The sequence below is a fragment of the Polypterus senegalus genome, chromosome 3, assembly GCF_016835505.1.
Source record: "Polypterus senegalus isolate Bchr_013 chromosome 3, ASM1683550v1, whole genome shotgun sequence".
In the NCBI taxonomy this organism is placed as follows: domain Eukaryota; kingdom Metazoa; phylum Chordata; class Cladistia; order Polypteriformes; family Polypteridae; genus Polypterus; species Polypterus senegalus.
This window is the reverse complement of record NC_053156.1, coordinates 249125741-249197829: the sequence shown is the minus strand read 5'-3', so window position 1 is coordinate 249197829 and position 72089 is coordinate 249125741. Positions and strand designations below refer to the sequence as shown.

At 37.5% G+C, this 72089-nt stretch overlaps 1 long non-coding RNA gene across 1 annotated transcript; it reads right to left on the bottom strand.

The window, feature by feature from the left end:
* Positions 1-27244: 27244 nt before the first annotated feature.
* LOC120526888 lies at positions 27245-51670 on the bottom strand. Its single transcript, XR_005633217.1, has 3 exons — positions 51640-51670; positions 35808-35901; positions 27245-27686 (listed from the first exon to the last, which is right to left on the bottom strand). It is a non-coding gene; the product is annotated as an uncharacterized LOC120526888 (long non-coding RNA).
* Between the last annotated feature and the right edge of the window lie 20419 nt (positions 51671-72089).

The window sequence follows — 72089 nt, the reverse complement described above, 5'->3', positions numbered from 1 at the left end:
GAATGGAAGGAATTTTACCTCAGGTGCTCTCCTTATTCATTGTTTAAGTCACGTAAACAAGTGAGTGTGTACACCAAATTAATCAGCCTAAAGGTATTTAGCCAAAAAAAGGTTATGCAGGTGTCTGCTTCTATCATATTTTGTTACTTGTCTATAATGTTGGGCCAAATGGATCCTGTATGCAGGAAAAGGTGGCAAGGGGCAAGTGTAAGGTCTAACAATGCAGTCACGAGCGAAACACACAACATAATTACTGCAGGTAACCATACAAACAGCAGCTGATGGGCAACACCAGGGAGCTGGATGCCTTATGTATATACTGGGTGCCAGAAGTCATGAGAAAGAAATGTGAGTGAAACTTTTCACATTTACCTTGGATACCAAAAGGCAGACTACCCAGCAGTTCGCATGTTTGCCTGACCCGTTACTAAGAAAATGAATAATGCCAGGGAGTGAATGTTATAAAGGGCATCTCCTCTTACCCACTAGATGGCACACAGTCCTAGTAGGGGAGTTGTGTGATTGTGCTGTCCCAGTGGGGTCCTAGTTTGGTGTCTCTGAGGTGACCCCAGAATGATCTTTAAATCTGCTTTACTGGAAGAGAAGTAAAACAAGGCCTAACTAGCTGACGATGAGAAGGTGAATCATGTGTACAAAAGACGCAGACTCTAAAAGCACTCTGATTTGTTTGTGCTTATTACGTAGTCCTTCCCTGATTGAATCCTGCTCAGTATAACATTTCATACAGAAGAAAACCATATTCCAATATAGAAGAGTTGCTTTCTATAGTGCTTGTTGTTTTGCTTACCCATATATATATAAATGATGTTTTGTACAGTTTGAATGCTGCCTGCATTCAAAATGGAAATAATTTACCAGTTGCCACATTTCTATGATAAATTCTGTATCTGCTAATGCACAAATGCCCAATGTAGATGAATGTCTATATCATATACATTTTTTGTTGTTTTAGTGTGGATGGTGGTACTTTCATGGATGATATGAAAACACTAGTGTCAATGGACGTCGTTTTCATTTAATAACACTATTGTAAATCAAAATGCAGTACCGTGAATGTAGCTTACTCCATATGATTTGCAAGTTCATCACAGGAACCATTTACAACCCACACTCAATTAACACACATGTTTTTAGGGATGTGGGAGAAAAACCTAAGTGTCAAGAGAAAATCCCACACAGGCACACACTAGGTTTTGGATAATGTGATTTTTTAGGCTCTATTTTGGGCCTGGGCATGAAGACAGGAGTGCACCTTTACTATGTACTGTAGTTACCCAAATAAACATCCTTATGATGAAATTTCAAGACCTTAGTAACTGAGAAAATAAGGTCTTCTCCCAGTTGATAGGTGTGTGCCTTTAAAGGCATCTTTCCAGGTGATTTGTCAATGTAATTGCTGGCTTCAGTTCAGTAGTCCCCAACTACTCCCTCCACTTTGGTAAAGTCCCAAGAAGCTATCAAAAGAAAATGGCTTTCACTTTCCCAAAATGACCTTGTAAAATGACACAGTATATCATGCAAACAATGAGCATTTCAATGATATTTCCTCCAAGACCCATAGATCTAATTTAACTAAAACTCTGCTGGCATAATCAGTAGTATATATAACATTTTACATAAGATTTTCAGTAATAAAATGGAGTAAGTATGTTTCAACTTTACATATACAGACTTACACATGAGTCACATTTCAATGAGTGAAGAAAACAACACTAAACCAGTCATACTTGTACAACTCCTGGAAAAGAGGCTAAAAAGATTAACTGCACCAGGGTGCATCAAATATACATTTTTTATATGTTTTCAAATATTATTTTTCTTCATAATATATATGAAATTGTTGTCCTAAAGTGTACTTCTCTGACACCATAACATCTATTATCACAGATATGTGAGCTACCAGCAGCATTGGGTACAAGACAGGAGACTCATGACCATCATAAGGTACACTCACACAACAATCACTCATACTCTGTCAATTCAGAGTCACTAATAAATCTGCTCACTATCTCTAAGCTATAAGCTGTAAGACAAAAGCACCTAGAAAACAGAAAAATGGCCTTGAGTCTTAATAAGAGCTGATGTCCCAGAGCAAAAGCCTTCTTGCAATGGTGAAGCATCGGCTTTATAGAGTACGAAATTCATTTTTTTGAGTTTGAGATCTTTTTTTTGCCAACCACACTTACTTACAATAATCATAAAAACCCCGGAAAATTGCTTCATTACAGTTATAGTTCATAATTATAAGTCAAACTTATGTACTACTTAACTGAATATACACAAGAGTCTAGTTCTTTTCACATATATTAACTGAGAAATTCACTGGGACTCACTCCGTCCCACATACAGTAGCAGGGCAAACTGGAAGTTTCCTGTTTCACCAGTTTTCTGGAGAATGAGATAACATCTAGGTCAAACAGCTTTGCCTCTTCAGTATAGCCAGGAACAGACTTGGAGGGGAATGGGGAACATGGGCTTAAATAACTGTTCGGGTGTCACCTAGTATTTCTGGGAGTACCACAGAAAATCTAGAATGTAAAGTACTTTAGAACATTACATTACAGTACATTAGAACATTATAACAATCTAGACAAAAGCCACTCAGCTCAACAAAGCATGCCACTCCTATCCACTTAATTCTTCCAAAATAACATCAGGTTGAGTTTTAAAGGTAAACTACAACTAGCTACTACATAAGAACAGCATTTACTGTGAGAGCATGCAGTAAGTGAATGGCTAGCCACAAAAACACAGAAACAGCTTCTGAGATTATGACTTATGAGACAGAGAGAGAGGAGTGGAGTATGTAACTTCAAATCTTAAAATTATATGTGACTAGGGGGCTCCGCCCCCTGCTCGCTTCGCTCTCCCACCCACGTGTTTGGTTTACCAGATATACAATGCAATACAATTTATTTTTTGTATAGCTCAAAATCACACATGAAGTGCCACAATGGGCTTTAACAGGCCCTGCCTCCTGATAGCCCCTCAGCCTCGACTCACTAATAAGACGAGAAAAAACTCCCACAAAAAAACCCTTGTAGCGAAAAAATGGAAGAAACCTTGGGAAAAGCAGTTCAAAGAGAGACCCCTTTCCAGGTAGGTTGGGTATGCAGTGGGTGTCAAAAAGAAGGGGCTCAATACAATACAATACACAGAACAAATCCTCAATACAGTATAAAAATAATAATTCTAGAAGTACGGAGTAGAATTTCACATTAGATGATATCACATAATATGGTTTGGATTTGTTTTAAGTCCTGGAGACCTCATTCATCAAGCTGCCTCCCCTATTTTGAAATTCCACATCTGAAATAGCGCTAATCTGATGAAAGGACCCCTCTTTCCCAGGATTCCTGTGATCCTCCATCAGGGATGACTTTTCCTTAGGCAGGCAATATACAATTTAAAAAGATTGTTATTTTCTTGGGAATTGTTACATATGCATTATTTTCACTTTTACTTTAAAAACTTTTGTAAAAACAATACTTGTCCTTTATTTTCGGCCCCGTGCGTGGTTACATCTCTTTCTTGCCAGACATATAATGCTGCTCGTGTTGTGGGCGTGGCTGAACACACGCTAAGGATATGCCTTTAGATCATTTGCTGTCTTTTTGCTGCTTGCGAGCTGCCTCTTCTGCTTGTCGCATGTCGTTGTTTTAAGAGCTGGGAGCACATGATGTTTGTCTGCCAAATGCAATCCAACAACTGCTAGGTTAGATGTCTGTGGACTTGTTTTAAATGATGGCTCACTGCCTGGTCTCGCGTGACATTTTAAAAACAATACTTGTCCTTTATTTCCGGCCCCAGGCGTGGTTAAATTCTTTCTTGCAGGACGTATAATGCTGCTGGCATTATGGGGTGGAGGGGGGTGGGGGGAGGGCTGTCATGCTGCCCTTCAATCTTTTTAAAGCCTGCACAGCCACTCTCCTTTTGCTACTTTGTGTCTCTGCTGCTCGTGTTGTGTTCGCTTCTCCATGATCATAAATATACACCTGACCGAATTGTGTTTTCTTTGAAATTAAACTTGTCGTTGCTTTAACTTTTGCGAATCCACAGATTCCCATAGCATATGTTCCATTATTGTATAAATCTACGTTTTGTGCATTGAATGTTGCAATTGCGAAAAGACGCTTTCTGCTCTTTTACTTTTATTTCTGACTTCGCTTTGTCCTGGTATTTTTTCAATTACACCTGGTCCTGATAATTTCCTTTTTTTGCGCTAATGCGATCTTTTATTTCGTCGACGTTTCATTTATAATGTATTGTGCGTTATACGCTTTATATGCATTGAGACACCTGTATCTGTGTGTGCTGCTTTCCTTTACACTACTGATTTTCTCTTTCGTCTCACGGTTTTTTATTTGTCTTTCGTGATCTTAACATGAAGATCACATATCGTCTACTAGTCATTCATTCCAAAGGATTTTTTTTTATAATAGAGAGATAGCCAACAGAGCATAGCACAAGAACAGCAAGTGATCCCTCAGAGGAAATAAAATTCTGCTATGATACCTGCCACCAAAAACCACAAAAAAGTGAGCAGGCATCCAGAAATTCACACAAGAAGTCCAGACCAACCCTGAATGATGCTTCAGCCCCAGGAATAGGTCTACCCCAGGCAGGCCTTCCAAGTTTTAAAGTTCAAAAAGCAGAGGTAAAACAAACAGGCAATATAAAAATCAAAAAGTGATGTAAATCAATGTCAAAGCTGCTAAGTATGCTTCAACTTTGAGTTATATACTGCAGAGGTCAGTAGCCCAGCTGTCTGATTAGGTGGTCCCACCTTTTTATGCTCCACATACAGGCAGTAGGGAAGAGAGCTAAAGCACAAAGTACAAATGTGATATAACATAACAAAATTGCTAAAAACCATTACCAATAACAATACTAATATTACATAAAAACTAAGATAAAACAGAATTAGTAATATGAAAAAATATTAAACAAACAGATTAAACACACAACAGGCTAACTTGAGCCAGGGCAATACCATAGTTGTCCCACACTATATGCCATGTATGATCCTTCAACTATTTGTTGTGAGAGACAGTGAAAGAGAGAGTAGGAGAGAGTGAAGGAGTATATATACAAACATCCTGGCACCAAGCTGTCTTCACAGTATCACATATCTTCACCTATGAAGGTGAAACAGAAAATTTAAAGCAAAAATATAAATAAATAAAAAAAAAAAACAGAAAGAAAATAAAAACACACCAGCAAGTTTAGTTTTTCACCACTGTGCAGGCTTTAGGCACTTCAGTTACAATAAACTTCACAGTTTACTGAGATGCTGCCAGCTCCGTAATTATATAAGGTTGTTATCGCTTCATTGTGAAATGACCTTAGCAAAGCAGAAGTGATTTTTGTCAGCAACAACATTTTGTTCTTTTACAAATCTATCATTGCGTCAAAACATGGTATTAAGTAAATTTCTCAATTTTATTTCTCACTACTACTGCAAAGTCATCTGTGATTTCTCCATAAAGCGTTTCAAATGCTTGTTTTGTTAACCAGCACACCTCAGCTTCATTGTTTTTGAATTTTACCTTCATATATGGAGGGGAGACCCAAAAATACCAAGACTAAGTCAACAGGGCAGGAGTATGGTGTCATTCACAAATATTCTGCTAGGTACCATGTGCTTACATGTCTGGGTTAATCAGTCCATCAAGTGGCATCATGTTGAGTTGACCTAGTGCATACTTCCAGATAGTTATTCTACGATTGTGCAGATTACCTCTGCGGCTTTTTTCCAAGCCATTGGGGTATATTTTTAAGAGACAATGGTGATCTCACTTTTTGATATTAATGGGCTTCTTCATAAAGAGTTTGTAGCCAGTGAATAGGATATTTAGCTTCAGGAAGAGAAAAATAAAATCTTTGCAGTCATTGTACACACCACATTATTAGTCAGAGACTTTAACCTAAAATAATGTAGTTGTTGCCTTGAAACCCTTGTATTCTCTTGATCTTGCCCCCTGTGACTTGTTTTTGTTTCTAAAATTAATATTGAGACTTAAGGGAATAAGACTTGCTACCATGGAAGAAATACAAGGAAAGAACTGCTGGAGGCACTGGACAAAAAGTTAACAAGAATGGGAGAATGCTGGGACAAGTGTATTGCATCTCAAGGAGAGTATTTTAAAGGTAACTAAAATTGAGTTTCTGAAAGTTGTATAATAAAGTTTTTTAATAATTCTGTGAATTTTTAGGTCCAGCCCCATGCAATAATGGAAAAGAAAACCATGAGCTCTTCGAAACTGACATCAGACCACATGTGTACCCTAAAATTCGGTTTAATTGTGCACTATGAGATCAGTTGCTCAGAACGTCTGTTGGGCACAGTCACCATGAACAGATTGAAATTCTATAAGAGATCATCTGTACCTAATATATCTGTTGTCTGTCATGGAGATCCAGGGAATGGAAGCTTTGAAGGTTGTCCAATGCAACGTTTAACACATCACACACCTATTCAGAAGTGACAGCCTAGTTTACTGTTTGATCATCACTGCTGCATGCTTTACCATCACTAGAACAAGAAGCTATCACACTCTCCTGGCCTTTTCTGAAGAACTGTTGCTTTATCAGATGATAGATCACTTTCTTTTTTACATGCTTTACGCTCAGATAGTCTGTATTCTGCTTATCATGCTGCCATAAATGACACCATCCTCTGTCTGTAGGATCTGTTCACGGGAAACAGATTAACTCTGTGTGACAGTGCATGCACTAATAATAACGGATGGGTCAGTATACCAACAGGAATATTTCTTTGAAAAAACTAAAATATATTTTTTCATATATTTTGATCAATTTTGGGTCACCTATAGTCAAAACTACCCGGGCTACAGCACAGGTTAATCCATGCAAAGGTCTAGCCATGAGTGGGGGCCTAAAACACTTCAGCATATAACATAAAAGGCTTTAGCTTGGTGTAGTGGGCATCATCTTGGCAGAAAAGTGTTTACATGTTGTTTATGTTTGTAACTTTCCTTTAAAGAAATGCATCCGAATATCATACTGTTTTCACAGCTTGAACAGACCATTCTGACCTGAAGGGAATTGATAACAGATTTGAGAACAGAGTGTCAATCTAAATTTTTAATCTCTCCCTTCATGTTCTCTAATCTCAGCTTTTTCACGCATATTCTAAACTTTGATATTGTTTCCTCCTTCACCTCCTATGTTACCTGCTTCTTCCTTTTAGATTGCACCCCAGATGAAGGCAATACAGCCGAAATGTGGTGTCTTTACTCTCTTCTCTTCTCGGTACTCAAATGTGGCACTTGGTGCCACGGCCCACCTGCCTGCCTAAGTTAAAGTCATCCCTGATGGAGGATCGCAGAAATCGTCGGGTAGATGGGTCCTTTCATCGGATTGGGTGGCCTAGTGTTATCCCAGCTGTGGAATGGCCAACTGGGGCAGATAGCTTGATGGCTGAGGTCTCCAGGACTCTAAACAAATCCAAATCATATTATGTGATATTATCTACTGTTAAATTCTGCTCTGTACTTGTAATATTTTTATTTTTATACTGTATTGAGGATTACTTGTATTGTGTTCTGTTCTGTGTATTGTACTGTATTGTATTGACCCCCTTCTTTATGACACCTACTGCATGCCCAACCTACCTGGAAAGGGGTCTCTCTTTGAACTACCTTCCCCAAGGTTTCTTCCATTTTTTCCCTACTAGGATTTTATTTGGGAGTTTTTCTTTATCTTCTTAGAGTGTCAAGGCTGGGGGTCTGTCAAGAGGCAGGGCCTGTTAAAGCCCATTGCGGCTCGTCTTGTGTGATTTTGGTTCTATACAAAAAAAATTGTATTGTATTTACCCTTCTTTCCTTTTCACTATGGAATTAACCTTTACACTTTTTGCCCTTAACAGTTGATAATGTCCATATTAATGCCTTTAAATTAACCTGGTATGAGTAAGTGTGTGTGTTCTTGTGATTGGACCAGTTTTAAATAAATAATCACAACCCAAGAGCATGCAGGCTTGAACTGGGTGAGCATACTTCGTTCCAGGGTTGATTGCATTGCTTGGCTGATTATGCACTCATGTGCAAGGCAAGCAGATCAGTCAGATGCGACACTTGTGCTTCAGAGGTAGCGGTGCATTGCACCTGCGCCCAACCAGGCCATTTCAAGAGGAGCCTGCACAGCAGAAGGAGAGAACGGAAACAGAGATCAGAAAGAAAGAGAGGAATGGAGGTTGAAATGAAAGAAAAGAGGAGAGAGCAAGAGTAAGAGGCACGATCAGGAGAACCCATGTAAAAGCAGAAGAAAGGCAGGTGGTCGGGGTCGAGCCTCATGGCGAGGAGCCTGGGGCTGAAGAAGGGCTCTCCAATTGAGCACTGTTAGGGAGTAGGAGTAGCCCGTTGAGCAGTGATTCCCGGTGACCCTAAAGGACTGGTGGCGAGAGATGGGTGTGTGGCTTGGCTCAGTGCCCCAGGGATGCCGATGGCCTGGCAATGAGAACCCAAGCCAGGATTTAGAAGGATGACTGCACCTGTCGGTTGGGCATCTCCTCTGCTTCCTCGAACATGAGCTGTTGCTGCAGTTTTAGAAGGAAGCAAGGGTGATCTTTTTTTTAGGAAGTGTAGGCATAAGTTTGAAATATGTCACTATAATCTGTGAAAAACATTGTATAAAACCTGATTTTTAGTAAGACCCAGCTATACATATCCAAATTAAGCATGTAACCTGACAGGGAGAGTGACATGAGACTGTCAGGCAAAGTATCTGACAAAAAGATGGACTAAGAAAAGTGGAAACCACTCAAGGCCATGGGATGCTGTAACCATGTGCTATTTTCTATGCATGTTGAGCCAGCACAAAAAACTTTGCCTCCTTATTTGGAGTGAATTGTATCCTTGTATGCACTTGCATTGTCATCTGATGGGGCCCTGGACTTGGAGAAACAATATAAAAAGCCATCACTCAACGTGTTGAAACCATTGGACTGATGGTTGACATCACCTGGGAATGCCTTCCGCACTTGCAGTGACGATACCGACAAACTCCAATCCTTAAACTCAAGTTAAGTGTATTTCACCCAAGTGATTATTAACTAACATCACCGCCATATCATTGGGGAGGGATGTCAACGTTTAATTTAAATCTATATATATGTAGGTTAGTACCACGCTGCAGTCACTAACAAACCCATTCTCAGGGAGCATGTGCCCCCGCTGCATACAGAAAGAAAGAACTATTTCTGATTTATAACCTTGTTTTTAATGGAATATTTATGGGATGATCTTTAATCTCCACCATCACTTTGATTTTATTAGATTATGTATTTAAAGACTGGATGCAGCACTATTTGTTTGGATTTTAACTGCACACTTTTTGCACCTACCCCTTGGCTGTATGTGTGTGCCCTCATTTGCCCGGCACATCTCAGTTCATGACTATCGATTGTTCGAGTTCAACAGGCTCCCGTAAGCAACAGGGAGTATGGAGCCAACCAGGACAGTTCTCAGAAGGTCTGATGTGATATCCATCTTTGTAACTCTTTACAATACTTTAGATAAAGGGAGTTGAAAGCGATTGACAGATATTTATCAAAAAAGTACTCAGTCATCACCTTGATTGACCAGAACAGAGAGTGTGTTCAGCTCTGACATTGGGGTATATAGGGGTATACAAGAGCGCCCATTGTTTTGGCAAGCATTTGTGAAGCAACTGAAATGAATCATGTATAAAGTAAAAAGGGATCTGAAGAGGGAGAGTGTGTGTTCGCAGAGATTAGATGGCTGGTAACCGTCAAGGTGTTTAAGCTAAAAGTTTAAGTGTGTAGTGCGCACAAGAAACTTACACACCCTTTCTTTCAAAACACTTTCCTGTTAATCCTACAGCACAAACACCAGAGATAAATCTTATCACATTTAGAGCTGCAACAAGATACAGTAAGTTGGTTAGCAAGGATCATAGACCAAAATGAGAACTTGGAACCATACGATTTTAAGCAAGACTTGGCTGCAAAAAAAAAAAAAGTGTAACATTTGCTCCTTATTGTCTGTTCAGGCCAATATGTCACTTTTTAGAAATATGTGAACCTGTTCTCCAAAACCAGCAGTGTATATTGGTATTTGTATGTCTGATATTTAGAACTTCACTATAATATTCACAATTTCCAGCATTATTTCTTTGTTTGAATGATTTAGTAGAAACAGTTGCTGTGTGGATAAGAACATGACAGAAGTCAGTTTGAAACTTTGAATGGAGGAGTAATGACATGTAAATGAACTGAAACTCTGTGTAATGTTTTTATTTCTGGCATAGGCCCCAACTGTCATGACTCTGCAGTGGATTAAGCAGGTTTTATAATGGATGGATGGAGGTGAGCCTTCGTTAAAAAGGAACAAATTTACTCATGAAGGGATCAAAATGAACACTCTGCTTAAAGATGACATGTCCTGAAATTGGGTGAAGCACAAATAATTAATCTGCCTTTCATTTACTGTTTAAGATGTTTTTGTGCAGAGTTACCGTCCACTGAGTTTCAGTTCAAAGTCGATATGCCACTCAGCTCCACCAACTGTATAAGTCACATGACTTCCACACAAAAATGTTTGCTTGAAAGTGGAAATAAGAATAATAATAATGCTTTGCATTTAAATAGCATTTTTTCTCAATAATCAAAGTGCTTTAAATAGTGAGTGGGGAGCCACTTCCAACACCACTAATGTGCACCATCCACTTGGCCGCCATTTTGAGCCAGTAAGTTCACCACAAATTAGCTGTAGGGTGGTGAAGGTGTGAGAGATAATTAGCCATTTAGAGGCAGAGGATGATTAGGAGGCCAGAATGGCAATGCCATGATAGGCAATTTAGCCTGGGCATCGGGAAACGCCCTACTCTTTACAAAGGACGCCCAGAGATCGTTAATGACCCCAAAGATTAAGGACCCTGGTTTTAACTATTCCAGCAGCAACCCAAGCTTTTTCTGGTTGCCCCCCCATCCAAATACCGGCTAGGTCCAAACATGCCTAACTTCAGGTGGATGGCATCATCTGAAGTGCAAGAGGTATGGCTGCTGGCCAAATATTAAATGATAAAACAGAAATTTAAAAATAAAAAGGTCATCTATCTGCCAAAGTGACCTACCTCCAAGTCCAACATACTGTGCTTATGGTGGCATTGCTCTTCCTCTCCCTGACTTCTCCATTCCCAGAGTTGTGTTTACCCATCTCCATTTATAATGAAAACCATGTGCAAATAACAATAAACGATACTAATTTGAAGAAATAGTAAAGTCTGATAGCCAGAAGCCTGCTACTTGCTCTGCACTATCTTGGTGCCACAGAAAATGGCCTCCTTTACAAGAGACATAATTGCACTAAACCCGCAAAGGCTACAGGACTCTTCACACCCCACTTTGCCATCTACAGCAGCATCACCACAACCCGTCCAACACCTAAAACAGTACCACTCCCTGTAAACACCATCAAAAAGTAACATGCAAGAAAGGTATCTTATAAACAAAATGATATGCAACAAAACACCTTACAGGACCTATAAATCCATCACAGTTATCATTACACCTTGGGCCCTCATAGTTCATTAGGGTTTGGTGCTTGACAAGTACAAATTAAGCCAGCACCACTTTCAACACATTGTCATATTGGCGAATTGATTTATTTGCAAATAAGTTATTCAAAGTCAGTATGTCATCTAAGTTTTAACTAAATTATTGATTTTTATTTAGGTAGGACACTGCACAGCAAATGGCATTACACAACATAAATCAAATGCAACACACAAGGAATTTCTGAGGGAGGATTACAAGGAATTTCGAATGAAAAATGAAAAACTAGAAAGAGCCTGCAGATGTTCTGGCATGAAGGTTCTACGAAGGGCTGCAAGTATGGTAATAAGATGCCAAGGGTAAGAACACTACCAGACAAGCAAAGGAAAGGAAACTGTCCTAGAAGAAACCTCCAGAGGAATGAGAGAACCACACTGGTGTCAGGAATGGTACTGCGGGTGACAGTACAGATGTCTGCAGCCTGGCTAATATTATGAATACACAGTAATGAAAGGAGCAGTCTAAGACCTGGTCAGATTTATGAGGACTAAATGAAACAAAATAAAACAATGAAAGATGAGAAATGATGGAGTCTGTCTTAGTGATAATGTGGTAACCTCTAGAAAGAGGCCTGCACAAATAGGCCACAAAAATCACTATCAATGTGATCAATGTGTCAATGCCTCGGAGCTACAGCTATGAGCTGCCATTGGGCTTCACCAATTATAAGCCACAGTGTCCCAAAATTCAGAGCTGTCAGATTCTGCAATATGTTTGAGCTATTATTTTGTAAAGGAGATATTCATTTTTGTACAATCCTCTCTGTTACTTTCTATTGCTGTGTTTTCCTCCATCATGTTTCTCCAGGTTTTAGTGTAACCAGGGAAAGGCAAAAGCTTTGCAGGAGTTTGTGACAAAGATAATACCATGTTATAAAACTAAGGGGCTCAGATTTGTTGTCATCTGTTTTTAAGATAAAAGGGAAGACTTTGCTCCATTTGTAAGAAATTATACCAGTTTAAGGATTACAGGTTGTTTGACTTTTCTGAAATGCTGACTTCAGGTTTTGGTTTTGCCTCATTGCTGTTTAACTGCCAATTGCTTGACTCTTGCTTGCTCTTATATTCAGTTTGGGCTCACATCTCATTTAACTCTGCCACTTGAACCCTCTTACAGTGATTATGTCTCATTTTAATGATCAAGATATTTGGTGATCGCAGTAGTGTTTGAAATAAATCACTTTTCAATCTGGAAATCCATCTTTTCTACTTTATTCCTTGCAAGAACACTGTACAGTGTGAGCTACTAACTTCAAAAACTGCTTGTGAAAGTAATGGTTTATGGCACCAGGGAAGCTAAAATCAATGATGAACTTGACCTGAATCATGCCATTCTTTGGTCATATACGGTGCCCTCCTTATGGGACAAAGATATATTTTTCCTTTATTTGCCCCTCTGCTCCTCAGTTTAAAATTACAAGTCAAACAATTCACATGTGATTAATGTGCACATTGCAGACTTTCATTTAAGGCTTTTTGCATACATTTAGGTCACACCATGTAGAAATGACAACACTTTTTATTCATCGTCCACCATTTTAGGGTACCATAATGTTTGGGACAGTTGCGGTTTGTCACTCTTCAGGTGTGTTTCATTGCTTCATTAGTGCAGCATAAGATGCCCAGGCTTACTAATATCCTTTGCAAATCAAGGAAAAATTTGTATGCATTTTACAAAACATTATGGAGGAAACTGTATGTAAAGCTAATGTGTACAAATTATTTCATTTGGACAATGCAGGGTCACAGTGATCGATGGTGCAAAAGCAATGCTGCTCATGTTTTCTTTTTTCATTGCCTTTCACTTCTTGGGAAGGGGTTAATGTGCAATTTCTTCATTTTAGCCAAAAAAATAAAGATTATCCATTCAAATAATAAGTAGACTTTACTTTTGTTTTTCTTCGCAGCAGTGCAGTATCTTTTTCAATTTTCTTTATGGATATAGATGCAGACTCTTAGGTAACAGTGTTTGTATTGTAGCCATATCCGTGGTCTTCTGTCTGAAAACAATAGGAGATAAAAACCAGTTTTGGCTGGTTCATGGCTTGAACAATCCACACAGTTATCAAGTTCCCGGCTGCTCATTCACAATCACTTTGATGTTGTCCCTGGAAAAAAAAATCTCTTTCCCCAGCTGCTAAAACTTGCATTTTGTTTAGTGTATCATTATTTCCATATTCCTAGCAACTGACAGTAAGAGCTGGTCAGTTTATTTGTTGTTTTAAAAGAATAAAAGAAGAAGTAAACCATTTAACTACATACCATCATTTATTGTTCCAAATACATTTGTGCTAAAGGAGTCAAATTATTTAATGTGACATCTGAAGTTTTTACAAGTGAGAACTCAAGCTAATCCTTCTTCAAAAGGGTTTCAGATCTCGGCAGACAGGCTGAAATTTCAGGATTGCTGCTTGGTTTTTATGCTTTCTCATCCTTCATGTCATTTGTTCTGTAGACATGTACTGTCTGGCCAAATATACACTTTATATTTACCCATCAGTGACTTAGATGTGGTTTGATGTGCGAATCAATGAGTTTTCCACATTCTTCCACAAGGCTGTGGCTGTGAGTAAGCTTCCATTTTCCCATCTGAACACCCAGCTCAATTTCTTTCTTTCTTTCGTTCTTTCTTTCTTTCTTTCTTTTATGTGCTCTCACACTAATCACCATCTAAAATTCTTCAAACAATGCATTGCTATTTTGTATGAAGCAAAAGCCTATCGTGGTAGCCACAGTTAAAAAACTGGTATCAGCCTTGGAGGGCATGCTAGTCCATGTAAAGACTCAGTCGCTCAAACCAGTGCATTTAATGTCACATACATGTGTTACAAGAGAATGTTGGAATGCCCACATTAAAACGTTCACAAACATGGGGAGACTATGCAAATGGAGACACTGACAGGGCATGGAAAAGAACCCAGGAGCCTGACGCTGTCCATTGTCTGAAACAGCATTAAGAAACAACAAAAATGATAAAAAATGTAAAAATGCAAGGACAGAAGATACATGAGAATTAGGGAGAACCAGGAAATATTAACTATGAACATAGGTTTTTAATGCAGAAGTGGTGGGCCTGATTGAATCTGAATGTTGAGACATCTCGTGTCACAAGATAATATGTGAGTTTCAGATATCATTGGCCAAGAGTAGTGAAAGGGCCAGCTTTAGCTTGTTCAAACTGTTGCATATGTTTACATGACTACAAACAAGTTGTTCAGGTTGTTCATTTGCAGGGCATTCTACATTAAGTGAGTAGTATGTGCTTGTAAGAAACACATGGAACACACATTAAAATTGAGCCAGCTAAAGGCAAGTTGTAGAGTAAATCAATAATAGCATACTACAGTGATTATGCTTGGTCTATCCATGATGCTTAATCTGCTGCAATGTTCAACATCATCCTGTTCTGCATTGTGCTGTCTATCAGACTGTTGTGTTAATCCACCCTCTTATACATAACAATTCAATATCCAGTTTTTTCTCTGCTTGAAGTGTCAACCATATAGAAAATGTTAATAACACTAATATCAGAGATCTTCTTGTTGTTCTGCTTCTTCTTTCAGCTTCTCTCATTAGGGGTTGCCACAGCAGATCATCTTTTTCCATATCTTTGTGTCCTCTAAATCTTGTTCTGTCACATCCATCACCTGCATGTCCTCTCTCACCACATCCATAAACCTTCTCTTAGGCCTTCCTCATTTCCTCTTGCCTGGCAGCTCTATCCTTAACATCCTTTTCCCAATATTTCCAGCAACTCTCCTCTGCACATGTCCAAATCAATGCAATCTCGCCTCTGACTTTGTCTCCAAACTATTCAACCCGAGCCAACCCTCTAATGTACTCATTTCTAATCCTGTCTATCCTCATCACCCCCACAAGAATAAAATCTAATAAACATACCACTTCTTAAATGACTCAAAAACACTGGCTGTTCAAAACTCTTAATGACTTACAAAATAGTTAATTTCAGAAAGAAAGGGAAGCTGCTTTCACTACTTGCCTCTGATGTCAAAATTCTCACTATTCTCGGTAAAGACTTATAGAGTTTTAAGGCTCCTGCTCTTTCAGACTTCTTCCTGAGATCTCTTTGGTGACTTATTCAAAACTCATTTTAAAACACACCACTTCGCACTTGAGTTTTAATTAAATATATCCTAAAGATATATTCTCTGATTTGATTCTTCTGCAAAGACTCTACCAATCCAATTTCACCTGTACTGTTATTTTATCTGCTGCATTTTACTGATCATTTCAGTTTTACTTGTTGTTCTGCTTAGGAGGTGTCAGGTACACAGGACAAATACAGTCCAAAAAAAGTTGAGCTGCCCACCCAGACACACTGTTTAATAATGAAATCAACAAAAAATGGCTTTAGCAACAAAATAAACAGGTGTTCAATGGTGCTAGCAAAGGAAAATAAAGTGAAAGAATCATAATCTCTGATGGCTCTTCACTAAGTCTGTCTGTGGAACTCCATTCTGTAGCAGGCTCGGTTCAAGATTGAAACGCCTCCTTTATATGGTTGAGACCAGATATGCAGGGGAGTCTCAGAGTGATGAGGGCAGGGTTACTTACCCTCAAGGTGGGGTATCTCTGAGCTGCGGAGGGAAGAGTCAAGACTGCTAGTGACAGCACCCCCTCCTGTCCTGGAGTGGTATCACATATTTCATCTGTGCTGATAAGATGATACACAGACACACTTGTGTGACAGAGGAAAGCAGTAGAATTTTTTTTTTTTTTTTAAGAAGGACCAGGTGACAGAAAAGGAAAAACTGTAGTAAGAAAAATGGCTAAAGTCAAATTTATAAACAAAAACAAAACTGAATTAAGTCCAATACATACATTAAAAATCAAAGTAGAATAAAACAATGAAAAGTCTTTTGCCATGAAAACCATTTTAGAAACTCCTAACAAAAAAAAAAAAAAGTTGTACAGTATTTTTTAGGAATCCAAAGTACTCCTCATAAGTACACCTCATAACACACAACTACCTGGCACCATGTGATGGTAACAGTTTTTGTCCACAAAATGGCCTCTAACATCAAAAACAATCTACAAGATGGTGGCATGGTGTGATAACATTGTGGTCAAATTATAAACAAAACATTAAAAAGCTATAATAATAACAAGAAAATAATACTAATAAATTCCCACACATAAAAAAGTAAGAAAAAATATAAACAAAAAAACAAACAAACTAAAATCATAAGACTTATCTACACTTACATTTGTAAGATATAGCTTTATTATGTTACAAATTGCAGACAGGTAGAGACACTTTTGTAGAAGAAGCTACAACAAGAGCACAGAGCCTGATGGAGCCCTATTGCAAGCATTGTGGGAAAACAGGAAAATAGCAGAAGTCCCTCCAGTTTTTAGAGGACAATGTCAAACTCATATTGTTGCTGGGCTCCAATATTGTGTTTACCATATCACTCAATGGTGCTCATTCACCAAAAGAGCAGGAGGACCAAAAAAACCAGAAGTAGTTCCCAGAGTCCACCTGGAAGTGACTCAAGGATCTGACAGGGCTGAGAGGACAAATGAACCAGAACTCAACTGACAGAGAGTGGAGAGCCTGGAGATCAAAGGTGGCAGTACTGGGGAATGTGAGAAAGGGGTAGTTTTGGAAGACATGAAGGTAAGTGGACTAGCAACCACATATGACAGTCAGGGATTCCTGCTGTATGGGCAGGCTTGTGGGAATTATGGTCTTTCATTACTTTACTCTTTCTGTTCTGTCATTTTATACATATGGCCTTGTTGTGTTGTCTCTGGCTTCAGTGACTACTTGTGCATTGCTCCATAGTCGTCTATATATTGAAGGGTCTTAAATCTAATGAATCAGTTTTGAAATGCATTCTTGCTTACATTGAAGGTACTTTGTAATTTTGTGCACCACAAAAATTGAATGAATAGTTGATTCATTAATTGATTCAGCTGATTTGGGTTTTGAGTTTATCTCAAACTGATTATTACCCTATGATTTATTGATTTATCTTGTATTGAACTTTTAGTAAAGCTTCCCAAAATACTGTGTTCTGCAAACATTATTATATTAATATTGGTTATTTGATATGACATAAATAGATAAGGACCAAAACCTAATATCCTACATAAACGATGACCTCAACCTTAAACTTCTTGGTTTTTATGCAAATTGCCTTTCAGAAGTGTTAATATACCATCTGTAGGCACCTGGAAGAGTGTGTTTTGGTTGGAAATATAAACTATTCAATCTTGTGCCATAATTTACTTTTATCTTGTAACTCTGAACTGGTTTAAGTGCTAACAGTGTACTGTAGGTAGGATCTGAGTATTCTAATATGCTGCCTTGTTTTCTTTACTTGATGTGTACAAACGTATTCCAAATAAAGCTGGTTTATTTGAAAGAACATGAGAACAAATTTGAAGGAGCATGAGAACATGCACATGCTTGAGTAGACTACACAGATCTTTAAAGTCTGTGCACTTTCAAATAAAACAATGGTATGCTGCATAGATTTCACTATCTCATTAAGTAAAATACTGTTTTATCTGCGTTCATTTATGTGGATTAATTTAGGAGAAAATATGAAAACCCTGATGTATTTGCCATAGAAGCACATGAATTGGCATTGACATGAGAGTCTTTCTCTCTAGGATGCAAACTCAGGGTCTCTAGAATCAAAGTATCTAAAGGAGAACTCCATGAGGCAGCGGGTAGAATTGGTACCTTGTGGTATGTATTTTCTCGCCCTCTTCCTGCTACAATGAGTTAGTCTGGGTGTTTGTCCCTGTATTGCATTTGATGCTGCTAGATATGGATAGGCTTTTTCAACATATGACCCTGAATTGGAATAAGCAGGCTTGACAATGATTGGATTCCAATCCGGAGTCATATGGAATTAAAACACAGAAAAGTTAGAGAGAAAGATAAAGAAACCTATCACTATCTAGAAAGGAAACAAAGAGGAAGTTAAAATGGAGATTTCCATATTATTGACCCTGAGATTGATTGTACATCCCTGATTGTTACAACCTTTTTTGGAAGGTTCAGCCTTTTTTTTACTTGTTAACATTATTGTCAACCCCAGCATATCTATCTGTATATAGAACAAGATGGTAATCTTGTGTTCATATTGGCACCTGAAATGCACCAATCCCAAGGAGGCATCAAAAACTAATATTTACATTTCTCTATTATAATTAAAAAATCCTGGGATGAGACAAGACTTTTTAGCCTGGGAGGAGACGTGACTTTTTCAGAGAGAAACTTTCATGTCCCGCGCGACAAGACTTTGTGCCAAGAGATTAACCACACCCTGGGCCGGAAATAAAACACAAAGAGTAGATGACAAAGTAGAACATCGTAAAGAATTCAAAAACGTTGGAGCGATACACATGCAGAGCAGGTTAGAGATAATGAAAGTACTAAAATTCGAAAATCTCAAAAAAATGATAGTAAAGATCACATTAGCACAAACAAATGGAAATTATTACTCTGTGAAATAACAGAACAGCGAAAAGAGATCAGATATATTGTTCGGATTTAAACTTTAATTCGGAGACTTGTAGATCATCTAATTTGTGTTACCATCAGAGAAAAGTAGTGTTTCTTCCTAATGAAGAGGCGTTTCCGCAAGAATTAAAATATTTGTTGTTTGGTGAAAGTGAAATCCACATACGCGGAAGTGGCTGGTGTGTAGCACAGGCCCGGGGGGGTTGGCGAGCGAAGCGAGCAGGGTGCAAAGCCCCCTAGTACAGTAAATAATAAGGAAATTCCACTTAAGGCTGAAAAATGTAGTGCACTTAAACGTCTACAGTAAAATTGATACCCTTTTGAAAATTTCCACTTTCAGCTGATGACGCGTAGCAGCATACACTGTCTATTCAAAGCTATAGGAAATGTTCAGTTCAATTTATTTTTGGATTACATTCTTCAAAGAGTGCCATCTCAGAGCAGTGTAACAAGCTGAAGGGTACAATGCAACTACAAACTTTACAAACCAGAAATGTTGTAGGCTGCCAGAAGGATATACAGTACAGTATGTGCAAATATCCTTTGGTGTTTTCATTATGACAGCAGAGTTTTGCCTGGAGTCCACTGTAAACTTAAACAGGTGACATTTGTAGTCAGCATACTCTTAAAACAATTAACTGTAATCCAGAAATGTGAAAACATGGCACATACAAAAGAGCAGCGGTAGAGTAAATAGAGAAGGGGACTATTTAAAGAACAATGCTGAAGAGTAAATTTTAAAAAGGTAATGGCAAAACTGGGGAAGGGTAGCAGAATGTTACATACTTCTTGTTTTGAATTCAGCAGAAAAAGGATGGGATGCACCTGAGCAGGTAGAATGTTTGTTGCCCAGAATTCTGAAGGATTCATCTTAACAAATTATTTGCTTCAAATTTATTCTCACGTTCATATTGTTAAATAAAATTTCCCCTTGCATGTCTAGTGATGGTAGTATAATAAAAACAACAGCCAAGGAATACGGCACTGTGAACTCAGACAACATATATAAAAAACTCTGAAGCATTATAAATACTTTAAGAATTAAATAAAATCACAATATCTTACGAAAATTGGTATATGGAGCAAAACAATTTTGTTTTTTGTTTAACCCGTAGAAACTATGTACAGTGTTATTTAGGTTGAAGAGACAGCTGTGCAGAAATGTGTATTGGCAGCACGTGCTGACACCGGCCTGACATTTAGGTAAAGAGGGATTAAAGAGTAAAGGGATTGACCCTAAAGGCAGCACAGTCTTAATTAAGGAGGAGTGTAGGAAGACGTCACAGCCCAATTAGACAGGCAATTAGAGCAACCATTCTTTTATTTTTCTTACATGGTTGCTATTTTCTCCTCAATACTTCACAGTTATTTAAAAAGTGACTTGACAAGCCTAGCAAAATGTCAACTTTTGTTAATCCACAATACTGTCAGATTACAATTCATAAGTAAAACAAAGAAAACAGCCTGAGTCCAGCTATTTCACCATATACATAATTATGACTTCAACTTATTACTGCCTAGATTGACCTGATTATGCTGCATAAAGCATTTTACTTTCTGGACAGTGAGAAACTAGAGAAAGAACGACATTAATATTCTAGCCTGGCAATGACTGAAGAAGGATAAACAGAATGTGTCAAGGAGGAAGCTGTTTCTGCTTTTAGGGCTCAGTCTAAATGGCTTCCTTTTCTTCTGTACTTCTGTAAAAAAGCCAAGAATTGAATATGCTGCTGCTGCAGCTGAAAACTAACTGAAACAAGTGTCCTAAACTGGCAAAGGCAGAGGCCAAACTTTTCACAGTACATTAAAAAAAAAGCTTTACACAAAAGCGATCCTCCTGTTACTCTGACAAGATTGAATAGGAAATGAAATATGTTTGAGTCTTTAGAAATTCCAGCCTCTTTTCTAGGAAAAAATACCACCACCTGAGGCTGAACTGTGGGAGTTTTAAATTTATTTGCTCCTAACACAGTTTTCCTTCAAGTTGTAGCACAAGTTGTGCACAAACCTTGGAAATGTGTACAAGTCAAGAGAGGTGATGTTTAAGCTTTATAATATAATAGTAGTGGGACCTTATCTTGAGTACTGAATGCACACTACAAAAAAGACAGAGCTGTGAAAGAGGAAGTCCCAAGAAGAATGACTAGGCTGATTCAGCCTAAGGTAACAGAGATTAAGAGGTGATGTGTTTGAAGTTTTTGACATTATGAATGGAATTAGCACAGATGATCCAATATGTTACTTTAAAATAAGTTTGATATGGGGGACAGAAGGACACTTGTTAGGAAAAATTTCACACAAACTTTGGAAAGCTTTTCTCCACATAGAGAACCATAGAGACATGAAATAAATTACCCAGGAGTAAAGTAAACAGTCGAACTTAAGGGACCCCCAAAACTGGACTTAATGTCATTTTGGATAAATTAGGAACCTGTAATTTGTGAGCTCAGTTGGGTTGAATTGTTCTCATTCAAGAGAAATAGCTTGCCTAAACCACGTAGAAGTCAGACTGAAGACTAGGGGGACGTTGTGAGGAAGGGGAGACACTAAAGATGACACAAAGTCATCCCCTCCCGACACCACAGACTGCATCTATTATAACTGAATAAATGTCATCCCCCCAAAAGTTTGCCGCCCTGCACGACCACCTATTTCACCTATATGGTATATCTGGCCATGGATCCAGTGTTGGATGGATTAGTTGTTTCTAATACTTTACAGTTTTGCATTGAACTTAATAAACACAATCCTGTATGGACTATAAAGAAGATCTCATCAATCGTACGTGGTATATCGTATTCATGTTGAGGTTCAGATTTCAGCATAACATTGAAAGAATTAAAATCAAGTATTCATCAAGAGTAATTGTTATGCATTTATAATTAATTATCAGTAAGAATTCTCACTTTCATGAAAAACAAAATAACATAACATAAAACAAAATTACTGTGTTATTAAGTAATAGATGTATCATTTCCATACAGAGTATAGCAGTGGCAGCAAAGTTATACTGTAATGTACTCAGAATACAATGAAATTCTTACTTGGAAGTGGAAGATGTCACCACTCTCTGGTGCTATAATAAACAAGAATGTGTTAAAAGAGCATTATGCATCAGTAATAATAATAATTAATTACATTTATATAGCATTTTTCTTGCTATCCAAAGCGCTTAAACAGAGGGGAACCACTTCAAACACCACTAATATGTAACATCCACCAGGATGATATGGTGGCAGCTATTATTGTGCCAGTATGCTCACTACGCATTAGATATTAGATGGTAAACGGTTGAGAGAGAGAGAGACAATTAGAGACAGGGGATGATTAGAGGGGCAGAATAGGCAAATAGGCAGGGCAGTGATGGACAATTGAGCCAGGACATCAGGATAAACCCTGCCTAGGGATCTTTAATGGCCACAGAGAGTCAGCACCTTGGTTTTACAACTCATCTGAAGGATGGTGCCACTTTTTACAGATCAGTGTCCCAGTCACTGCAATGGGATCCACACACAGACCACAAGGTTAGAGTGCCCCCTGCTGGCCTAACCAACACCTCTTCCAGCATCAACCCAACCTTTTCCTAAATGGACTTTCATCCAAGTATTGGCCAGACCCTGGCATGCTTAGCTTCAGGTGGGTGACCTGTTCTGAAGTGCAGGTTGAATGGCTGCTGCCTATACAGAGTATGGTATTGTATACGGTATAGCATGGTATACAGAGAACGTAAAAAAGATATAAAAACTAAAATGTTTAAATATCATTTTTTATTTTTATTCTGATAATGTAACCAAACAGAGTGAATCTGACTTTGACATTTAAATGAGTTAATTCAAATTCTTTTCCTGTTTGTTAACTGTGCAATGCATGACAGAAGATAACATAAAGGATTCTTAAATGTAAAATGGAGTGTTGCTGCCTCACAGATCAACACCCCGGTTTTGAATCCCACACCTTTGTATGCATGTTCTTTTCATATCTGAATAGTTTTTCTTCCCTCATCCTCAAAGAAGTGGATGTTAGGTTCACTTGGCAATTATTTGAGCACCTAATGATTCTTTCTTTTTTATTATTTGAGCATTGGCAGATTAAGTGACCTGCTTGGGGTCACTTAGCAAATCCAATGCAGAGATACTGTAGGACCAGCTTTAGACAGTGGCCAAACCGCCTGGCTACCATATAGACCTCTTCTTGTTTCCATAACAGTCCTACAAAGGTTAACAACACAATGCACACTAAAAGAGATGAAATCTTTGTGTAGTACAGTGTTTGGATTGAAATATATTCTCATGTGCTTCTGTATTACCTATTTTACATAGTTTCAATGTATATAATTATGAACACAACCCCAACGAAAGTTGAGGACCGACTGTACATGCTTTGGAACTGTTTAATGCTTAGGATTCCTAAATCATGATAGATGGGACCTAAGATGGGACTTCAGTTTAGCGTATCCTGACTAGAACTGCTGATTAACTATGCAGATTGTATCTCTGTTGTTAGTCATTAGCACTAAAACATAAGTAATATGATAGTTAGAATTTGTTACTAACCCTCACCCATTCTGTCTCTGTTCTCTGTACTCAAATGTGGCACTTGGTGCCACTGTCTTACTACCAAGTTGTTTTGCTTGCCTAAGGTAAAGTCATCTCTGATGGAGGATCACTGGAATCATCGGGTAGACAGATCCTTTCATCGGATTGGCTGGCTCAGCACTGACTCAGCTGTGGAATGGCCAATAGGGGGAAGCAGCTTGATGACTGAGGACTCCAGGACTCTAACCAAATCCAAATCATATTATGTGATATCATCTACTGTTAAATTCTACTCTGTACTTGTAATATTTATTTACATTTATACTGTATTGAGGATTACTTGTGCTTTGTTCTGTGTATTGTATTGTATTGACCCTCTTTTCTTTGACACCTACTGCATGGCCAACATATCTGGAAAGGGGTCTCTCTTTGAACTGCCTGTCCCAAGGTTTCTTCTATTTTTTTCCCTACTAGGGGTTTTTTTGGGGATTTTTTGTCTTCTTATAAAGTCAAGGCTGGGGGGCTGTCAAGAGGCAGGGCCTGTTAAAGCCCATTGCGGCACTTCTTGTGTGATTTTGGGCTATAAAAAAATTAATTGGATTGTATTGTATTGTAAGAGTACAGTCATAGCATACATAGACTTTGGGTCAATATGGAGCTTATATACATATCTTTGGGATGTGGTGGGAACCCCACATGCTGTAAATCCAAGAGCTGTGAGACAGATGAGTCATTAGAGCTGACCACAAATGTGTCCTCACATTTCACTTCACTAACAGATAAGGGGGAAGCTGCCAAGTATTTCTCAAATGACTGTAGACATTCAATACGTTTGTTCTAAGATGAAAGGTGAAAAAGAAAGGGAATGGTGAGATCTCCAAAGTCTGTAGTGATAGTGAACATGTTTAAAGGCAGAAATATTAATCAGTCCTATTGTCAAAGTTAGTGATAGATAGATGTAAACTGTAAACGTACTTGTGCTATCCCAGGGATTGGTTCCACAGCATTGTGTTGGCAGAACATGAGAAATTACTGCTTCGGCATAACAAATATTTTAATCTGAGGCAAAGTGTTAATGTATATGAACAGCTTTTTAGTGCTGTAAAAAGATTAGGAGAGGTTCTTTGGTTTTTATATCACATATTCCCTGTATTTACTGTAATAATAATATGAAATAATTTCCTTCAAACTGCTTCTCTTTTGAAGGAGAACAAAGAGCACTAACTATTCAGTAAACATTGCATTTTACTATATTAGCCTTTCATTATTTGAGCCCAAGCAGATCCTAAAACTGCACAGGATGTTCTATACTGTAAATATAATACATCAGTTTTCAGATATACTCTGCAGACTTCCTAATCGTGTCCTGGGCTGAAGGAGTTCTATCATGGATAGATGGGTGGATGGATGGATGGATAATTTCCCTTTAAGCCACCAGGCACTGGACTTAAAAGCAATGGTACTCAGTATCCAAGATAGTATTGTCTGCATAAACAATATTTTGAAAGAACTGTGTAATATTTCACTTCAATATTTTAAAGTCAGGCCCACCTCTGTGCCATTTTTAGGCTCACCCGCACTAACACCATATTAATTCAAACTAACCAAAAGTGACTGCACCACAACAGCATGTAACACGTGCTGCTTAATGTCCCCTTTATCCCCTAATGAGTAAACAAGATCAAGCGCCTCTGTCTGACAGGAATCACCTGGTCAAATTTAGATGATGTCTGGCTATTCTCAACAATGATCAGGTTTCCCATTACCTACCACCCCCAGATATCCCCCTTCCAGGATTTAAAAATTAAAAGTGTCCTTCAAATTAATTTAATATATACACATTTTTTTTTTTTTTTTGCTATGAAGATTACTTTTGATCAGCCACCCTGAGTTTAAACTATTTAGGTAGAAATGCACAAGAAAAAAGTGTTAAAGAGAGTACAATGACTTTAAAGCTACGTGTCATTGGGAAGAACGCAGCCCTGCCAGTACCACATTGTTTTGGCTGGGATTTGTATCTATCCAATGGCCTTGCTTTCAAGCCAGTCTGATCCAGTTTAAGTATAAATCTCAAGGGCCTGACACATGGTAATTATACAAGGTGCTTCTTCTGAAGCTATTCACTTAGTCAAGTACACTGGCTTTGAGGCACCGAGTACAGGCCCATTCCTGTAATCAGCCTAGCAGTTCCAGATAACAAACTGTTTTCTTAGCACTGTCTTTTAAATGAATGTTATTGGAACATTTTAATCAAGCCTATTATCATTATGTGGACTGTTAATCCACACAATGAGATTATTAAAGTTGCTGTTTAGTTTGTGTAATTTGTGTGTTTACTTATACAAGTGTTGTATCTGTTAGTAGCTCAGCATTATTATATTATAGTGCTTCATGTCTGTACTTAGTGTAAAGTCCCAAACTAAAGAAACTGGTTTGGACTGACCTGAACGGTTTGCACATGGAGATAATACAAAAAACAATGCAATCTGGAAAAGAATTTGCAATATTAAACTAACAAAACAGGTGGTTTAATGGGGTGGGCTGGCATTGCCTACAATAGTCAATCACCTTTCACTGGCTACAGTTTAATAGTACGAAAAAAGATCCTGTTACCCATTACATGATCTTTCATGTCAGGTATGCCTACAAGGTTCTAAGAAATGAGTGACTCTCTTGAGTTGTTTTTGTTTGGTTTAAGCTTCTTCACTTGCAATTGGTAATTTTATAGCACTTGTTTCAAAACCGTTCCTGAACTGATGTTTACTTGAGCATATTCACCTCTTTTACAAGCCACTTTGGATAAAAGCATCTGCTAAGTGAATACATGCAAATGTCAATGGTAGATTTTTCTAATAGGACAATGACCGGTCACATATGACTGGATGACGCCAATGCCTCTGGACTATTTCCTCTCAGTTGCACAATGTTTGTCACAGGACGTACACCTGTCTGACATTAACCTATTATTCAAAGTCACTTGTTTTAATAGCCATGCAAATGACCTCTGCATGTGCTGTAACCTAAAACCAAGTAAAAGTGCATATCACACAAAATTACACAAGGACAGACTAGAATTGAGGATTTAACCTACTAATGAGGGTCCCGCCAACTAAAGGTACTGACATAAAGTGATTTCACAGTCAAGAAGGCATAATCCCCCTCCTGTACCTTGTGACTAATTCCTGGTGCAGTTAAGACAGCAGTAGGTATAGTCAGGACTGGTTGGAAGCAGTAGTGCTGATGTCATTGTTGGCTTACAATATGGATGTTTCACAGTTTTTGCATATTTGGTTTTCTTTGGCAACAAACCCTTAACTTTCATCCATGAATGCCATTTTTAGAACGTTTCCATGAATGAAGTGTCTTGCAGATCCCCATCTTGCAGACCAATTCAAACTGGTTAAATCTGCCTAAAAAGCAATACAATAACTTCAGAAATTTTTATTACCTCTGAAATTAAGTAAATGTGATGTAAATTTTCAATGGTTTACATGTTACCTTTGTAATAGTAATGCATGTTCAGTGTTCACCAAATCATATAAAATACAGTCATAGTAGCACTAAAACAAGATGTCAGTTACATGTCTGATTCGCATACAGAACAGTCACTCAGAATCTGCCTCAACTTCAACTTGTTTGCAGGCCAGACACACAAGGAAACGCTCTGAATGTTCCTGGCAAACCGGAAGTTTGCACTGGGAGCAAGCGGCCTTTACCTTTCTGTCCTTTGCCCTTGGGCACATGTGACAGCGTCGTTTCTTAACTATATTTGCTGCATCTCCACGGGGCTGTTTCATCATCAATTTTTGTTTCCTCATCACTTAACACAGTGTCTCTTCCATCATCATTGTCCTCTTCATTTGAGTTGTCTGATGTATTGAAATCCGACAACTCCTTCATTATTTCAGCCAGGGCTTCACTTGCATTGAATTTCTTTGTTGGTCGTTGACTCATTGTTCATAAACACATCAACTGGACTTGCTCCTCAACAAACTATACACCAGCAATATCTCAGGCAGGACTAAGAAAATCTAAACCAAAAAAAATACAAATTTAAATAGAAAATTCAAATATAAAACAAAACAGAAACACTCATACAAAAATGGTAACATTTCTATGAATGGGGGGTCTCCCAACTACTTTGTGCTACTGTAGGACTTATTTGCACTAAGCTATTGAGAAGTGGATTTCGGCACATTTTTCAAGACAACACAAAATGAAAAGTCAGAAAATTTCATGGCCGTCGTATTACCTTGAAAGGGAAAGAATTTGGAAATCTGCGACTGCGGGTCTTGGAGACCCCCTCATTCATGGATTACGGTTAAAGAAAAAGCTTATAGAGCCATACAGTACCTACCCCCAAAGTAGTCCAGGAAGGTCACAGCACTATTGACTTACTATATATATTACATGCAGCAACCAGACTCACATTTTTATTTTATGAGTCTTTCAACTCCAACCTTTTGCAGTTTCTCTGTGGTAGAAACTGTGGGGTGTTTTTGGACTTCAAGTCACAGGTGTGTAATGCTGCTTTTAACCATGATGCTTACAAACAAAACAGAGAAAGTCAACTGGGGTTGGAAACCACTATGTCACTTTCGCATAGATTTACAATAGCAGTCACTTATTTCGTTACTAAACTCCATACTACACCCTTGTGCAAATTAATTGAAACAGACTCTGAAAACAACAAAAATCACTTCTTCTCAATGTTTTGATTACAAATAATACTCATATGCTCACATCAGTACATGATATGACCTTCTCGACTCTTGAGAAGCAGCTGGCTGAAATTTGACATGGAATTCACCAATTTTGAACAGTCTTGGAAGATTTTGGGGTCTCTGTACCAAACTTGAATTAGGGCCTGAATCATCTTCTCCATGATTGTGCAGTCCATTCCACAAAGTCATTGCTGACAAACAGACCACAAATTTTCAATCGTGTTCTGATCAGGAGAGTTTCCAGGCCACTCCAGTATGTTCATTTGATTCTAACTGAAAAATTTCTTCACTTGTTTCAATGTGTGACATGGGGCCAGATCTTGCTGAAAACCACCGGGTCCATTGGGAAATCATTTTAACAGTTCTGGAATAACTTTTCTGTGGAGAAGTTCAATGTACTGTGGTGAGCACATCATGAACTCGACTGGGTGCAAGCAACCGATGCCATAATAGCTGAAGCAACAACAAAACATCTTCTTTTGTCTGTGTTTCGCATGATCCAGTGTTTTTTAACAAGATCAAGGCAACAAGATCCTGATGCTTATTGCCTCGAAGTTGTGTAGTGTGTCACTGGTCTCAAACATAATTCTTTGGGCTGTCTGAGGAAAGCTGAAGCCAACACTATCAGAATGCACAACTTGGAATTTATTTGGTACAAGATGTAAATCCAGGTTCCTGTTGTTATCCATGAGGAATTTGCATGTTCTTTTCAGGTGTGCAAAATGTTTCTTACAGGTACAATAATTTTCCCGGAATCTCTCCAAAGAAATGTGAATTGGGTAAACTGCTGATTCAAGAATGAGTGCATTGGTGGACCCTAAGATGGACAGATGCCCAGTCGAGGACTGCTTCCTGGCTTGTGTTTGATGGTGCTAGGATAGGCTCTGGCCCTCCATGACCCATCAATGGATTGACTTTCTGAATATTATGCTACATTATAAAATATATACATTATTTTATAGCCAAATCATGCTGAAACCTCTAATAGAGAAGGCTAGTCAAAAAAATAGCGACCCCCATATAAAAATAGGAATATCTATGGAAGAAGAAGCCTTCTTTTGTTAACGCTGACTGTGTCTCTATGTTTTAGTTTATATTGTTAACTAGGGGGTTCCCCCTGCTCGCTTTGCTCACCAGCCACTTCGCGTCTCTGCCACTCGCATTGTGAAGAGGGGCCTGAAAGCACACCAAAAAGACGCAGTCTCTCCTCCAAAAACTACCTCTTAAATGGTGATACAATGGGAAATAAATACAGTTTTTTTTACCTCCTCTTTGCTCAATCAGCTGCTGGCTTGCTGTTGTGAAGTGCTCCGTGATCTGCATCTCGTGCAGTGCTTCAAATATTTAAAGACCTGTACAGAAGCTGTCCTACTGCTTGTGTTTTATTTCCAGCCCCGGGCATGGTTAAATCTTTTGGCACAAAGTCCCGTCTCGCGAGACGCGAGTTCTTGATATTTTTTAGTTTATAATTTAAAAACAGAATGAGAATCTGAAAATTTAACAACATCACATTAAAGTTTGATAAATTCTAAAAAGAATGATATCAAAACCATATATATGTAGGTTTTAAAATAAGCCAGATTTAAAGTGTGACAAAAAACATGACATTAAAAACGTCACCGTTGCACTTTCAGGCTTAGGATTTTATATATAGAGAGAGCAGATAGAGTAGATTCACACATTGGAAGCAGCTAGTGTAGGGTTTGGGTGTTGCTGCCTCCCAGCTTCAGGGATCTGTTCTTAGCCAGTTATTCTCTGAGTGGTGTTGGCCATGTTCTCGCAGTATCTGTGTGGGTTTTATCCATGTGCTCCATATTCCTTCCATACTCCACTGACTTGTGTTTTAACTTCAATAGAGACTCTAAACTGGCCCATTCTAACTCTGAGGTTTGTGTGTCTATGTGAGTGGCCCTGGTGATAGACTGGGTGGCTTTCTGCCTTTCACCCATTGCTGCTGGGATAATATTTGGATTTATGCAGTCCTGTAAAGGGGTTGATAATAAAATGGATAAATGGATATTCAAAAATGTGTGACAGCTTTATTTGTGTTGTTCAGTTTCCATATACTTCACAAAGATTAATTAGCCTGCTGTTAGTAAAAGTGTCCTGCAATGGAATGGCAACCTGCTTAGTGCTGGCACCCTACCTTGCTTTCAATAGTCCTGTTGCTTCTGCATCCAGGACCCTATATAGGATTAAGCAGGCCCAAAGAACAATGAAATTCACATCCCAATGTCTTAAGTAAACTTTTAGATTTGTAGTATCATCAAAAGACAGCCTGCTTTCATAACAAGTCATTTTACAATACAGTATCTGATTTTTTTTGTCTACTGTCAACAGTATTTTTGAACGACAGATGCATTTTAAGATATGAAAAATACAATCTAAGAGATCCGAGAATGATTTGCTTAATGATCATTTATTTTTTGCCACACTATATCCCTTTTAAACAGGAGGCAGAGATGTGTAACGTTTGTTATAAATCCTGCCACTTTCTACATTTCAAGAGTGTTTATTTTTATTTTCTAAATCACTTCCTTTCCTGCTGGGTGTTGAGGTCATACCCAGTGACCCCCCCATTCTGTATGCGTGCAGAGCCTTTAATAGCTCTCAGCAGCCGTGTGTTTTGCTTCTTCCTTCACATCAGAGAGACATTCAGCGGGAAACTGGCAAGATGTAATAGTTCCTTTGGGCGCTCCTTCCTTCCACTTGTCTGTCTTGACCTGCCATATGTTGCCATCTGCATTTGTGCTTCAGAGTGACGATCTACAGCAAAATCACATAACATAACCTGGGCTATAGATGAGAGATGAAAAATTATAAACTGTGATTACAAATGATTTATTTCTATTCATTTAGTAGGTTAACTACCCTAGAGTGGAGTCTGTTTTGTCTGAAATCATTTTAGGATCTACAAAAGGTAGCTAGATGTTGAGAACTGATTATAATTATGAATGTTTGCTCAAAGAAAAGGTACTATTGCTTCATAGCCCCTGAGCTCAAATTGCAGCCCCCAGGTCTGTGAAATGTTTATACAACTTCAACTTTTGGGCACAGATGAAGTAAAAAAACAGTATTGTGGACATATGTGTTCTCCAATGGATTGGTTCAGTACCTCAATTAGCGTTGTTTCCTGCCATGTGCCCAGCATTGCTAGTGTAGATTCCTAAACCAACACAACCATAATAAATAAGTAGATTTTGGTTTTGCTTATATGTCTGAGTGTGTCCTGTAATAGCGATGTCTCATCTATGGTTATTTCAGACTTGTGGCATCACACCTACGACTAGTTCCTATCTTGCTCCTGTTAGGCGGTAGAGAAAGTAAGTTGTTTCAATGAGAATTTTAAAAATGTTTAAAATTCAGTCTGGTCTGCAGTAGGTTTGGATGTTCTCCTTGTGTGCCTGTTTTCTCTTTAAGGATTCTAGTTGCATGGTTCTAGGTTGTTATGCAGCTGTATAATACCCTATAGATTGTTATGCCAGGTAGCTGAATGGCATGCTGTCTAGGAGTTGTGCCAGTGTTATCAGAATACAATTTCAGAACTTATGACATTAACACTGAATGTAAGATTAAAAATATGGAGGCAAAAAAAATTATAAAATGCTTTCCATTTATCCATTCATACATTTTCTGAAAGTGTCAGAAGCTGGAGCTCATCCCTGGACCATCAGGTGCAAGGCAGGAGCCATCCCTGAATGTGACACCCAGCTGCGGATAGTACGCCAGCCCATTTTCAGACTCCACTTATACACACACACAAGCCAATGACCCTAAAAAGCATCTTTGTAACCATCCATAAGTGCAGAGAGGAGCGAAGCCTAGGAGAGGGCGCAGTCTGATGTCACACACAGGGACATACACAACTTGCCGAGAGGCTGCAGCCATCTTGAGGGGCACAGGAGGTTCTTCTGTTGTTCTGCACAATGAACAGGTCTTTTGTGTCTTTGTAACCCAAAGGTCACTGTTTCGTATCTCAGGAGCAGCATGAAGCCGACAACACCACAAAATTCCTTCAGCAATGCCACATGTTTGGAATATGGGAGAAAACTCACTTGGGTAGGGGAGAGCAAACTCCTCACAGACAGAGAACAGAAATGGATTTGAATGTAGGAGTTTAGAGCCGTGAGGCAGCAATACTAACTGCTGTGCCACCCTGGAACACTTTCCTTCACAGAACAATTACTAGCAAAGAAAAGACCATGGTGACTCCACCCAAAGCTGAACTAGGACCTTTGAGGTAAAGCTAGGCCATTCTGACCAAAACCCCAATACTCTGAATAGCTGCAGAGACAAAAGGTTATTGCTGTTTACTTTATTATGTATTTAAGCACACACAAAAATGTAAGTATTCGTCCTGTTAAATTACGCAACCAAAACCTTCTTTTCTTTAAAGAAGTTAAAAGCAGAATCGGCTGAAATTACTTTCAGTAGGTGTTGTCACCAACATCTCAGGCTCTGTTTGGGCAGCCTCCCCATTTATCCTACTTGATGTCTCAGTTGCCTTTTACAGAGTCAGCCATTGATTTGATGTGTACAAATGGTAAGCATCTGTCTTGCTTCACCTCTGCTAATCTCAGCCAAGTCTCTTGATAAACTTGTTTCTCCACCATACAAAAGGGGGTGGGCTACCATAGGTTCACCAAGATTAAATTTATTTAGGCTTATGTTCTGATCTAAATGAATACAAGGGTGTGTCTTTGCTTAACTCAGTGAGGTCATATGTAAGTAATAAAAGTGTAAATCATTCTCCCTCCCTTTAGACTATGAATTTCTTTTTCAGTGTGATTGAAAATGCGCAATTCATGTCACTAGAGTTCCATTAAGCAAGCAGTTTCATTTAGCACAAGGTCATCAGAAGACAAGGTAAGTCTAAACACGTCCGAAAAAATGCTAACAACCTCTTCTATCAGCTCTGCTGGAGCCAATTCCTAAGCACAACGTGACAAGTAGTGGCTGCTCACTTAGTTTTGCTTCCATACTGGCATTTGTCAAACACGGTTACATAACATTCATTTATATAATTAATGTCATTGTTTTATCTTTTAATTTCATGTTTTATTATTTTAATAACTGACATTTTTGCCCTTTTTGTAGGCATTAAAATACTAACTGAAAACATATAATGACTACACAGCAATTTTAGGACAATAGACTAATCTGAGCTGCCACTCTTCCAGCTATACATAATGAACATAAAAATAGTACAAAGAACAATGGAGAGCACCATAATATCCCCATTTTATTTGCACCCATCCTAATATTGAATTCACTCATATTTTCTCTATTTTCTGAACCCTCTTATTGCAACACATCACTGCAGAAACGTCCCTGGCAGCATTATGTGCAAGGCAAGAGAACCAGCCCAGAATGGAATGGCAGACATCACAATGTGCACTTACTCGTGCATCCACAGCCAGTCATATCGGGACAGTTGAGAGCTGCAAATGAACTTATCGTGCATGTTAGAAGAAACCCATTGGGCCAAGGAAAATGTACTGGATCCACAGTAATAGTAACTGATCACCAAACCCATGTCTCTGACGTTGTAAGGCAGCAGTGTTAATCACTGTACCAGTACCACAATGTCACCCACGATCCAGTTGTTATTGATACAGAATTGTAAAGTGCATCAAGATTTTTAATCTTGGATCTGGAACTAATAAAAATAGATGGCTTCAGAAATGTTGAACTTCCAGCCATAGCTTCACCACTCTGTTAATCAGAGGTCTTTCATCCTTTAAATTACATCAGGGTATTTATATATAGTAACCAAAAGAGTGAACACTTTGCATGATTCAGGCTGAGCAGCGCAGCACATGGCTCCCTATCAGACAGCCAAACAGCTGCACTGATGTCTAGCTCAATCCTACAAGCCCTTGTCTTAATGCAGGACTGGAGCCTTTGGAAACCTTAACATTGTTAAATGTTATGATTGAAAACAAAGCCCACACATTTCTGAAGCTATAGGCTGTCATTATAAACAAAGCATTCAAGAAACACACAACTATATTGTGTCTCAAACCTTTTTAGTAAGGCTCATATGCAGAACTTCTGGCCAGACTGGAAAACAGAAGACTCTCTGTTGTGGAAAACCACAGACTCATTTGATTTTTAGCATGCACTGAGCTCTTTTTCAGCTTCTCTTTTTCCTGTTTTAGATTTGAAATAAATTCTGAGATTACACGCATACAAACAAAAGGGGTCAGAGCCAAGCCTTTGTACAACACAGAACCCAGACTGGTGACTATACATACTTATTCAGTACTGTATATACATAGTAAAACTGTTCACCCTGTAAAGAATTAAACTACTGTATTTTGATTCAAGTTATTTTACATTTTATTTTATCAATTAAGATTCATTTTTTTTATTTCTCAAACCCTTCATCTCTGATGACCAAGGCAGAAGCACATGGTAAGAATATATGTTGACTGAAAGTTAGTAGTATTGAATGTTTTTGCTATAGGACCTAAAAAATATTTATCTATTTAAATTACTAGTCAGTGAAAGGACAAGTAGCCATCTGCTGCCCCACTCTAAAATTAATGGAAAGCAATATTTAGAAAAACATTGAGCAACACGTACCAAGAACAGGTGTATTGGGTACAGAGGGGAAAGGTCATGTCTCACTAATATGCTAGAATAATACAAGGAAGCAACAAAAGCATACAATAAGAGATGAAATGATATGATATTATTTATCTTGATTTTCAGAAGGTTTCTGATAAGGTACCACATGAAAGGTTAGTGACCAAACTAAAACAAGTGAGAATTCAAGGTATGAAGGTACATATTTGTCTCTCACACAGGAAAGAAAGGATTATGTTTAAGGGAACATTTTCAGATTTAGGTAATGTTAAAAGTGGTGTCCCTCAGGGATCAGGGCTGGGGTCTCTGCTCTTTGTAATATACAATAATGATCTAGACAAGAATGTAAACAACAATCGGTAACACTTTAGTTTAGGTAATGCAAAAATGCATGTATTACTGTTCTACTCTTATGTAACCAGGCCTTAGCAAATGTTTTTTTTGGAGTTAATTATGCTTATTAAGCGCCGGTAAAGTGGTTATCAACTCTGTGCAGAATATCAGCTCTGTGAATTACTTATGAATATGAAGGATTTACAGGTCTTATACTGAAGTATGCAAAATATCAAGAGAAATATCTCTAATTTAAGCCACTTGTGACCGTTCCAAAGAGATGTTATTTTAGTAGGCCATGTTGCGCAGATGAATAAACACTTTACTAATGCTTTGTAAGTGTGAGTATCACCAAAGAATGTCTTTATTCATATCTTGTTACATGGAAGTATATGAGTAATAGATGCATGTTTACACAACCTAAAGTAAAGCGTTACCCAACAAGTGCACCCCTGGTGAGTAGCTGTTCATACACAGATGCAGATTTAAGAAATGAACGCTTACCTCCATCATTGATGTCCTTTACATTCAGTCAGAAGTGGAAGAGGTGAAACTTCCAGGCTGTGAGATGGAGCATCCATCTGGTGATGGATCTGTCCTGGATGTAAAAGAGCGGAAAATATAACTAAAGCACCTTCTCGTATTTGGAAGTGGTACTGCCCAAATTGTAGCCATGTAGCTGTCCATACTCATGCTTATCTGATGATGGAAGGGTTGATAATGCAGAATAAGTTAAATAATTACAGAGGTGCTTAAACAATTTACAGGCTTGAGTAGAGTTGTGGCAGATGAAATTTAATGTGTACAAACGTACAATAATATATTACATGTAAGAGTTAGAAATGTTAGATCTGAATATATAATGGGAAGATTGAAACTTGAAAGTACTCCTTATTAGAAGGATCTAGGAGCCATAGTGGATGTATTATCTACATAAAGACAGTATACGGAAACAATCAAGAAGGAAATAGAATGTTAAGTTATATACAGTATTATGATGTGTGAAGTACAAGTCAGAAGAGGTTATGCTTAAGCTATATAATACATTAGTGAGGCCTCACCTGAAGTACTGTGTACAAATTTGGTCTCCATATTACAAAAAAATAGAGCAGCTCTGGAGAAAATCCCGAGGAGAGTGATTAGGCTGATTCTTGGACTGACAGGTATGAACTATGAAAAGAGACTGAAGCAGTTTAAGCAAATGACTATTAAAAGGTGACAAAATTTAAGTTTAAAATTAAGAAGAGAATTAGTTCAATGGATTCAAGCTATTACTTTAAATACATTTTTTAACCAAGATATGAGGTCAGGGTTGGAAATTTGTTAAGGGCAGATTTCACAAAAATGCTTTTTTGATGCAAAGAATCAGAGACATTAAATAAACTGCCAAGTAGTTTGGTGTAAAGTAGGACTTTAGGGACCTTCAGATCATGCCTAGATGTTATTCTGGACCATCAAGATGAATATGAGTGATGAGCTTGTTGAGCTAAATGACCAGTCCTCATCACAATTGTTCTAATGTTGTACTTGATCTCTCCAAATCTAGTATCTTGCAGTTGCTTTCTGGTTCTCGATCAATAGATGTCAAAAAATCTAGTTCAAAACTCTTGCTTTAGCCTGCAGGTCCATGAATGGTCCTGCTCCCTAATGCCACAATCTCTGGACTCACCTTACACCCTTACAAGCAAGGTGTCTCTGCTTTGATTCAGTTTGTTCACTGAATGTCAGTCCTTTGACCACACATGTTAAAAATAAACAATGTTTATCAATTCCAAAACTCAGGCTGCTGAGTGAGTTTCTCATCACTATCTATACTGCTCCAAAACTGATGTTCAATTGCCTCTTGTAGACAATTATTTTCACAATATACATTGATAATGCTTATGCTTTCTAACCCTCTGCTCTCTGTGGCTATGCCACATGAATCAGCCATAATACTACTACTATTGCTACTGCTACTACTACTATTACTAATAATAATAATAATATGAAGAAGAATATGGGTCCTCAGATTCATTCCCAGACACCTCTCTCCCTTTCTCTTTGTCTCCTTCTTGTATTGGTGTCTTGTATGTTTCATTTTCTGGACACCTCAGTGAACCCTGCTTTCTCATACTCTATTTTTGCAGGTGTGTTTTTTCCTCATTTGAAGTTTTTGTTATTTAATTTCCCTTTGCCCTGAAGTCTCCTTAGTCTTGATGTTTTTCCTTTAAGCCTTTTACTAGATAGGCATTCCTTCATTCATAATAAGTAGTTTTTCACAACGAACATGCTGTGTTCTGAAAATCTGATGAGGCCAGCTTAGGTGAAGTGCCCTATGATGCTTTGCAAGGCCAGTGTGATATCACAGTGCTGAAGCAGTCATGCACAGTCATGCTTGCTGTAAGATTGTTGCTGACTTGGCCATTGCCGGGTCACAAGCCCATGAGGAAAAAAGAAAGTCAGACTTGACAGTGCTGTCATTTCAATGCCCAATTTCTAACAGCACTCATTTCACCAAGGTGAAACCCCACTCTTCCGCTCGAAGTTATTTCAACCCCCCAGTTTTCCTTCTTGCATGCGTATAAAAAATAAATAAAAAAAAAATTCATTTGAGGAGTATGTTAGCTTACCATAATGACAGTATTATGAGTACTCCAACCAGATATATAACAATGTGCTGGCAGCACAACAGCGCATGGCTAATTATGCATGTAAGTTAGCCAAGTACGCACCTATATCCCAAAACTAGTCTGAAAGGAGCTCTCCTACCCTTACTACCATCATCAGAAAAAACAGCACACTTTAACAATATTAAACAATAAAAACAAAATCTTTATAAATATTTACAAGGTGCTTTCTTCAACCTGATGAAAGTATCTGCACAGATAAATCAGAAAAAAAACAGATGCTCTAACTGCACCCAGAGGCACATCCAACTTGCCATTTAGTGACATGGCCAAAGTGTAACACAATATTGTATTGGTACTCTGTGAGCACAATGATCTATATTTTATTTACTTATTGCTAGATTGTGGTTGCCTATTGTATTTTGTTTGTGGTATTTATTTCATCTGTATCTTTTGCTGTTTGAGGCATGGTGGCGCAGTGGTTAGCATTGCTGCCTCACAGCTCAGATCACATATTTCACATATAATTGGTCCAGCATAGTTGGCAGAGTTTTTCCTTGTCCTCAGAGACACTTAAAAGACCACTGCACCATTTTAATCCTCCCAAAAACTAGTTCAGTTCCTCCTTTCCCATTGACTTCAATGCATTTCGGCAAGTTTGGTGAAGTTCACAAACACTTCTGTGATTTTACCAAACTTATGCCAAAGTGAAGTCTGTGGGATTCGCTTATCACTAATAATAAACAATTGTTACACTTTTCCAGGATGAGCACATAGGTGGTGAATTTCATACTAAACAAATTCCAGCTAAATGCAATTTTTTAACAATATGGATCTCACCGTTTAACACAGAGTACATGTACTGTAGGAGATAAGGAGAACATGACCTGATTGATACACCATGCTGGGTTAGAAGATGTCCAGAAATTCAGTGCAGTTTAAATGAAACTTCAGTCGGCTTGGTTAACAAGACAAAAGGAGCTGCTTTTACAGAATAATCCTTTCCCACTGTTCGCCTCAATAGACTGGTTTACACAGATGAGATGTCAAAGCCTGTCTTCTGCAAAGTCAGCCTTGCTCAGAGGTTTGCTTCAAAGAACCGCTAATGAATTATAAGCAAAAAGCATCATGCTGTTATGAGAAATATCTGGTTCCAGGAAAAGCATAACCCAGTAGACTGTGTTGTCCATGTACTGAAGTTCAATGTTCCAAACAAAAAGACATCATTGTGAAAAATATTTCTCTGTCTCTGTAAAATAGCTGATTTGGTGGGAGCTGAAAGCTTTATGCTTGCCCCCTGGATTAATGAGGATTTGGCAAGCCTACCAATAACGCATATGCTTTGGCACCAAAAGACACAAGCTTAATGTAATTTAATTTGTGTCAGCTTTTAAAGTTCTGAAAGATCCCACTGCAACAAATATGGAAAGTGATTGTCTACCCTTAAAGCAGAGGTAACAAACCATCATTGTATTCACTTTGAAAATAATATTTTAGTCAATTACTATAACAGACCATACAGTGCAAAAATTTATTCTCTAAAAATGTGCATTTTCCACTTTTAGTTTGTGTGCTGACATTTATTGCAAATTAAAATTGTACTGGATGAAAGGTACTTATCAATTTTCACAAACACTTCACAAAGCACCAAATATTTAAGACTTCCAAGATATTTCAATCACATTAGATCTGAATTAGCATAGCCCACTGGTGTCACACCTCATGTTTATATGGAAGTTTTACAAATGCCTGTGTGGTTTTTAGCCCTTGTCTTAAACATACGTATTTTACATTAATTGATGACTTCAAATATTGGTGATCCAACAGCAGGATCTTGTACTGGAATAAAACAGGTATAAAAAAGACATTTTGATGTATAGTTTAGTTACAAAAAATAGTGCAATTAATTAGCCAAGTATAGGACAAACTGGCATTATACACTCTGATCTACCCAGAATACAGATCCTTGGCATAAAATGCCAGAGCCAGACAATCTTGATATCAGCTAAAAGTCTTCAGTTTCCATGAGGCGGCCCCTCTTTGGAATGCAGCATCTGCGCCTTAGCTGATAAGATGACCGATGACAGGCCAAGTAACACTCAGAGACAGCTCTTTGATGCACCATGAGGACACTCAAGTTCAAACAAACAGCCTTAATTCAATTAGTGGCAACCTTGATGTGCAAAAGCTTGCTCCAGTTGTCAACCAAAAAAGATGGGCTTATGTGCACATAAGAAACCAATGACAAGATGTCTGCTCCTTCCCTTAAAAACTGCACACATTCACTTGTCTCATCAAGATCAATGCTCTCAACCTGTTCATAATTATGGGTTTCCACAGCCAGAGCCGATGGTCTTTAGGGTTTGACTGTAACAAAGGTTGGAGCAATCCCTTTTACTCCGAAAGGCAACACTGCTGAACTTAAAGGATGGAAGACTTATTTTTATTGGAGTTGGATAAGGGTACCATTAGTACAAACCTTGTTGTGGAATAGCAAGTACACTTGCAGAGAGGGGGAGATTGTATGTAGAGCCATGCATTCACATTGCTAATGAGTAAAACTGACTCATTACCAGCTGACCCAGCTGTAACTTTGCTGCAACTGAAGACACTGCATGTTAAAACCTTGAAGAGAAAACTGAAGTACTGCTCACAACCAGAAGGTACAACAACCAAGGCAATGAAGGAGGAGAGCTCAAGTACAAAAAAAGAAAACAAGCCGAAGATTCTTACACGTGTCTTGAGAAAGCCAATCAAGAAAGGAACAAAGCATCACTTACACAAAAACCATACTGTAAGTACACTTTTGATTCTGAAAACTAGTAATTGTAGCTTACTAATTAGGACAAAGCCAACAAATGTATTATAGTATCAATGTCACAGTAACTGAAAGGTAATAACCTTACTCTAGGATACAGTCTAGCTGTTAAAGGTTTCTTCCTAAATCCAGTAAGAAAGTGCAGAGCATCATCTGGGGCAAATAAGCCAGTGTAGACTGTGTAAATGTACAGGCAACAGAGGCTTAATAACTAGCTAAAGAATTTATCCAGCTTAATCACATGAATTGCAAGATCAGAATTCATAAGTTATGTGCCTTTTTCAATAGGATAAAAAAGATCAACTGAAGCCAAGACATAGAACTCAAAATTTACATGACTTTTTCTATAGGGAAGAAAAAGTTCAACTAAGCTATCATAACTTTATATTTTGTGTAATTTGTTATTGTCCTTTGTCTATATAATCTATGCTGAAAATCTACATATACTTGCATATATTCATCTTCTATTATCCTTATGTACATAAACAGATTGTATTACAGTATTTTGTTTATTACAATAAATGTGGTTGGGTTATTTGCTGAAAATAAGTCTATTGCCACATCTGTATCATAACAGAAAAAGAGTATTTCATGTAGGGTTTCACTGGAAGTCAGTTCATAAATTATAAAGATCTCTTCATATTTCTGGAATCCCAGTTGGAAAGTGAAACAGGGATCCTCCACTCTGCCAACATAAATCTGCTCAGGGGATGGGGATCAGTTAATAATTGTTGATCAGTTAGTCATTGTTTAACCCGCTCAGTCCTGAGCAGGGTTTGTGGGGGGTGCTGGAACCTATCCCAGTTAGCGCAGGGTGAAAAGCAGGAACAAACCCTGGACAAGGTGCCAGTCCATCACAGGGTGAGCACACACATACCAAACACACACAGCAACAAAACATTAAGGCCAATTTAGTATCACCAGTGCACCTAACCTGTATGTCTTTAGACTGTGGGAGGAAACTTCAGCACTCAGAAGAAACCAAACTGGTTTAATACGGACGATCAACTAACTGAGTAATTAGATTAATCCTTTTCCTTCACAGGTCAGCATTTTGCCCATGTTATTGTCTTAAGCATCGTTACCAAAAGGTACTTTGCTAGCAATGATTTCAGGAAAGTTTAAATTTATGAAAATAAGACCTAAGTGATGTAAGTTGTTAATTCCTTGCATTATGTAATGTTTGTAAAGGAATAGAATGTTACAAATAGGAGGGTGGAAAATGTAATTACAGTTTTGACATTAAGTAGGAATGATTCTTCTAAGCAAACTTATAAACTGGAAATGGATAATTGGACACCTACATTACTTATAATGATCACAGCGAATGCTGAAAGCAAAAATATGTCAGTGTGAAAAACTACAGTATATTGACATTAACATTGGTTAACTATACATTTTTAAAAAAAAACTACATCTTACTGTAACAATCAGCACCTTGTCATACCTGTTGCACTTAGCATTTGTCACGCATGAGCAAGTAAGGAGCAGCTAAAAAACCCGACGGGCAGCGCAAAACCACAAGGCAGGGGGTGACGACGGTGTACTAACCAATCTCTCTTTTATTTTAACAGGAAAGACGAGAAAACACCACCGTAACTTGAAGTCCCTGCCGCTTCTGGGTTCTTTTATTTTCTCCAGTCCTCCTTGATGATGTCACGTACCCCAAGATCCCCAGTGCCTCCTTTCCCGGCAATCCCATTTCCGTTCCCACCTCATAAATGCTCTGTCTTGTCTCTCATTCAGTGTCTGTGTTGCACCATTTGTGAACTGACTGTTATAAACTTGCCTTCATCTACAGTATACAGGGACGGACTCCCCAACCCTTAATCATGTATTCTTGTGTCTCTTTTACACATTTCAATTCAAACTAATTCAGTATATCTGCAAAATTAAGCTGAATCCTGTAATAAACACTAATGTCTATGGCTAGCTTCTGCTTTGCTCCTGAAAGTGACAGTTTAAGATTTGGTGCCTAAGACTATGAAGTGGAATGGAATAGATGAATTACAAAGCACTTCAAGTACAGAACAAAAAAGGTGTAGGTGTAAGAACTGTTCTGCAACATTGGAAATTGTGTTATATTACATAAGCCTTCTGATAATCAAAAAGAAACCTCGACATTACAGGCATGCAGGTAGGCCATTTATCTTATGCAACCACAAACGACAAATATATAGACGATGGACAAGTCATATCAGTGTTATCCTAGGGATTAGGGACGTTAAGGTACTGCAGCCTTTATCAAATTCCCTACTTCTTTATCTATTGCTAGGTAATGCATTGCTTCTTCTACCTATATGGCAATTCTGTTATAGTTTGCTAAGGCTCATGCTCTCTTTAAATGGCATATAATATGCAAACAGAGATATACTCTGTAATAATTAATTAATAACCAAGGAAAACATCTGCTATAATATAAGTGCACACTGACCTAATTCATTGATCTATCTGGCTAGTATAACAATATCGGCTTGTTTAATATATGATGAGCAGTGCTAGAAGTGGGCCGGTACATACTGCTACTCCACAAAGTGGAGAAACTCCTTGTATACCTCCTCTCCTTTTTTCCCACTTCATGCTCTAATGATAAGTCAATTTTTCCAGTGGTTCCTGCATTTTTCCCAGCTTTTCTATTAAACTCTGAATACAGTTCATGTTATACTAAGAAGTATATAAGCCTGTAAAATCAATTAATGTCAGCTAACAATCATGAACAGGTAACAGCAGATTAAGCAGTTAATTTCTCTTTTAAATGGAAAAATTCAACAATCATCTTCTCTTGTGGAATGTTCAATTGTAAATGTGGTAAGTTTGTTTGCTTTTTGAAGAAGAATGGCTATAAATTATTTGGGATGGAGAACAGTTTCAGCGTTAAGCTGTTTTCAAGTGACCATTCATATTTTAAGTGTTTTATATACAATGGTAGTAACAAAAAATCCACTATTAAAGATGTACAGTGTGTCTGACAAAGGCAAAAATACACTGATAAAATTATCCAAATCATATGGGAATGAATTCCTCAAAAATTGTTTGTATACATCACTGTGTCAAAGTTAGGCACGTTAGATATTTCAAAAAAATATTTGTCTCAGACAGTTATTCTTTTTCTCTTCTAGATTAGTGTATCAATAGAAAAGCATATTTTAGAGTTCTAAATATTCCTTTTGCAAAAAGCAAAGCAGTCGAGTAAGATATCTGAAAGTGCTTAAACCAACATAAAAATAGACCACTTTCCAGTTTAAAAAAGTATGATCTTTGTAAGCAAACAGTCAAGTGATTGGTTAAGCATATATAACAAACTGGTGATAGTAACCGAAGACATAATGTTTACGTTGAACCAAAGTGAATAACTGAAACAGAAACAGCTGTGTAGTGGGAACATAACTGTGCAAAGGACAATCTTATAGCAAAGCAAAACTGAGCATAGCAACAAGACATTAAATTGTTATCCTACAGCATCAAGGTCTCTTCCAAGCAGAACTTTCGTATCAAACACTTGATTCCAAATGTGCTGTCACAGTTCTTCAGCAGAAGCACAAACAAACAGGCAAGGCTGAGGACTAGAAACACAGTGCTTGGCCACAGAAGCCAAGTGTAGGAAATGAGAAATACATCAAGCTTACTTCCCTTCAAACCTGGAAGATAACCAGTATCACTAGTGTAACCACTGGAACCCTGGTACGGTACACCCATCTACAGTCCAATGAACTCTTATCAGAAGCAGTCTTCATGGAAGTGTTGCAACCAAAAAGCCATTCCTCTGATCAGGAAATTAAGCCAAATAACTCACATATGAATGAGAACACAATGACTGGGATGCAGGAAAAGGGCAGCAGGTGGTTTGGACTGATAAACAATTTAAATATTTGGTTCTGATAGAAGATATTGTCCTCTGTAGGTCTGGAGAACAGTACACTACAGAGAAGTGCAGAGTGTTATCAATTTTGCAATACCATCAGAGAGGTGTCTAATCGGGCCTGACTTCATTATGCAGCATAACACTGACGCCCAACACATGGCCAAAATTCTTGTAAACTCCTCTCAGCAAAAATAGTAGCAGGGAATCCAGAAACAGATGTCATAGCAACCACAGAGCACTAATCTTAACATTATTGAGCCATTCTGGGATTACTTGCAGAAACAGAAGCAAGTAAGACAGCTAAAGCCTGCAATGGAATTGTAGCAAGTTCTCCAAGAGGCCTGGAATAACCTACCACCTTTAGTAATTGCACACAAGTGTATCGTAAGAGAATAGCTGCTGCTTGTAAGGTAAAGATGGCCATTCCAAATATTGATTTCCTGGATGTTTTTTCTTCTTACTACATTTTCTTGGATGTTTATAATTAAAACTTACTTGTGACATTACTTTTGAAAGCATTCTGCTCTACAGCATTTTTCAACAATTGTCCAAGACTTTTGTACAGTACAGTATGTAAATGTGTGTGTGTCCACAGCTGCAGTATATATATATAGGGCTTGTGCCTCCTCCAGACCGCGAGGGGGCGTCTGCCCTGGTTATGTTCGGGGCCTCAGGTAAAGGGCTTGGAAGCCCAGCCCTGTAGGGACCTGTGGCCACCGCCAGGCGGTGCCTCGTGCCTGGATATTCCTGGAGCCCAGCACTTCCGCCACACCAGGAAGTGCTGGGGGGAAGACGACAGGGGACACCCAGACGGCTTCCGGGTGCGCAGCCGGCACTTCCGCCACACTGGGGCGTGGCTACGGAGGAATGCCGGGAAGCAGCTGGAGCCCATCCGGGTTCCTATTTAAGGGGCCGCCTCCCTTCAGTCGATGGTGGATGTCGGGTGGAAGTGGACAGAGCTGGAGAGAAGACTGGAGGCGGAATCGGTGAAAGAGGCACTGGGGTTTGTGGTGCACGTAATTGAACTGTGTAAATAGTGTAAATAAAGTGTGTGGTGAACTGAAGATGCCCGTCTGTGTGTCCGGGCCAGCGTTCACAATATATATATATATATATTGTCACGCACGCGCGAGTCGGAGACCGCGGAAGGATCTTAAAACACCTGGGAAAACATTCGCCGGTAGGGAATGGCGGGGTACTAACTTTCTTCCTGTGCTTCCTTTCAGAAAAAAAGACGCTCTGCCACCATAAGACTGAGTTTTGCCCGCACTACGTCTACTTCCGCCCTTCCACCGCCATCTTTCCTGACGTCATCGATCCCATCATCCCTCACGGCTCCTTCCCAGCATCCCTCCACTTTCGGCTCCTCCTCTTTAAAATGGCCGCGACGCCATTCCCAGGCATCGCGTATATGAACTGTATTGTTTATATTTTTGTTGACCATTTATTTTGAGTATATTGTGGAGTGCCGACAATATACGGGGCCGGAAAACCCCAAACCTTATTGTTGTCTCCTCCTATCTCTTTTACATATATATATATATATATATATATATATATATATATATATATATATATATATATATATAGCTATTTTTGTAGAACAAAATCTGTTGGAGTAATTTTGTTCAAAACCAATAATCTTCAAGAATCTGAAAATGCTAATAACTGTGGCTAGTTTTATTCTACTGCAGTAATTAATTTTCAAGTTATCACATTTTCAGATTCTTACTGTGACACAAAGACATGCTTGAAATATGTTTGAAACATGCTTTCTATAGAAAGCTCAAAGTCAAAATTTCAGCTCAACAAAATACTTTCACAATATGCTGTGTATTTATGCCTGTGATATGTAAAAGTAAACAAGGTCTAATCCCAGCAGCACAGTGTCATAAGTGTGATTGGATCTCACTTACCAGGACTAAATCTAAGGTGAAAAATCCTTATTTTTTGCTTCTCTTAAGAATATTCAGTCATGTTGATTATAGCCCTGCTGATAAATGGTGTACCAAAAATGGACAAACATGCAATAATAGAAAGAGAGGCGAGAAAACAGTTTATTAACAAGACAATGACTAAGGACCTGCAAACTGTCTGCATTATATTTCACCATTGTTGTTAATTCATATTTAAAAAAACTAAATGGGAACAAACTTAATTAGCAGTTTCCTTGAGTTTTCCATTAAAACTTCCTTCACACTGTCCTGTAGAAACATATCTGGATGCAATTACTTGGCATTATTGAGGCGGTAGTCTTCATGTGCATTTGACACCTTCAGATGAGGTGTTGCTGTACTTGGTAATACTATGAAATCTACAGGCTAGAGTTACAAATTGCACACATTTTTCAGTCACACACTCCAAGGCACCTCTAACCAATGAAGACATTGCATCTTATCTATCTGGTACACTTCCATAGAACATTTACTGAATGAGTGCTTATCCCTAAAGGCTCAATCAAAACAGCTTTAAATGAAATAACTTAGAACATAATGGAGGGTAACCCTTACTGCTACTTTTGTAGATGGAGCATAGCAACGTCTTGCTTTTATACTAGTGAAAAGACAGAAAATACAGAAAATAATAGACATCAAGAATAAGACACAATTAGGATTCAAACACAAGGAAAGGCTGCCAGTAATCAGAACTTTAAAATATTAGAACAATCAGACTAAATCAGGCCTTTCAGCCCATGAAAGCGTGGCAGTCCTATACATTTAATCTTTCTAAAAAATCATCAAGTCTAGTAGACAAGTCCCTAAAGTCCTACTGTCTACCACACTAATTGGTAGCTTATTCCAAGTGTCTATGGTTCTCTGTGTAAAGAAAAAGTTGTTTGTGTGAAATTTACCTTTAACAAGTTTCCAACTGAGTCTCCATGTTCCTGATGAGCTTGTTTTAAAATATCAGTCTCGATCCACTGTACTAATTCCTTTTATAATTTTAAACACTTCAATCATGTCACCTCATCTTTGGGAATAATGCACACTCTCTTCAGTACTTGTTCAAGTCAAATAATAGGACATTACATGGTGACCAATCACCCAAGGAACTCATTACTAAAAACTGTTGTGATTCAACTGTGATTCTGCCTTGTGCCCTAAGAATGCTTATAATCTCCAGTTTAGAACTGCACCATGACAGGAATCAGTCCTGAAGTATGAAGAAGTCAGTAAGAAAATATGTAGGATTCCTTGGGCTTTTTTAATTGAAATTAAGAGGTAGCATCTTTATTAGAACCACATATTGTTTTACAGGGATTCCATGATCATATGAAAGAATTTAGATGTGTTGGAAAGATAGATAAAGAGCTTTCCAGGAAATGCTTTCTGATGATGGGATAGGCAGAGCAAAACCAGATGTTAAAGTGAAGAAATAACTTTTAAATTATAATCAGGATGGAGTAAGACAGATGCTGAAAATCATCAGTGTGTTGCATTTTCTATTGCTAGTTCATACACTAGTAGGTATTATGTATTTACAAATTGCATTTTTGCACTTCTTTACCATCAAGTCATACATTATTACTTTCTTCTTATGATGAACCCTTTTGCATCATCATCATTTGCCTTGTATTTCATTAATGCATCCCTCAGATTAAACAAACAAACAAAGGAATTTTAGCACTTTCATTGGATTATTTTCATCTTACTGGCATTTATAATAATGTAAATTTAAATTTTTTTGTATTCTGTTTTATACTTAACACTATTTTATGATTTATAGAGGTCCAATACAATAATCTGAACCTTTGTAAAAACAGCTTATACAATTATCTCAGATATGGTGCTAATATTTAACCAGCTGTTCTACACTTTGAAGATGGGTTGAAATCTAATCAATGTAGACTTCACAGTTAATGTTTGCAATGCACCATGCAATGCAAATGTTTCTTATATGTCATTTGGTATGGCATTCGTGAAAGCAGTGTCAATATTTGTGACAAAATGCAGTGCATTTTATTACTAAAAATGTTTGTGATTCAACAACTTTTGGAATGACAAGAGACGTAGCTACCGGACAGACAGACAAGCAGACATCCTTTTATTAGAGTGGATATTAGCACCTCAAATGATATAAAAATTATGTTGACTTTTAGGAGAGATTTGAAGATCACCATCTTATTATCTGTCTTTTACTTCCTATGGCACTTATTTGTAAATATAACACCATCAGGAAAGGCCCAATTATGGTAATGGTGTTTGCATCTCTAAGCCAGTATTTTCATTTTGCACTTAACAGAATATCATAAAGTGAAAAATCTTTATTTTCAAAACATTGAACGTTTTGTAAAAGTATTGAGGACCTAAGTGTCATGATCTGGGAGTCCTGAAAGCACAGGTACCAAAAACAATTCCATGGTTTTCCACAAAAGAAACAAAAAGGGTCAAGATGAATCTTGATAAAATTAATAGGTTTATTTTTACAAAAGGCTGTGTAAACCCCAAAGCTTCGAAGAGCATAAGGATTTGGCTTAAAGGCAAGCCGATACACAATAAGCAGAGTCCTATTCTGGAATCCAAAAATCATGGTTAAAAACAGAACAGAGGTTCAAAAATATCAATAAGCACAGTATCAAAAAAGAATCAAAAAGGTATAGTCAAAAGCTGAGCACAGTGTTGAAATTCTGGAAAACACAAAGCAAAGCAATTGTACATAAATCAACCAAAAACACTCTCAACTTCCAGCGCATTCAATGAACGAACCAGGAACTATGGGAGGCCATCCTTTAACTGGGGTGGAGGGCCTGTTCCTGGTGGTGATGGGCAGGTGGCCCCACCCCTTGGGGAGCCACCCACATAACACAAGGGACATAATCAAGGCCACATTCACTTATAAATAAACACAAAAAAAAAACGTACATAATAAACAATAATACAAATAAATGACATAAAATAACACAAAACAACCAAGAAATACCGCTTTAAATCTCCAGCCAGGGGAAACACGCTGGCTCAAACATGACACTAAGGTGGGCAGTAACTAGAGTTACTTTTGTTTTCATTTTGGATTAAAAGGACAAAAAAATAGACATATTACAGGGCAGAGTCAGACTGAAATTCTAATTAACAGGATGGACATAGACATCAACGGAATTAATGACACACAACTGTATCAAAAGCACCTGATGACCCCAACACTCTTGGTTCCAATGTTATAATAGTTTTGCCTTTTTATATTAGTTTTTATTTCTATATTTTTTCTGACCTTACTTGGAAATTCAGTTTAGTTTTAGTTTTCCTTCATCTCATATTTTTTAGTTTTAATTTAGTTTTTATTTTACAAAGACATTTCTATTTTATTTTTAAATATATTAGTTTAAGTTTAAGTTTTAGTAATTATGGTACCGTTAAAGAGCTACTATGGAGTTAAGCTTTTGTGTCACAATGAGACATAACTGTACACTTAATAGGTTTGGGTATTATATGAGTGTAATGTTAGTGGAAGCTTACTACACTACACTACATGGTTTAGTATCTGGTGTTGTTTTTGTATGATAAAAACAAGCATAATCAAAACCAGGTGCTGAATATGAACAATTTTACACAATTTTATTATTTTAAAAATATTTTCTATATCATGTGCGCTGAACAAATCTGTGTTGACTGTTGGCACTTTTCTTTTCCTTATTGCCCAGAATGGGCCAATTTGTAATGAAATTTGGCTGAATTTTAAGGTGTGAAGGTTTTTTACTCTAAATGTCTACAGCACACAACATATCCTGCTCCAGTGACAATGTGCTTATAATGAATGCCTTTGCATTCAAAAATCTCAAATACTGTGCTTTGTTATTTTCTACCAGACATATTGATCACAGGCACAAACAATTTATAGACTGAATTTTGCCAACTGCAGGTCTGAAAAGATATCAAAAATCAAAAAATAAATTCTACTGTGTTCTGACAGGTGTGATCATGAAAATCACAGGGACTTAGGAAGAACAGGGGTCTTATGCTTGAATCAGTGTGCAGACCCCACCTAGCTGTATTGAGGTTAACAAAGAAAAACAAGCATGTAGTGTCAAGGTTAGAGGCAGTGAGACTTGAATAGCCCATGCATAAGAACAGTAAACCCATAATGGCAGAGCAAGAGCAGGTAATAAGAGTATGGACAGCCACAAAACAACAAAGACAGCATCTGAGATTAAGAACAATATACTGTATGCATTATCGAAACCTGTTTATCCAGAGCTGGATCACAGGAAACCTGGAGCCTACACCAGCAGGTTTGGATGCAAGGCAGGAAAAATCCCTGGTATGCAATATGCATGATATGGCTGATGTTAAGAACAAATAGAATATGATATTTCAAGTATATGTTTTGAGAGAGAGAGAAACATTGAAAAAATGGGGACAGATATTTTAAAACATAATTCTGCTACTGGATAATGTTCACAATATCAGATATTTTCAGCTGTGAATATTAACTAAAAAAGAAATGAATAAATATAACATAAATACAAAAAATATTAGTATGTTTAGCTTTTCACCACTTGGCAGACTCTCTTTACCTACCTACCTGTAGTTCAGTAGAGACATTGCCAACTTGGGAATTTTACAAGGTTTGTATGGCTTTGTTGTTAAACAACGTTTTTAAAACAAAAGTGACTGGTCAGCAACAATATGCTGATCTTGTATGAGGACCTTGTCAGTCTCTGTCAGTCAATGCCGTTTTATTTTCAAAAATCAGCAGTGGTCTTCCCTAGACTTTCTCATGTACTCAAATATGGGGATGGATATTTGAGGAGTAAACCGCAAGACAATGATTATATTATGTACATTAAAGAACCATCAACAACAAATCAAATCAAATTAATAATATATTGAACATTTATTATAAAAATAAACTTCAATAAATCAAACTCTTCAGGCGTATGAATAAAACGAAATTGAGTATGTTTTCAGGTAAAGTTCCACTTTCGGTTGATGGATTTTTTCATGATTACTATACTTTCTCTATACTTCGTATACTTCATGTGCGAAGTGGCAGGTGAATTACTGTCAACAAAAAGCAGCCACCTGAGAAATAAACTGAAATGTTACTCACTTGATTTTTCTGTCCATACGGTAAAGTTTTTGTTGACCAGCACATTCCGATTTCAGCCATTTTAATTACATCTTGATATACAACGAGTGCAAAGAAAGGCGGCACATAAATCACTTTCTATTCCACATGCTTTACACGCGTATTCAGCTTATTATGTCACCGCAAATGTTGTGTGAATACCTGCCTTCCGTCACAGCCGGCATTTATTGGATGGATATATGCGGGCGGCTTGTGGTGGATGACTTTAAGTTTTAGAGTTAAAAGTTATAAGGGTTATAAACTAACATCAAGAATATTCATTCAAAAACGAAAGGTAAAATTTTTTTAACTAAATTATTATTTTATTTCAGTTAGTCTTTCTAGCTACTTTAATAGTTTTGTTTAGTTTTAGTTGTACATTTTGGTTTTGTTAATTATTTTATTTCAGTTTATTTTTTTTAATAATAGTTGCAGTTTTGATTTTAGTTTTCGTTAACTATAATAACTTCGATTGGTTAAATGACCCAATGTCTTACTTGTGTTTGTGAGTGGATGAATATTAACTCTCTTAAATGAAATAAGAAAAAAAACAGAAATCTTAGTTATTGGCAAAAATTGATATAGTGAGGGTATTAGAAATAAACTTGATCCACTAGGCTTAAAAGTCAAGACGAAGGTAAAGAATTTAGGGGTAATTATTGACTCTAACCTAAATTTTAAATGACATATTAATCAGATTACCTGGAAAGCATTTTTTCACTTAAGGAATATAGAAAATGTTTGATCCCTTATAACCTTGCAAAAAATTAGATTACAAGATTACTGTAACACATTCCTTTCAGGACTACCCAAGAAAGGTATCAATCAATTGCAACTAGTGCAAAATGCAGCTACTAGAATCTTAACTAGGAAAAGAAATTCCAAGCACATCTCTCCAGTTTTTATGTCATTACACTTGGTACCTGTGCCATTCAGAACTGACTTTAAAATACTGCTTATGGTTTAAAAAGTCTTAAAATAATCTCGCTCTGCCCTAAATTTCTTAGATAGACCTTAGATCTTCAAATGTGTTTCTGCTTATAATTCCAAGAGCTAAACTTAAAAGACACGGTGAGGCAGTCTTCTGCTGTTATGCACCTAAAATCTGGAATAGCTTACCGATAGAAATTCACCAGGCTAATACACTTTAAAAACTGCTAAAAAGCAATTATTTTAACATGGCTTTCTCATAATTACATTTTAGTGTAACCCTGTTAAACTATATATGCATTGAATCATCTTTTTTATCGTGGCTCCACAATCCGTACTAATTCCTACTTTTCTCTGCTGTTCTTTTTCTGGTTTTCTGTGGTGGTGATCTGCACCACTACCACCTGATCAAGGCACCATGCAGTCTTTACATTGATGGATTAAAGGTCAGAGGTCCACATGACCATCATCATCAATTCTTACACGTGAAGCCTGAAAACCATGAGGGCTTATTTAGATAATTTATGTTAGGTAGAATGCCCACTGGGGGCTGAGTGGTTTCATGGCCTTGGAACTTCCTGTAGATTTTGGGTTTTTTTTTTTTCTCCAGCCCTCTGAAGTTTTTTTTTTTCTGTTCTCCCGGCCATCAGATCTTACTTTATTCTTTGTTATTTAGTATTGTCTAATGTTAATTTTATTTTTTATACACTTTTCTTTCTTTATCTTGTAAAGCACTTTGAGCCACACCATTTGTATGAAAATGTGCTATATAAATACAGGTTGTTGTTTTTGTTAATCTAACCAAATGTCAAAGCAAACCACAGCTGAAGATGAAGAAAGAAGGAAGTGTCTTAATACTAACTTGTTTTTCTAATTGAGTGCTGCTATCTTGTATTGGAAAAGCGTGATGACTTGGCATGTCACACAATCTCTGTGTCACATTACCAGCAAAGGGCATGGTATAAAGGACATGGTTGTTGCCTTCCAAAAATAATCACAAAATGGTGTCAATCAAACTCAAAACAGAACATAAAATGACTTTGCTAAAGGAAAAAATGAATAAACCTGCTAAAATAAACATGCAAAAATATCAGAAATGAAGCAAAGTGGATTAACAATGAGATTCATCACAGTAAACAACATTTTGAAATACTATGATCTAAAAAAAATATTTCTTTATTTAAAATCATTATATTTAGGATTTTTTTACTACAAGTGTCTATATGGATTTTTATTACAGAACAGCCTGCAGTAGTAATAATATAATATTTTGGCACTGTATTTATTTTGGTTTTTTGACTATTGTGTTTTCCTTTCTGATATTTTGGAGTTGACCTTTTATTTTACTTACTAGGATTTTGGTATTTGATTACTTACTGGTTTTGTTTTGTTTAAGGTTTCCATTTTTGTTTTTATTATTATTTCTGAATATTTCTTTGTAAATAAATCCTTAAATATAAATTAACATTTTTTGCCATTTATATCAGGGAAGTTATGGTTTGTTTCTTGCTGTTTTTAGTTTTTCCTGGAAATTGACTAGCCTGTCCCTTTTGTTAGGCCTGTGCAAGCCTGAAGGCTGCTTCTTGAGCTCAGGTCAGCTCATTTTGATAACAGGCCTCAGTGGACTATTGAGGTGTTCTGTTTCAGTCAAGGCTTCATCCCACATTCAATCACTTTTTTTATTCTTTGAAAGGTTTTATATATTATTTGGCATATCTGGCTTTTAATTTTGGTTTTGGTTTTGCCTTTATTGTATTTATATAATATTATTCATCCATCCATTATCCAACCTACTATATCCTAACTACAGGGTCACGGCGGTCTGCTGGAGCCAATCCCAGCCAACACCGGGCACATGGCAGGAAACAAACCCCGGGCAGGGTGCCAACCCACTGCAGACCACACACATACAATCACCCACACACCAAGCACACACTAGGGCCAATTTAGAATCACCAAGTGAAGCGAACCTGAGTCTCCTAACTGCGAGGCAGCAGCACTACCACTGCGCCACTGTGCCGTCCTATATAATATTGTGATGTTTTTAATTATTTAATATTTTTGCGCTATGCTAAAATCGCATATAGTTAACTTATTTGCTTTAGTTGTCTCCTTTATGTAGAGCCAAAGGAGGGAGTACCTCTTGATCATGCAGCTGGGGTACTACCACAGCTGGTATTTAAAGAGAAACTTCAGATTTTACTGAAGCTTTGGCACTCCATTTACGTTCTGAATTCTTGTTTGGATTATTTTGCTTCATTTGGATTTTCATTTGGCTTGCCCTACGGTGGACTGGTGCCCTGTCTAGAATCTATTCCTGTCTTGCACCCTATGCTAGCTGGGATAGGCTCCAGCAGACCCCCACAACCCTATTGATGACTAAGCAGGTTAGAAAATGACCAAGTTACTGACCTTCCTTTAAATTGCTGCTTCTGGTTATTTACATTTGTTTGGTGTTAGGTTTGCACTTTTTGGTTTATTTACCAAAGTTTATTTGATATTTTTCCTGCCTTACTTTTTCTTTCTTTTTGTAATAAATTCTTTAAAATAAAGGTAGCTTCTTTTTGTTGTCATTTGGGATCAGAGGTTTCCTACTTTCTCTCTCTTATTCTTTTTGGGCAATCGGGATGAGTGAACTGCACTGCACTGGCAATTGGAAGCTTGTTGGTTCGAATCCCGTAAATGCCAAAAGGGACTCTTCTCTGTTGGGCCCTTGAGCAAGGCCCTTAACCTGCAATTGCTGAGCGCTTTGAATAGTGAGAAAAGCACTATATAAATGCAAATAATAATTATTATTATTATTTGGGGCTAAGCTATCTGGGGTGAAGCCTATTCTGGGAAGTCTGACCTGGGTTAAGTGCTGGTCCGGCTTTTGTGCATGTTTTGTTTTTTTTTTTTGAGGCCTGTGCTTCATTGCACAAAACCTCAGTCTAAGTTTTATGTGGTGAGCAGAATCAAAACAATTTTGATGCCTAATTATGGAACCCATGGGCTGGGTTAACATTTGTTTAGGTAAAACTTCAGAGCAGGGTAAAACCAGAAAAAGACAGCAAGAAAGCATACAGCCTACAATTCACAATCACAGGGCTCTGGCCTGGAGGTTACTCTTAACAGACGGGTAGCCTTGTTACTTTGTTTAATGATAACTGATAACAAAAAAGATCCTTTTCAAGAAGGGGGGAAGTACAAGTTTCTTAGAAAAAATCTGATTGCTGACAAAAATCATTGCAATTATTTATAATGATGAACACCAGGCAAGTTTTCAGAAGGGAAACTTTCTATATATACTATCCTGACTATATGATCCTGGCAAGAAGTCAGACATAATGAAGTTCAGGCTTAGTACATTTTATTGCTTAAAATGCATTTTATTTGTACCATCATGAAAAACCTGAGTAAGGATTTTTAGCATTAATTAACATTCTGTTGAGTGCTGATTACCTCCCTCTTTTTGGTTTATACAGGTGAACTCTATTCTTATCGAGGGTCCAAACCTTTAAAGTTCCTGGAGGCCTGTTTTACTATAATTTGAGAATAACTGAATTGTTCCTGCTTTATCAGGTGTGAATAAAGGTGCTATACTGCGACTGACCCGACACAGATTCACACTGAGGCACGTGTAAAATAAAACCAATATTTATTTTTTCTTTACTTGTGGGGCATGTCTTCTCCGTGAACCCCACAGGCAATACACAGTCCCAGACACACACACAAATACCAAGCACTTTCTTCTTTTGGCACCACCACGCCTCCCTGGCAACCTTGTCCTTTTCCACATGACTCCAGCCCGAGTGGTGGTCGCTGGCTCCTTTTATAGTTCACCCGGAAGTGCTCTAGGTGCTTGATCGCCAAGTTCCGGCTGCACTTCTGGGTGTGATGAACATGTTGCCCAAAGGGGCTCAGGAGTTCCAAACACAGCACCCCCTGGCGGTGCCTGTGGGGCCCAACAAAGCTGCACTCAACTTCAATTCCCATGGAGCCCGGTTTGGAAACCGAGGCACTGCTCCAACCCTGGGGGCCGGCCATCTAGCGTCCAGGGGGAGGTATTGCACTGTCCAGGGCTGCTCCCCCTGAGTACAGTGTGCAGGGGCGTCCCGGCTGGGCATGTACCCTGGCCGCCTGCCACACAGGCCACTCACCTACTAATGTTGGGGCTAGGAAGTCTAATATCAAATCAGAAGTAGACAAATCTTTTAATCAAATATGGTCATTTTTCATTGGGTTTATTCAGTATATATCAACATCCTAACACAATGATCTAATTCACATATTTTTCCCACCTACTCAAAATTTACCAGATGCTTTTGGTAGGAGAGGCCATGCTAAACGATCTGCAGGACTTGAAAAACTATTCTGCCTTGAGAATGCATCAAAAGAGGAGACATATTTTGATATTGAAGCCTACAGATTATTGAGACGGATGCAGGATACAATTAAATGAATCTCCAGGTCCCGGTATGAAGATTCTATGGTTCTGCTGCTGCCAGCTTGGTAATGCTTTGCTGGACTGAGATTGAACTCAAAATTCTAAGCTTATTGCCTCATGTTCTATTTTTCCATAAATTGAAAGTTAAAATAATGCAACAATCTTTGAGAAGTACAAGAAAAAACCTGGAGAAATTCCCACAAGGACTACAACAAGCTCCTTTCCACTGTTCCACAATAATTGTTTAGAAAGGGGTCCAGCCAAACTAATATAACTTCCAGATGAAGTCAAGACATTTTATTGAGAATGAAGAGGATAACCAGAAGATTAAGGAAAATGCTTTTTACCTCGGCTTGTTTTGCTCTCGTTTTCCACTGAGAGTTTCTTACCATTGCCTCTGCTCCATTCTTAGTTTCTTCTTTTGCCAAAAGTTGTCAGAAATCTATCATTTTTCTCCTTACAAAAACTTATTTTTCTGTCATGCCTGTTGCTATGGTATATTAGCCCCTAGCATTCTGCTGTATAAGGTCTATTTTTCAAGCCAAAGTCAGTTTTCAAAGGGGCAGGTGTCTGACCACTCCTGAATTGTCTGAATTTCTCTGTATCTGTAAATGTGCTATCAATTCCTTGCTGGATACACTGGGTCTGTCTTGTTTTATTTAGTTACTATTTTAGGATCAGAGCATTGTTCCAGATTACTATAAGGTACTATTATGTAGACTTTGACTCAGCTACAGCCTGCTAAATGCTGTAAATTATTGTCCAGATAACTAGAATTTGGAAGCAGCTTTTCTTACAGCATAGGAAAGCAAAAGTGGTGTTTTTTGAAAAAAAGCTGAATCAAAGTAAGAAAATGTTTTCTAGCCATTGAAAAAGCAGTATGTGTTGGTAGATTTTACCCAAGGCTGAAGAAAAAAAACAACTTTACATTAATGGGTACATAGCAGTTGTCATAAACTTTACTGAATAACTCTTCTGTATACATCGTTTCCATGGCAACAAAACTTTATAAACACATGACAAAACACATTTCCAAAATCTTGTAAAATGTCCCTGGCACTCGTTGTTATCACGACACTCTTAATTATGGTTGTACACAGCTGCTGGAAGTTTTACGTCACTGGTGAAACTGATTATAGAAAGTTTTCGGTTTTTATTTAGATGGGAAAATTGTTTGAAATATTTTCACTTACAGCAGAAAAAAATACTTTTAGCAAATGATTTCTTTATGTGTATTGTTTCCATACACACACACACACACGCGCACATACACACATACATATATATACATATATACCTGCATTTTTATCACTTTTTTATTTAATATTGTTTTTTTATCAGTATGCTTCTGCTGGAGTATGTTAATTTCCCCTTGGGATTAATAAAGTATTTATCTATCTATCTATCTATCTATCTATCTATATATATATATATACATATATATATATATATATATATATATATACAGTCAAGTCCATATTTGGACAGTGACACAATTTCCATATATTTGTCTCTGTATGCCACCGCAATGGATTTGAAATTATCATTAAGTGTAGACTTTTAGCTTTAATTTAAAGTGTTAAAAACATTGCCATTTTTCTGCATAGCCACATCCTCGCCCCAAATTTTCAGGCATTAAAGTTTGTGGACATTTGACTGACAAGCTGTACCATAGCCAGGCGGGAGCAATTCCCTCCTTATTTCAACAACTATTAAGCAAGTAAAAGATCTGGAATTGATTCCAAGTGTGGAATTTGTATTTGGAAACTGTCACTGTGAACTCTCAATATAAGGTCCACAGAGCTGTCCATACAACAGTCCATCAATAGACATAAAACAAAACAAACGCTTTAGAGAGAAATTAGAAACACGAGGGGTGGTCAAATCAACTATTTGGTACATTCTGGTGAACTCACCAAAACCAGAAGGTCTAGAAAACCACAGAAGACAACTGTGCTGGATGATTGTAGAATTTTGTCCTTGATGAAGAAGAACCCCTTCACGACATTTAACCAAATCAAGGACACTCTCTGGAGGTAGAGCTATCATTACCAAAGTCTATAATTAAGAAATGACTTAAAGAAAAGTAAAGACAGAAGCTTTACCACAAGGTGCAAACCACTGGTAAACCACAAGCATAGGAAGGCCATATTAGACTTTGCCAGCAAACATTTTTTATAAACCAGTCTAGTTGTGGAACATTTTACTTTGGACAAAGGAAACTAAGATCAATATATACCAGAATGTTGGAAAGAGAAGAGTATGGAGAAGAGAATAAATGGTCCAATGAATACCTCATCATCTGTGAAACATGGTTGAAACAGTTACATGGTATGATCATGCGAAGGGAAGTCAGTCACTAGTGTATATATTATGACTGCTGGCATAAGTATCAGGAGGAATTCTGAAGTGTAAAGGGCTCTGCTATCTGCTCATATTCAGCCAAATACTGCAAAACTGATAGGATGACACTTCACAGTGCAGATGAACAAAAAGCAAAGACATACTGCGAACAACGAACAAGTAGCAACTGAAGAGAGATGAAGTAAATGCCTGGCAAAGTATCACTAGGGTGGAAAGCCAGCACATGGAGATGACCACAGGCTCCAGACTTCAGACAGACATTGACTGTAAAGGATTTTCAAACAAATATTGAAAATGATCATTATATTTATGATTATGTTAGTTTGTCCAAATACTTTTGAGTCCCTGAAAACATGGGGACCATGTATAAAAATGTCTGTCATTTTTAAACAACTCATACAATATTTTTGCTAAACCCCTTGAATTAAAACTTCAAGTCTATACTATACAAATCAATTGTGGTGGTGTACAGAGCCACAATTATGAAAATTGCATCACTGTGCCAATACTTATGGACCTGACTATATATATATATACACTGTACATCATACCATATAGTGTATATACATGCACTGTATAAATCATAGTGAGACTCAGCCTAGTTGGAAACAACAGTTACAATTATATTATATACAGTGTTCTGTTATTTGTTATGAACAAATCCCTTTTGGGGTTACAGGAACAGTAGACATCTCTAGGTGGGTGGTAGTGTTTTTCCTGGCAAAAGGGCAGTCTAACACCAACTGGGAAGTCATTCCTTAAAGACCAAAAATAACCCAGGAAGTATTAATGAACTGGTGCTTATTAGTGTGCGGAGTGTGGAGTCAACAAGAAATGTTGAGTGAGCACTCAATAGGTGGGTGAGTTCAGAGTTCAGATGATAGGAAAGGAGTTATTCCATACTTGCGGTGGAGGTAAATGCATTAGGTTACCTGCCTTGTAGAAAGAGCTTTAATCACTGCTTATTCTGGCATAAAGGGGTACAAAAATAATTATTATTTTCCTTGTTATTTTGATGTTTTATTTTTCTTAGTTAATCCATTCCAATGTATTTTGGCATTGGTTATCAGCGCATATACAATTGATGATCAAAACTTTCTAAGCCTGAACCTGAAAAGACAGTACAGTGCTTATTTTGTAAGTGGCCAAAAATTAGCTCCCATGTCCTTAAATACATTAATTTAATGTGTCTGGTATTTGTAATTTGTTTTTTGTTTCAGAACTAAAATGACATAAATGGCAAAAACCACAAAATTGTATACAGTTGAATTCCTCACCTTCAGGAAGTAATTTTATGTCACAGTCAACAGATTATGTGCAGAATTATGTCATCGAAGACATCTCTTGAAGATTATCCAAGGTCTTGCATGTCTAGAACATCAATAACCGAAGACAATATTGGTAATATGGAGTAAATGATATTGCATCTTCAGCAAACACATAGCAAATGCTAAAGGGATTTGTTATGTCTCAGTTGAACCCATTCTGCATAAAGGGTGTCCGGAAATGTTTACTTCTGAAATGATGCATCACTGTATGTAAAACTGTAAATCTGAAGCTAGTGAATTCACACTTGGAGAAATTTAAGAAAAGCTTCATAACTTAGATGAAACATGGGTACATCAGTATGACTTATTAGTCCAAACAGAAATCCTAACAATAGAGAAGTGCCCTAGAATGGGGCAGTGAAAGAGTAGCCTTCAATCTTAAAGAAAAACAAAGGACTTACTGAAAGTGCCTGAACACAGTGACTTGTTTGAAACAAGAACAAACTCCAAGAATGTGAGCAGATCATTCTTAGTCCATATTAAAGACTGTCCTGTCTGGATCTGTACTGAGAATTTTCTGTAATTACATGAGACAGTGAGGCCAGCTACTGAGAAAATAAACAAAACTTGCTGTTTCCACATTTCATTTGTTTGGGTAAATGGTAGAAATTGGTCTGACCTTCAAAAGATAAAACAAAAACACCTGTTCTAGAGACAGCTGTGAAATTTTTTTTTATTTTAATAAGCATTTTATTGAAAAAAGTCTCCTTTTTTATTGGTTTTATACCAAAGACTATTAAGTAATATTAGACGAACAGTATACACTGTATAAATAATCAGATTTTTAGAATTTGAAAAATATATTTACAAAAATAACACTAGTCTTTAATGTGTTAAAATATTACGCTGTACATAAATTTTCAGGAGTATAAAAAGTGAAGTACTAAAATTAAATTCATTTAAACAAGTAAGTAAATAAAAGTAAGTAAGTAGAATGTATTTATAAGGCACCTTTCAGAGACATTACATCACAAAGCACTGTACAATAAAAAACACATAAAAGTGCCACCCAAATATAACAAAACAAAAAAGAAAAAAGAAAATAGAATAACAAGAACAAACTAAAAATAAGCAAAATGTCCAGACAGAGACTACTCAGTTGTGTTCAAAACTCTGCTTAAACAAAAATGTTTTACGTTTCTTTCTAAAAGAATCAACTGACTCGGCCATGCGCAATGATGGCAGAAGACCATTCCAAAGCCTTGGCGCAATAGATTAAATAGCACAATCCCCACATAGCTAAAGCTGGGTATGAGAGATGACTAAGAGGCCCTGATGCCCAGAACTAAGTGCCCAACAGGCTATATGGCGGTGCAGGAGGCCAGTAACCTACTCAGGGGATTGTCCACAGAGAGCTCTATAGGTAAGCAGCAAAATTTTAAGACGAATTTTGTAATAAACTGGAAGTCAGTGCAATGCATACAAAATGGTAGTAACATGCACCCTCTAACTTGATCAATTTAAAATCTTAGCAACTGCATTTGGGACTAACTGTAGCTGAGAAAGGGAGGATTTGTTCAGACCAGTATACACGACATTACAATAATCAAGACATGAGGAGATAAAAGCATGTACAAGCATCCCCAATTCTGGCCATGAGACTACAAGCCTCAGTTTAGAAAGATTTCTTAAATGATAGAAATGGGAGTAGCTGTCAGACCTTACATGTGAATCTAGGCTTAAAGACTGATCAAAAATAACCCCTTCAACTTGACAATTGCAGAAACAGAAGCCATCTTCAGACTAATCTCAGAGTGAAACCTAGGGACGAAACAATCAGAACCTCAGTCTTTCCTGAGTTCAACTGCAAGTAGCTAAATTATTAATCTGTGACAAGCAGTCAACCAAAATGGACAATTTTTCATTTTCATTGGATTTAAATGAGATATGAAGCAGTATATAATCCACATAAAGGTGATATGAAATGCACTTAAAAGAGTTTATAATCTGAGGCAAATGATGTATAAGGAAAACAGTAAAGGATTGAGAACCAAACCTAGTGGCACTTCACAAGTTAGAGGAGAAAACACTGAATTTGCCTAAAAAGTACATGACAGTATAATCTAATGAAACAGCCACAAAGCTCCATTACAAGCAACAGCTGACTTGCTGTTTGCTAACTTACAATCGTCATGCAAGCGGCTGCATTTTTTTTAACTATGGAAATTTTAAAATGCCTTTTAAACAAATAGATCTCAGGAGACAGTATAGATTAAAGATGAAGAAATAAAGTGTGACACCACAAGGTTTCAGGTTTAATCCAGATTTGTGAGTTATGCCCATTTGTTGGCCAATTCCAGAAATACATCAAATATTAATGAATTGGACATATAGAATTATGGGATAGCATATTATTTAAACAAAATTTCCAAAGTATAGAGTCTTTAATACTGCAACCAGCATCATTCAGCACTGGCAAAAGACTAAGATTCACCATTTGCACCAAATTCCCATTGGCAAAGACAAATAAGCAAGAATCTAGTACTTTACTTTTGCAGTCTGGTCACATACAGAGATAATTAAGTAATATTACATAACTAGACATTAAGCCCATTACAATAACGGGCGCTAGAACAGTAGTGCATAAACATTAGTAGGAACAGTCTATATTAAATGTCAAGGGACCTTGTATGTGGCTCTAATATGCGTCCCTGTATTGTGTGCCTTTAATTTTCTCTTGTAGTAACACTGGTTTGTATTTCTGTAAAATGCCTGTAATTTTCTCTGACAGTAATACAGTGGAACCAAAGTAATTTCCCCCATAGGATTTATGTAAATACAATTAATCTGTTCCAGACCGTACGAACTATATGTAAATATATATTTTTTTAAGTTTTTAAGCACAAATATAGTTAATTACACCATAGAATGCACAGCGTAATAGTAAACTAAATGTAAAAACACTGAATAACACTGAGAAAACCTTGAACAATAGAGAAAACTAACACTGCATGAGTTCACGCTATAGCGCTACGAACCGCTCGATAAAAACTCTTTTTTTTAATGAGTTTTAAGCACAGGGAAAAAAATGAACATTTGAAAAATGCGTAATTTAATAAACAATCAAGAAAAGTAACATTGCAACAATGCACGCGTGCGCCTGTGTGTGTGTGTGTTTGTCTCGCGCACCTGTGTGTGTGTCTCTCTCTCTCTCACGCACCTGTGTGTTTCTCTCCCGTGCGCCTGTGTGTGTGTGTGTGTGTCTCTCATGCACGCACCTGTGTGTCTCTCTCTCTCTCTGCACAGGGAATGCACAGGAAACACGTGTGGCCCCGAAAATGTGTACTTTACCAGAAGACACACACACGGACACCTGGACGCACACAGGGGTTTTATTAAAGAGGATGTACAGTGCATTGCTACCTCTAGACAGGTCACTGCTTTTAAAATTTCATCATTGCAGCACTCCAGACTGTGACTAAAATGGTCGCAAATGCACCTAAAAATAGGCTGTGGCAATTATCATTTCTAAATAGTTCGCCAGTAGTGAACATCATTGAACGTTTAAACTAATTATATTGTAACAGAGGCCATTTTTCTGTTGTTGTTGAGTGGATAGGCCGTTAACATATATGTCGATACAGTTTCCCCGGTTCTCCATTGGATATCTGTGAGCCACCTTCCACTTAAGGCTGGTTTATACATTTTGTGTGTCTACGCTGAGTGTGAGGTACTTGCAACAAAAATGATATCAGACTTGGAGATGGGTGTGCAAAATTATTTCTAAGTACACAGCATATGGAGCGAGATCCCTGTCAAAAATAACTTGTAATTATTTACGACATTTATATTTCACACGTATGAATTATGCTTGAATTTCTCAAAATTACGCTTGCATTGCAGGTTGGAGACAGAGCTCAGCTGGGAGGAGTTCAGAGCTCAGAGGGGTGGGCACATATACAGATTTCAGCCCCACCCATGGAACGTTAACTGCATTTGCATAGTTAGATGTGGGCGACTCAGAGTTTGTTGCTCCATCCCATCCTGTTTGCCACTGCTGGAAGATTAACTCAATCTGCCAAAGCACTTCTTTTTTTCTTCCCAACACAGTATAATAGGAAAAAGAATTACTGTGAAAAACACAGATACGATGGGGTAGAGGTGATTTAAATTAGTTGTAGGTTGCAGATAAAGTGCTTGATATACTGTATGCCCAAATGGCTCTAATATGAGAGCAGATGAAGGTAAATGATTTCACTAAACAATGGTGCTTTATTTGATGAAAAGAGTAAGCTAATGGTGGTTTTATACAAGAATAAATAAGTAAGTAGTACAATTAATGTACATGAGATATACTTGAACAAAGTTATATACCCCCAAAGTAATGCAAAAGGACAAATTTCACCTAAGAGATCAATTAAGTATCAATAATTATTATTATTATTTAAAAGGATTCACCAGTTCACTCAGAGCAGGCAATTTGCTATGGTTTTAGTAGTAAATTAATTATCACAATATTTGAACAAGATCAACCCAGGATCATAAAAAACAATCAGTCCATTACCTATACATTAGTCACAACGAAACACTTACTTTTTAAAAAAACCTTTGGCTACAGCCACATTAATAGAAAATAATGTGGAAATGTATCTTAAAAACAGTAATTTGGAAATTCATCCTAAAAACAGTTAATGCATTACAATGCAAATCTTCACACTCTAAAAAATGTGCATTAAAGCCCCGTAACTTACATGAGATAAACTAACATTACTTAGGTGTTACCCTGGTTCAATGTCCACAAACTATAATGATGTAACAACACATTAACAGTTCATTTAAAAAGAAGACAGCAGAAATAAACTCATTCTAAAATGTATAATAATTTAATATTTTGGAGCTTAGGCAGAATTTTATGAATCGATCATTTCAGGAGGAAAACAAAGAAGTGCTGTGGCAGATTGATTAAATCTCCCTGGAACGGAAAACAGGATGGGATAGGTTGACAAGCCTTCCACATTTAATTATGCAAACGCAGATAACGTTACATGGATGGGTCAGAAATCCTAACCCCACCCGTGTATGTGCACGTCCCTCTGAGCTCTGCACCCCCATGACAGTTTCTTGATGCTTGAGGATTGTAGTCATAATTTTCAGAAGCAAGCATAATTTTAAGCACAAACATAATTTCAAGAAGCACAAGTGTAATTTTGAGAAGAGCTAGTGTAGTTCACACATGTGAAATGAAAAATTATCATAAATTATTACGAGTAATTTTTGATAGTGGTCTCACTCCGTAGCCGCGTATTCTAAATGGCGAATTCAAAGGAGAGGCTGTTTACACCTGTCCCAGAATGATTGACAAAGGGCTGACTATAACGCAACAGGTCATCAAAACTCAAGGAAGACATGCAAAACATTTGAAATTCATCTGCCCATCATGTAGGTCCCCTGTTATGAAGATAGCTGTGCCCTGTGGAATTCAGTGTCCCTTCTGATTTGGTGCAGGCACGTTGAGGTGTGATTGTCACGGATCTCCTCATGTTCAAGCATTTTTGCATGATGTTTCTTTTTTGATTTTAATGCATGCTGCATGCAAAATGTCATCCTGTGTCAGTAAATATGCATGTGCAGCCACCTATCCTCTGCTTCCTCACACACGTGATGAACTCTGTGTCTTAAGGTTGCAGGTGTATTACATGTCATTGTCATTTTACTGGGGTACTCTGTGATTGATGGCAGAGAGTAAACTTTGTTAAAATGGTATTGATAATTGACACATTTTTAGTTGCTAGTTCATTCGTTTTGGTGTGAGCACTAAATGTTTTATTAAGAATAAAAATAATGATAGGTTGCATTTATAGAGTGCCTTTGACAAACCTATATATTTACATATAGATGGGGAACAAAAGATCATACAGAGGATAAAACTTTGTTGAAGAGGAAAGTTTTGATTTAAAGGTGGAGAAAGAGGAGCAATCTCAGAGAGATTGAGGAATTGAGTTCTAGAGTTGAGGGACCATAACACTGAAGGAACTGCCTGCCAGGGTGGAGAGTCTGGCGTGTGGGACAGTAAGGAGATTACTGCTTGAGGACCTGAGAGAGAGCGACAAGGAGTGTATGGAACTAGGAGCTGAGTGAGGCAGAGAAGGTTTCGGTATAGATTTTGCAGGCAGGCCAATGAAGAGGGAATTACAGTAATCAATATGAAACATTATGAAACAATGAACCAGCATTTGAGCATCATTAAAGAACAAAAATGGACATAGTTGAGAAATGTTGCAGAGATTATAGAATGAAATTTTGTACAGAGACCTAGTGTGTAGCACAAAATTAACTGATGAATCAAACAAAACACCACAGTTTCTGACAACAGGAGCAGGTTTGACAAGTGTACCATCAATAGATACAGAGACGTTGGATGCCTTGGAAAGTAGGGAGTTTGGGCCTAACAGTAACTACTTTATTGGCGTTAAGTTTGAAAAAGTTATTTTCCATCCATAACTTAAGATTAGTAATGCAGTCAGTGAGTGTGCTGGGAGGCGAGTCTGTAGGGAAATGTGTACTAAGATATAATTGTATATCGTCTGCATAGCAGTGGAAGTTAAGGCCATGTCTGTGAATAATCTGAACCAAAGGAAGGATATAAAGTAGAAAGAGTAATGGCCCAAGGACTGAACCATGAGGGACACCATGCGACACAGGTGAGGTTAAGGGTTTAAATCGGCCAAGTGTGACAAACCGTTGCCTATTAGAAAGATCTGATGTGAACCATTGAAGGGACCTCATTAACAAAGAAACATGGACAATAAGATTTAGTAAAAAAAATTAATAACAGTAATAATTATAATTAGTAATTTATTACTTGACGCTCAATATATTTTGAAGATAAGTCGTTAGGATAAATATAATAATCCACTTTCATGACATATGTGGTGCCTTTGTCTTCAACATTTACTCAGGTATACATTTTCATCGGAAAGGCTTTGTCATGGTACTCAGATTTTACCCCTGTCATATAAGTGGTTAAATCTGTGTGAATGAAATAGTTTAAGTTCTATCAAACAAAAAAAAAACATCCCTTGCCTGTCATGACCACCCCTTTAAATTGAGGGAGGATCTCATCTTCACAGTAGGTATCATTATCCTATAAAACTCTTTTTCCTGTATATTTCATGCACAGTTGATCATAGCAGATTGAAACAGATCGATCTGCACTGTGTAGTTAAAATGCTGCACAGTGTTTTTAATAAACCTAAAAGGCAGTCTTCTACTCATTTCCACAGCTGAGCCTTTGTCATTGAAATCCTCTTCTTTTACAAATAAAGACTGGGTACCTAAAATTGAGTTAAACCTATTTAAAAGTATCCATGAAGTCGTTTGTCACTTTTTTCTCCACTGTGCCCTTTTGTCCTATCCACTGGAAGGGACACTTATTGCTCAGTTTGGAGCAGAGCCATAGAAATGCATGCCCTCTATCTACTGCTTACAAAAAAACACTGGACAGCTGAAATTCTTCAAAATGTATCTTATAAGGTTGTAGAAAGTCTTCTTTATCACTTTCAAGTCTACTGTGGCCTTCACTCCCATCCACTGGGGGGGCACTCATTTTCACAGATGGAGCAGAGCTATAGAAATGCATACCCCCTGCCTCCTTTGATTTTGCCTCAAGCTGCAGCAGCTATTGACAGTTGCATTCTCACAATCAAGGGAATACCAGACAGACCATTAAGGAATAAAAAGTTGCAGGAGTTTCTGCAGCATGCTGGGCTAGAATCATCTGCTCAGCATAAAAATGTGGCATTCCAGGGTAACACACAGATCTCAGACAGACTGAAAACTAAAAAGCAGGGAAAGTCAGTGAGTAGTACCAATAATGGCATTACCTTTCAGAATATCCCACTCAAGGGTGCAAGTCTCACCAATTTTAGAGATAACCTTCAATTGCATGTTGAGTTTACAGTCAAGGAACTAGTTTTAAAATATGAGGAGTAATTACAGCAAGGAAGCCCACACCGATCTGAGATCATTTGTCGCTTCTCAATCTTCTATCATGATTCATGACCAGATGATTTAAGACTTTTGGAGAAAATGAGACACTTTACTTAAACGGTATCAAGAAGTCTGTATGTGATGTCAAGGCCGTACAAACAGAATTGAGATTGCTAATAATTCTGATTAAGGGCCAATTCCCAAACAAGTCTTATAACAGTTTGAGGAAAGTCTTACTGACAAAACAGCTTTATTGAACAGATTTACGCAATGTTTTACATCTTATTGAGATGCTTGTTCTGCCTATTTCAGCAACTCAGCGTGAATGTGGCTTTTCCGTACAGAACAGAATAAAATCAAAAGTGCGAAACCAACTCAATGTCATAACCTTGGAGAATTTAGTCAGAATCAGCAAAGAAGGCCCAACACCTGAGCAGTTTGATCCTGAGCCCTGTGTCAAAAACTGGCACACTTCAAACAAGAAGATGGCCTTCTAACACTGACATTCTGATGGTCAGTGACACAGATCGGAGCCTGAGTAAAATACACAGTTCTTAATGACTATACATAGTTTGAAAGTTATAATGACATTCAATTACCAAATCATCAAGGCAGACATACAAGCATATGAAAAGGATACACTGCACAGGAGAAGGAAAAGAATTAGGCACACATACATGTAGGATAGAAAGATAAGAGACTGAAGGATTCATATTTTACACATTTGATTATTTGGCACCTAAACCAAAGCTATTGGCTCCTAATTTTTTTTTTCTTTTTGGAACCACTGGCTCCTTGAGGTGAATTTTTGTCTAGAATGCTGCATTGTTTTTCTATTGTTAAGGACACACTTCACTATTATTAAAAGGCTGCATTTAATTATTTGAAGTTAACCTTCAAATACAACTTACTTAGAAATCTGTGCCTTTAGGCTTTGAGAGGACGTAGTTTTTTACTCTGGAATTTAAGACTTCTTGTTTGAAAAGTAAAACACAAGAAGCAATCAGGCACTAATTTAAAAATTGTGGCAAATGTTCATCTCATTCACCAAAAACCTGGCTATTCATCTCACGGTATATGCTGATGCTTGTATTAATATTTTATACAAATACAAAAAAACAAAGATTTCATTTGTCTTAAAGTGCATTGGCTGACCAATGATGTCATGTATGGTGTGGCATGATGTCCAAATACAGAGTGTTTAGTATAGAGGTGATGGCACTTGACTTTAAACCACATGTATGCCAGTTTGTCTCCCATCTCTAAGTCACAATGTGAACACATAAAAAATTCAACGTGCCTTAAGTCATCTTAGGTAAAAAGATCCACCTATACTGCTTTTAAAAGGGGATTATGTTTAGTCCTAAACATGGTTATATGCAGCACTGTTCTAGTAAAATGTCATATATATTGGGTGAAACAATACGAAGCTGCAAGACTTGATTGTGATGACAGTGCAATGTTTCATATAAACTACAATAATATAATGTGAAAGTGCAATACTTTCTGTCTGCTTCTACAGCATTTGTAATTGAGGCATTCATGTTTACACACTATCAAAATGTGTTGCAGTCTGATCTAGTGATGATGAACACCACTGATTTTGAATTGAATTGAATTGAGCCAAACTCTGTGAAACGCATTGAAGTCAACATGCAAGGAGAAACTGAAGTAGATTGTAATAATGCAATGGTCTTTTAACTTCTTTAGCATTATGTTTACCTCATCTAAAAGCAGCCAAAAGCACTGAAGTTTTTTCAATAACAAAAAATGTTTTTATGTGTAACAAAAACATGCAAATACCAAAGGGTCAAAATAATCACAGCAGAAAAAGTATGGCTAGTGTCCACTGCTGTACTGATGCAGATTTAGTATATATTCTTTGTATAATATGGTTTAAAACAGTCATCAACGCACACAGTTACTGTTCAAGCAGATGTCGAAAGATTTTTTTGTAATATTTTTTCTGTTGCTTGTGCATAACTTGGTAGAATGTCATGCCTGACCCAAACGATCAACATTGCTCATTGTGTTAAGCATAAGGACTTCCATGTTTCCCCTGAAACAGACATTGACAGTTGCTGCATAATGAACCATGCTTAGGAGGCAGATGTCTTTCTTATCCTTCATCTTGATCACAATCATTTTGCCTTTTTGCTATTCAGTTACTGCACCACATTGTAGCTTGATGCATTCATGTGACCAGAGTCGCCACATATGCTACAGCAGTTTGGTCGTACAGTGCCACTTACATTAGTTTTCCTTTGAATTAAAATCTCAAGCAGCTCAGATGAGGTATAGAAATTGTCCAGTGTTATACAGTAACATTGGGCAAGCAAAGGTTCTGCCAGTGACAGCACAGATGATGTAGTGACACTATATTGACTGTTCTTGCAACCCCACTTGGTCCCTATACCGGTGTAAAGTATCAAGGTCTAGATGTACTCAGAACTTTTTTTGTACAGCATGATGATATCTCATCGTCATCACCATTGCTAATGGTCCAGTTTCAGTTTGATACAACAGATGATACAGAGGATAGTACAATAGAGACAAGAATATAGAATGGAACTCAACTAAAGTCATCATAATCACCAAAGAAACAGAACACAGTTGCAACTTTATAATACATGGAAAACATCTGGAACAGGTAGACAGTTGCAGGTAACTTGGAAGCTGGATTACAAATGATGGTAGATGTGAAAAGGTTATAAAATTTAGAATTAGAATAGCCAAGGATACCTTTGAAAACAAACGGTATTTATGAGAGGAGACCTAAATATGGACTTGAAGATGAGACTATTGAACTGTTACATATTTTCAAGAATAAGATATGGATGCTAAATGTGAACACACAAACAATGGTGCTAGAGGCAAATGCTAAAAATCAGCAGGCAGCAAAACATTACAAACACTTAAGTATTAAAAGGGCATGGATATATTCAGTATTAACATTTGCTTCACACCAGCTTTTGAAATGTCTTTTGGAATGCATGTTGTAATCAAATTCACTGCATTTTTCATTCCAACAGATGGCTCATTGCTAACATTAGCATTGCTATTGAGAATCCTGTAGCAAATGTCATATAATTCAGGCAAAAAACTGATACTATAACTTAAAAAAGGATGATTTAAATAGAGATAATGGAAAATAAAAATGAATGATAGAAAGGTTACCAATTGAATTCACTAAATATTCTGGTGATCTCCTCTTATAAATGTAGCAATATGAGACAAGCAATAAATTTGTAAATAAAAACATATTCTATTAATAGAAAGAAGGCACACAGACCTCCCAGGACCTTTGTGGTCACACCATCATCTACTTTCTTCTGTTTGATTCCAATGGGATTAGTGTTTTCTCTTTTATAGTTCCTATTATTTTTTTCTATTTAAAAATTAATTTATTAAGTTGTACTGATGAATGTATACTCCATCTGTTCGAATGAAAAATG